Source organism: Panthera onca, chromosome A2 (assembly GCF_046562875.1).
Source record: "Panthera onca isolate mPanOnc1 chromosome A2, mPanOnc1 haplotype 2, whole genome shotgun sequence".
NCBI lineage: Eukaryota > Metazoa > Chordata > Mammalia > Carnivora > Felidae > Panthera > Panthera onca.
In genome coordinates, this window is record NC_138340.1 from 161565120 (window position 1) to 161626067 (window position 60948).

The 60948-nt window shown below is 49.9% G+C and overlaps 1 protein-coding gene, 1 long non-coding RNA gene and 1 pseudogene across 2 annotated transcripts; 1 reads left to right on the forward strand and 2 right to left on the reverse strand.

The window, feature by feature from the left end:
• Positions 1 to 19912: 19912 nt before the first annotated feature.
• On the reverse strand, positions 19913 to 21779 carry LOC132679665 (uncharacterized). The gene is made up of 2 exons (XR_009610267.3): positions 20906 to 21779; positions 19913 to 20135 (listed from the first exon to the last, which is right to left on the reverse strand). It is a non-coding gene; the product is annotated as an uncharacterized LOC132679665 (long non-coding RNA).
• An 8280-nt stretch (positions 21780 to 30059) lies between these two features.
• PDIA4 (protein disulfide isomerase family A member 4) lies at positions 30060 to 53782 on the reverse strand. Its single transcript, XM_078438157.2, has 10 exons — positions 53422 to 53782; positions 46364 to 46538; positions 44170 to 44375; positions 41300 to 41438; positions 38635 to 38840; positions 38346 to 38504; positions 36169 to 36320; positions 32734 to 32890; positions 32038 to 32271; positions 30060 to 31277 (listed from the first exon to the last, which is right to left on the reverse strand). The coding sequence occupies exons 1-10, from the start codon at positions 53507 to 53509 to the stop codon at positions 30862 to 30864; spliced, it is 1932 nt and encodes a 643-aa protein (XP_078294283.2). The 5' UTR covers positions 53510 to 53782; the 3' UTR covers positions 30060 to 30861.
• LOC132679667 (large ribosomal subunit protein eL42-like) lies at positions 44904 to 45844 on the forward strand (annotated as a pseudogene).
• Positions 53783 to 60948: the final 7166 nt, after the last annotated feature.

Here is a 60948-nt window from a genome sequence, read left to right on the forward strand (position 1 = left end):
CTGGTGTTATTTTGATAGGGATTGCATTGATTATGTAGATTGCTTTGGGTAGTATTGGCATTTTAACAATATTTGTTCTTCCTATCCATGAGCATGGAATGTTTTTCCATTTTCTGGTGCCTTGTCCAATTTCCTTCACAAGCTTTCTATAGTTTTCAGTGTATAGATTTTTCACCTCTTTGGTTAGGTTTATTCCTAGGTATTTAATGGCTTTTGGTGCAGTTATAAAGACCAATTCCTTGATTTCTCTTGCTGCTGCTTCATTATTGCTGTATAGAAATGCAACCGATTTCTGTACATTGAGTTTATATCCTGTGACTTTGCTGAATTCGTGTATCAGTTCTAGCAGTTTTTTGGTGGAGTCTTTTGGGTTTTCCACATAGTATCGTGTCATCTGCAAAAAGCAGAAGTTTGAGTTCCTCCTTGCCAATTTGGATGCCTTTTGTTTCTTTGTGTTGTCTGATTGCTGAGGCTAGGACTTCCAACACTATGTTGAATAACAGTGGCGAGAGTGGACATCCCTGTCGTGTTCCTGACTTTAGGAGGAAAGCTTTCAGTTTTTCCCCATTGAGGATGATATTAGCAGTGGGTCTTTCATATGTGGTCTTTATGATATTGAGGTATGATCCTTCTATCCTTACTTTCTTGAGGGTTTTCATCAAGAAAGGATGCTGTATTTTGTCAAATGTTTTTTCTGCATCTGTTGAGAGGATCATATGGGTCTTATCCTTTCTACTATTAATGTGATATATCATGTTGATTGATTTGCAGATATTGAACCAACCCTGCATCCCAGGTATAAATCCCACTTGAACATGGTGAATAATTCTTTCAGTGTATTGTTGGATCCGGTTGGCTAGTATCTTATTGAGAATTTTTGCATCCATGTTCATCAGGGAAATTGGTCTGTAGTTCTCCTTTTTAGTGGGATCTTTGTCTGGTTTTGGAATCAAGGTAATGCTAGGCTCATAGAATGAGTTTGAAAATTTTCCTTCCATTTCTATTTTTTGGAACAGCCTCAAGAGAATAGGTGTTAACTCTTCCTTAAATGTTTGGTAGAATTCCCCTGGAAAGCCATCAGGCCCTGGCCTCTTGTTTGTTGGGAGATTTTTGATTACTGGTTCAATTTCTTTACTGGGTATGGCTCTGTTCAAATTTTCTATTTCTTCCTATTTCAGTCTTGGTAGTTTATATGTTTCTAGGAATTTGCCCATTTATTCCAGATGGCCTCATTTGTTGGCATAGAATTGTTCCTAATATTCTCTTATTATTGTTCGCATTTCTGCAGTGTTGGTTGTGATCTCTCCTCTTTCACTCTTGATTTGATTTATTTGGGTCCTTTCCTTCTTCCTTCTGATCAATCTAGCTAGGGGGTTATCAATTTTGTTCATTCTTTCAAAGAACCAGCTCCTGGTTTCATTGATCTATCCTACTGGGTTTCTCTTTTTTATTTCAATATCATTGACTTCGGCTCTGATCTTTATTACTTCCCTTCTTCTGCTGGTTTTGGGCTGAACTGTACTTTGAATATTCTCACGAAGCAAGAGCTTGGCAAGCGGGTGTCGTTAGAGCAAGGAGACAGTTTCTGTGACCTGCAGTGATGAGGCTGTTGGTTGTGGAGAAGCCTTGTTTGTTTGTTTAATGCTGTCAGCTGTGACACGTGTGACAGCTAATCACCACATCACTCATCTGCCATGTAATTAGCATCTCCGTTAAAACATCAGCGCCCGCTAGCAAGTATCATTAAGTTTAAATTGGATCCCTGGGCAATGTTCTAATTACAATATTGGAATTTTTAGAATGAACTCATAGCAAGATTAATTTCCTACTGTAATTAGTGATTTTCTCCAATTGGACAGAAATATGCACCGTGCATTTTTTTACAGTGGATTTTTAAAAAATTTTTTAATGTTTATTTATTTTTGAGAGACAGATAGACAGACAGAGTGCAAGTACGGGAGGGGCAGAGAGGGAGACACAGAATCGGAAGCAGGCTCCAGGCTCTGAGGGGTCAGCACAGAACCGGATGTGGGGCTTGAACTCAAGAACTGTGAGATCATGACCTGAGCTGAAGTCGGATGGTTAACCGACTGAGCCACCCAGGCGCCCCTACAATGTATTTTTTGAAGTAAATGTTGATTTCATCCTTGTAACACTAAGGTGGGCTTATGTGTCTGATTCATTCAAGTAATTACATTTCACTTCTTATTAAAATACATTATGTATATAATATATATTATATATGTAACCTATACTATGTCCTATGTAAATATTATATGTTTATATATGTAGAAGTATGTTTGAATGTTTATATATGTATAGATAGATATACTATAGAGAATATGGAATGTAATAGTCTGTGTCACATCATATATATTCTATATTCTATTGTATGTTATATTGTATACAATCTATTGTTATATTCTATATTCTGTATTCTGTTGTTATTGTTGCTGTTTTTAGTGAGCTCTTTGCCCAACGTGGGGCTCAAGCTCGTGACCCCATGATCAAGAGTCACATGCTCTACTGACTGAGCCACCCAGGCACCCTCTATATTCTTATGAGAATATATATGCATGTTTATAAAATATCGTGGTTGAAAATGGGGAATGTGGTGAAAGTAGGGAATGGCAAGATACCATTTCAGAGCGAGGTTAATTACACCATGCAAAGTAACAAAGGCACATAGAGGACAAAAGCAGTTGGGATACAGGGACGTTGTGTTTTAATTAAATAGAAAATAGGGGCGCCTGGGTGGTTCAGTCAGTTAAGCGACCGACCCTTGACTTTGGCTCGGAGCACGATCTCACAGCTTGTAAGGTCGAGCCCCACATCCGGCTTCGCGCTGACAGCATGGAGCCTGCTTGGGATTCTCTGTCTCCCTCCCCCTCTCTCTTCCTCTCTCTCAAAAATAAATAAACAAACATTAAAAAGAAAAAGAAAGAAAATATCCTCCTCGGTATTGACCCTATGATTTTTCTGGCTCCTGCCGAGCAGCCACAGGACACACTAGCCCTGGCAAACAGGGACGGCCAAGTGACAATGTGAACTTTCAGCCCCTACCCCAAGGCACCTTGCCCACTGCCACTGTGTTTCCCCAGGCTGCACACTGCACAACTCCAGAGAGCACCATTCATTCAGGGTCTGTAGCATGGCCATCCTGAGAGGCTCCTGGAGTTCTACCACGTGACTCTGGGTCTCCCATAAATTATGTATGTGGCAGAGAGGTTTCCTGAACACTTGCCCCACTTTTCTCTTTCTTTTTTTAAAATCCATAGTGCTCCTCGGATGCTAGTCTTTAATGATTCACTCATCTTGTATCTAATCCATTTGGATCTACCATCAACACCTGGGAAGGGCAGTCTGGCCCTTTTTCATGTTTCGATTCTTTCGCACCATGTCTTTGTTTTCAGTCGCTCGACAGATAGGTATCAGTATTTCAGTCTGTGCCTCCCGGCGGGCTTTCCTTCTCTTATTTTGAAGAGCAGGCATGGAGAATCTTTTATTTCTTGCAATCCCACGCGCCCACAGTGGTAAAAAGCGTATCAAAACCGGCTGAAATAGAGAACCACTTAAACTCGTATTGGAAACTTGTATGTAGATATTCATGGCAGACTTAGTCGTAATATTCCAACTCACATGTCCATCAGCTGCTGGGTGCACAAACAAAATGGGGTATATCCATACAGCAAAACCTTATCCTGCCATAAAAAGAATGGATTACTGCTACACCATGGCAGAACCTTGAACACATCATGCTAAGTGTAAGAAGGCAGACACGAAAGGCCACATGTTGTATGATTCCATGCGTACAAATGTTCAGAACAGGCAAGTCTATAGGGACGGGAGGTCAGTGGTTGCCAGTGGTTGCCTCCTACCCCCAGGTAGGAGGTTGGGAGTGACTGCCAGTGGATATGGGGTTTCTTTTCGGGGTAAAGAAAATGTTCTAAAATTAGATAGGAGTGATGCTTGTGAGTATACTAAAAAACCACCGAAGTATACACTTTAAAAGGATGGGTTTTACGGTGTATATGTCAACAAAGCTATAAAATTTTTTTTAAATCGTATCAGAATCACAGAACTTTAGAGATGCATTTTAGCGGTCTTCAGACACATTCCTCCTTTTATAGGAGGAAAAGAAGGCTCAAAGCAGTTGCTTGCTTGTCCGCAGTCACAATAGTCTGTTAATGGCACCACTATGATTCAATTGTGAGGGGGAAGGTGTTTTTGTGGGGGTACACATCCCATGTATGGAGTTGTTGATGTACCCGGGGGATGGTTCTTATACCTGGCTCCTTTCTGATCTTCTCTCCAGTGAGGAGCCCATCTCCCTGGTTAGGGATGAATGTAATGCCTTCAGCTCACGCATTTTATAAAGAATAAACAATGGGGCGCCTGGGTGGCTCAGTCGGTTCAGCCTCCGACTTCGGCTCAGGTCATGATCAAGCGGTTCGTGAGTTCGAGCCCCGCGTCGGGCTCTGTGCTGACAGCTCAGAGCCTGCAGCCTGTTTCAGATTCTGTGTCTCCCTCTCTCTGACCCTCCCCTGCTCACGCTCTGACTCTCTCTGTCTTTCAATAATAAATAAACGTTAAAAAAATTATAAATAATCAGAAGCACAAAACTGCATTGAATTAATCAATACAATGAACATTATAAGGATACTTTCAGGGGCACCTGAGTGACTGGCTCAGTCAGTTAAGCGTCCAACTTCATCTCAGGTCGTGATCTCATGGTTCATGGATCTCAACGTCCAACTTCATCTCAGGTCATGATCTCATGGTTCATGAGTTCAAGCCCCATGGCTCAGAGCCTTCTTGGGACCCTTTCTCTCCCTCCCTCTGCCTCTCCCCTGCTCACTCTCTCTCTTTCTCTCAAAATAAATAAACGTTAAAAAAAAATTTTTTTTAATGAAGAATACTTTTAGCCCATTCCTAGGCCAGTGAGGACAAAATTACAGAAAAAGGAGAGACTGAAGAAGAGAAATGAGGACACAAGAAAGAATCCCAGAGACAAGGGCCGAGACCCGGGTCTCCTCCTCTCTACGCCACCCTCCCCTTCTGCTGGCACTGAAGGAACAACAGCTCAGAATCCCCTACGCAGACCCTCCAGTCTCCCCACCACCCCAGGAGGCCTGGCCCGAGACCACCTTGACCAAACGCCACTCCCAGGCCCCAGCGCCAGGACCTATACCTTTGGTGATATCTCTCCTGCTGCTGGGAACAGACACTGCTCAGCTGGAACACCAGGGAAGTCACCGGGCCATTAACACTGGAGAGTGAGATTTATTGAGGGGATTCTCTTCCAGACAAAATGGCACTGACTTTGTTAACCTTGGAGGAGACATTCCCCAAGGCCTCCCCAGTCCTAAAATTCCTTTCATCCAGGATCTTAAGACTAGGAAGAAGGAGTAGATCAACACCTCAGGGCAGAGCACTTGCTATGGGTCAGATAAAACTTGGAGGCTCCCTCAGGGCTGCTGGAGCCACGCGGGAAGACAGAACAGCCTCGTTCATGCGCCACCGTTGGTCCCGCTCAGGAATGCAAACCACTGTCTCCTCAGAATTGCAACTTATGGGCAATCGGATGGCTCATTGCTTAAGCTGTGACTCTCGGTCTCAGCTCCGGCCCTGATCTCATGGTTTGTGAGTTCGAGCCCCCTGTGGGGCTTTGCGCTGGCAGCATGGGGTCTACTTGGGATTCTCTCCCTCTCTCTCTCTCTCTCTCTGTCCCTCCCTACTTACTCTCTCTCTTCAAAAAATAAATAAACTTTAAAAATTAATAAAAAGGATTGCAATTTACTATGACAAAGTTATTAGGCAACCATTGTGGGGCCTTTCGAAGGAGTGGATTTTATTTTTTTTATTATTTTTTAATTTTTTTTAAAGTTTGTTTATTTTTGAGACAGAGAGAGACAGAGCATGAACGGGGAAGGGGCAGAGAGAGGGAGACACAGAATCGGAAGCAGGCTCCAGGCTCTGAGCCATCAGCCCAGAGCCCGACGCGGGGCTCGAACTCACGGACCACGAGATCGTGACCTGAGCTGAAGTCGGACGCTTAACCGACTGAGCCACCCAGGCGCCCCTCAAGTGAGTGGATTTTAATAAAACTCTGCTCTGCAGACCCTCCTGGGACCTGGGATCGCTTCCACCTGTCACCTGCAGCCACTATCCTGATTTGCCATTTGACGGACCTGGTCTCACAGAGAATGGGGCCGCAACCCTGTGGACTTGGGCTTGCACTTTGTCGGTGTTGACTGCGCTGATTTATGAAACAGAGTTTTTAAAAAGACTAAGACCTCATTTTTCTACAGTGGAGAGTTGGCAGTTCTCTATTGCAAACACATCAGTAACCAGACTGGATAAATTCTCCTAAATGTTATCCCCTCAAGGGCATGAAATTTGGGTCAAATAATCAAGGAGTCTGTATTGCGCACCTGTCGGGGGTCAAGTGTGGATTCGATTACTTATACTGGCTTCAAATACGCAATAAGCGAAAGGCTGGTGGAAGCCTGGGGGAGCCGAAGGGAGCACGTTGCCATCGGGATTTCAATGAGGTTAGAAGCAGCTGGTTCTCACCCCCCACCTGGGACAGGATCCCTCACCCTGCCTTAGGGATGGCCTTGTTGAGACCACCCCATTACGGAAATTCCAACTCCCTCTGCAGGAATCGGTTCAGGATCTCAGCCCATCGGTGCATGCATGGCCTTGACCTGGGTCTGGTATTGATTGTGAGCCGGGCACATGATCCCATCCCAGCGACAGAAAAGACATTTTTCCGTAGCAGATCTGGACCTGAGCCGAAGTCGGACGCTTGACAGACTGAGCCACCCAGGCGCCCCTTGTTGTATTTTTTGAAATCGTGTATAATATATATTACTTAAAATTGACCGTCTTAACCACTTTTAAGCGTACAGCTGGGTCGCCTCAAGTATTCTCATCCTGTCGTGCTAGCCACCTTTGGAACTCTTCATCTGGCGAAACTGCAGCTCTGCTCCCATTATACAGCGCCTTCCCGATTCCCTCCCTCAGCCCTTTGCAGTCAACATTCTACGGTCCCTCTGTCTGTCTGACCAGTCTAGGTGCCTCACATCAGTGGGATCATACAGTATTTGCCCTTTTGTGACTGGCTCACTTCACTCAGCATAATGTCCTCGGAGTTCAACCACGTTGTAACAGGCGTCAGAACGCCCTTCCTTCTTAAGGCTGAAGAAGATTCCATTGTATAGAGATGTGCCCCATTTTGTTGACCCGTGCATCTGCTGATGGGCACATGGGCGTTTCCACCCTGGCTGCTGGGATTAATATCTATGTTCAGAGCAGCGTTATTCACAACAGCCAAAAGTGGAAATCCCCGAGCGCCATCAACGGATGAATGGATAAACAAGATGTGGTCTCTGGGAACAACGGAGTAGTATTCAGCTTCAAAAAGAAGAGGCGCCTGGGTGGCTCAGTCGACTGGTTGAGCGACTCACTCTCGGTTTCAGCTCAGGTCATGATCTCGATCGTGAGTTCGAGCCCCGTGCTGACAGTGCAGAGCCTGCTTGGGATTCTCTCTCTCCCTCTCTCTCTGCCCCTCCCCTGCGTGCGTGCGCGCTCTCTCTCTCTCTCAAAGTAAATACATAAACTTAAAGAAAAATAAATATTAGGAAGAGAAGGGAAATTCTGACAAATGCAAGAACATGGATGGACCTGGAGGATGTTAAGTTAAGCCAGGCACAAAAAGGACAGAGAGCGAAGGATTCCACTTACGTGAGACCCTTACAAATAGTCAGATTCACAGAGACAGAGAGGAGAGAGTTGCTAGGGGCGGGTAAGTGGGGAGTTGTTCAACGGATACAGAGTTCCAGTTTTACCGGATGTTTTAAAAAAGTTCTGGAGATAAATGGTGGTGATGGTCACACAACACTGTGCATGTATTTAATGCTACTGAGCTGCGCAAAGACGGTTAAATGGTGAATGTTATGTCACGTATATTTTCCTGCAATAGAAAACAAGGTGAAGGTGGGGAGCAAATGGTGAGGTTGCGCGTGCCTGTGGGAACTGCCCCAAAAGACAAAGATCCACTCGTGCAACAGGTTACAATTGCTGGGCCCATGGGACCAGAAGCAATTAGAAAGACAAGGGACAGGGGCGCCTGGGTGGCTCAGTCGGTTGAGCGTCCGACTTTGGCCCAGGTTATGATCTCGCGGTCCTTGGGTTCGAGCCCCACATCGGGCTCTGTGCTAACAGCTCGGAGCCCGGAGCCTGTTTTGGATTCTGTGTCTCCCTCTCTCTCTGACCCTCCCCTGTTCATGCTCTGTCTCTCTCTGTCTCAAAAATAAATAAACATTAAAAAAAGAAAGAAAGAAAGAAAGAAAGAAAGAAAGACAAGGGACCTGGGTGGAGTAGACTATTCCTTGCAAGCCACACTATTCCTACCATAGGCTTGGCTTAGAGTCGTAACAGTGTGAGTTGTAAAACACCTGTGCCTATCAGAGAAAAGTTAAAACACTCCTTTGAAACAATATATTCATTTCAACACCCAGTGAGAAGGTTACCTGTTTTCTAAGGAGAATAAAATATCCCACATTAGAATACCAATGTAAGTACCACTGTGGAAGTGTCGGCTTAGCCCTGGTCTCCAGACACAGATTAGTTATTTATGCATATTTCCCTCGTCTCACTAGAGGGGCAGGCCCTGTTGGAATGTGTGTGCGCATGTACAGTTGTTCAGGGTGTACCCTGAGCAAGGGTACCACATATACATGGATACCACTCCCACTGCATATATCTTCACTGTTTTGCAATATATTAATTTTTTTTAAGAGAGAGAGTGATCAGGGAAGAGGGGCAGAGAGAGAGAGGGAGACAGAGAAAGAGAGAATCTCAAGCAGGCTCAGTGCTCAGCACAGAGCCCGATGCAGGGCTCTGAGATCATGACCCAAGTCAAAATCAAGTGTCAGATGCTTAACCGACCGAGCCACCCAGGCACCCCAAAATATTAAAATTTTTATTATAATTGCATTGACTCCAATGATGGAAAGATGGAAGGAGTCTTGTTCTAACAGGATTGATATCGATCATTCCACTTGGAATTCCACAGGAAAAAGCTTGACGAGAGAAAACTCTTGTTGATGTCTCCCTGAAGTAGTCTACGCTTCCAAAAAAGGAGCTCTTTTTCTGCCCTGATTGGCGATTGCTTTCAAATTAAACAAATCCTCTCTTGGCCCTAGCTAGTACGTGCCTGATTTGACACTTTGCATTGTGGTTCTTCTCTTCAGCTCTTTCTTGCCCATGTCAGACCTGTATTGCTGAATTCCCAAATGATACCTACGAGTGCTTCCATTGTGTGATAACATGTATATATTTACCTCCATTATCCAAAGTCAAATATCATCTAGGCAGAAATTAGAAATTACTTCGTACTGGTTTACTATTTTATATTATAAACATTGTTTATTTGTTGTTGAGGGATTTCATCAGTACAAAAACTCAGTGCTCAAACGTAACGCAAGTAGGCATAAAAACTGCCATTTCCTTTTTACAAAAGTAGGGCCTGTATATAAGACTCCTGTGTAGCAAATTATTGTATCCTGGTGATTTTCAGCTTTTATAGTGATTTCAAATTGATATTTCTATTAGTTTGTCTTTACTATTTTGACATTTTTTTAATGTTGATTTATTTTAGAGAGAGAGAGACAGAGCGTGAGTTGGGGAGGGGCATGGAGAGAGGGGGACACAGAATCCGAAGCAGGCTCCAGGCTCTGTCTGAGATGTCAGCACAGAGCCCGATGCAAGGCTCGAACTCACAAACTGTGAGATCATGACCTGAGCCGAAGTCGGACGTTTAACTGACTGTGCCACCCAGGTGCCCCAATATTTTGACATTTATACATGGTTTATACATTACATGGAATGATTTTTTAAATTAATTTCTTAATTTATTTATTTATTTTGAGAGAGAGAGAGAGAGAGAGTGCAAGTGGGGGAGGGGCAGAGAGCAAGGCTGAGAGAGAATCCCAAGCAGGCTCCGTGCCATCGGCACAGAGGCCAAGTTGGGGTTCAGTCCCAAGAACTCCGAGAACATGACCTGAGCTGAAATCAGGAGTCCAACATCCAATGGACCCAGCCACCCAGGTCCTCCCACATGGAATGATTTTATATTTTTGCTGGTGTTATTATTGGCATATACATGACATTGATTAAAATTCACCTTTTACCACTTATAACGCTAGCCTTGCTTATGGCAAATCCACCTTCACTCCTGGAAAGGGTGAGGAGGGCACATAAAACATAGGTTATTGACGATGAATGTGGAAAGAAATGGCCAACCTTCTCCCCCACCCCCCACACACGTAAACTCTGGCCGATTCAGGAGCCATCTCCATGCAGCCAGCCCAGAGGAGGGAAATAAGTCCCCCAACGTGAGGAACGAGGATGGGCGTCTCTCTGGGAGATTTGGAGGAAAGTCAGGGGAGCAGCAGCCTGGGAAGAGGTAGAGATGTGAAGAGCTTTGTGGCTTTAGGGAAATGCTGGGGCCTGACAGCAGAAAGGGAACAAGATAAAGTGTCCCACGAGCAGCCACCTACAGACGGGAGTCAGCCTGTCAGGGCCCGGGAGGCTGTGAACAGAATCCTTTAGACCCAATGCCCAGATTGAAAAGCAACAGAAGCAGCAGCTTGTCCTTGGGCCTGAGGATCTAAGGAGAGCACGCACCGGGAGGGGGATGCGCCGGGGTGGGGGGCACACTGCAGACAGGCACGGGCAGCCAGACACTGTCCAAGGGGACCGAGAAACTAGAAGGTGGCCTGCTTTTATTTATTTATTTATTTATTTATTTATTTATTTATTTAGAGAGGGGTGGGGAGAGACAGAGATAGAGGGAGAGAGAGAATCCCAAGCAGGCTCACAGCTGTCAGCACAGAGCCAGATGTGGGGCTCGATTCCATGAACCCCGAGATCCTGACCTGGGTGGAAATCAAGAGTTGGATGCTTAACCGACTGAGTCACCCAGGTGCCCCCGGCCTGCTTTTTATTATCACCACGTGCTGGTAATTTTAAACAATGCCAGAGACAAAGTGCTCCTTGCCCCAAATCTATTGCTAATCCAAGTTCTAAAACATTGCTGCAGTTACTTTTGAATTTAGTATCTATAAGATTGGAATTAGCACATGTTTAAATGTTTTTATTTATTTTTGAGAGAAAGAGAGAGACTGAGCACAAGCAGGGGAGGGGCAGAGAGAGAGGGGGAGGCAGAATTTGAAGCAGGCTCCAGACTCTGAGCTGTCAGTACAGAGCCCCACGCAGGGTTCGAACTCACAAACTGGGAGATCATGACCTCAGCTGAAATCAGAAGCTTAGTTGATTGAGCCACCCAGGCACCCGTGGAATGAGGACATTTTTAAATGTTTCCTTTAATACACATCATATTCCAGGGCACCTGGGTGGCTCATTCGGTTAAGCATCTGACTTCGGCTCAGGTCATGATCTCACAGTTTGTAAGTTCGAACCCCACTTTGGGTGAGCTTGAGCCCTCTTCGGGTGAGCAGGAGCCCTGCTTCGAGTAAAAACACAAACACAAGCCCTGCTTTGGGTGAGCCCCACTTCTCTTTCTCTCTCTGCCACTCGCTCACCTGTGCCCTGTCAATCTCTAAAAACAAAACAAAAACAAAAAACCACACTATGTTCTACATGGGAGTTAATTTGGAGACGTCTCAGGCATAGAGGCAACCAACACACGTGGACTCAGCTCAAGCATTTGTTTGAGGAAGGAGTTCCTCTGGTTCCCCACATTATTTAAGGTAAATCACTAGCTCACAGCTATGAACCACTTCATTCAACTGCAGGATTCACATTCTTCTCAAGCTCACATGGGACATTCACCAAGATAGACCACATTCTGGGTCATAAAATACACCCTAACAAATTTAAAAGACTAGAAATCATAAACTGTTTGCTCCAGACCACAATAGAATTAAACTACAAACCAGAAACAGAAAGATAGCTGGGAAATCCTAAAATGCTTAGTAATTAGCACACTTATAAGTAACCCATGAGTCAAAGAAGAAAGCTCAAGAAAATTTTTAAATATTTGAACTAAATGAGGATGAAAATACAATTTGTCAAAATTTTTGAGATGCAGTGAAAGTAGAGAGATATTTATAGCATTGAATGAATGTATATTGCAAAGAAGAAAGATATAAAATCAATTATCTAAGCTTCCACCTTAAGAAACTAAAAAAAAAAAAAAAAAGAGCAAATTAAATCCAAAGTCAGCAGAAGAAAAGAAATAATAAAAATTAAAGCAGGGGCGCCTGGGTGGCGCAGTCGGTTAAGCGTCCGACTTCAGCCAGGTCACGATCTCGCGGTCCGTGAGTTCGAGCCCCGCGTCAGGCTCTGGGCTGATGGCTCGGAGCCTGGAGCCTGTTTCCGATTCTGTGTCTCCCTCTCTCTCTGACCCTCCCCCGTTCATGCTCTGTCTCTCTCTGTCCCAAAAATAAATAAAAAACGTTGAAAAAAAAAAATTTAAAAAAAAAAAAAAATTAAAGCAGAAATCAATGAAATTGTACACAATAAATCAATAGAGAAAAAACAAAAACAAAAACAAAACCTGGTTCTTTGAGAAGATCATTAAAATCACTAAACTTTAGCCAGGCTAAGAAAAAAGAATATCTAAGTTACTAATATCAGAAATAAAATAGGGACATCACTACAGATCCTATAGACATTCAAAGGATGAGAAGCAAATATTGTGAACAACTCTATTCCCACAAATTTGATAACCTAGATGAAACAGACCAATTCCTTCAAAGCCACATACATCTGCTAAAACTCATACAAGAAGTGGACAGTCTGGGTAAGCCTATGAAAAGACATGGAGAAAACTTAAAGGCATATTACAAAGTGAAAAAAGTCGATCTGAAAAGCTACATATTATATGATTCCAACTGTATGACATTCTGGAAAGGGCAAAACTATGGAGACAGTAAAGGGATCAGTGGTTGCCAAGAGTTGGGGCAAGAGAAGGATGAGAAGGCAGAGCACAGAGGATTTTTGTAAACCTACTCTGTATGATACTGTGATGGTAGATACCCATGCACACTTAGTGCACAACACTAAGAGTGAATCCTATTGTAAACTGTACACTTTGGGTGATCAGGATATATCAGTTTGTCCATTGTAACAAACATACCAACCAGGCTGGTTCAGGATATAGATAATGTGGGAGGCAGTGGGTGTGTTGGGGCAGGGAGTACATGGGAAATCTCTGTATAGTCTACTGGATTTTGTCGTAATCCTAAAACTGCCCTAAAAATGAACCCTATTACCAACAACAACATCAAAAAAATTGTAGGACAACGATTGTTCGGACAAGAAACCGAACTTGAGTTACTTGATTTCTATCACTGTCTATCATCACTTGGGATTTTTATTTGTTAAAGTTTAATTTAAAATTAAATTAATTTAGAGGAATTTTAAAGTTTAATTTTAAAATACGTAGATTTAAGTTGGTTTTTAAATTAAAATTAAAATTTTTTTAATTTAAAACACTGTTTTCAACAAGGAAGCTCAGAGGGAATTGCAAGGTGTGATTTTTTTTTTTTTTTTTTTTTGGTAGTAAGAGCAAATTTTAATTCATACATGAAATAATTTACTGAATGTAAAGAAAATCTTTAAACTGTAAATTTCTTCCTTTTCAAATTGTTGGTGGCTTGTTTTAAAACGAAGGAAACCGAGATTACTCCTAATGATTGCAGGGAGTATGACTGAAAATAACTGGGGTACAGACGAAAGTTCCAAATGGCCCCCTCCGGGGTCAGGCAGTGGTCCCAGCGGCTCCACCTGAGGACGAAAACTGCCGCCGAGCAGCGCGGTGCCCGTGTCCGGCTGCGCGCCCGGGTTGGAAGGAAGGTGCTGCGTCCCCGCAGGACCCGGGACCGGGGGGCGCGCGCTTGGGCAGGACCGCGCAGCCGGGGCGGGGCAGGGCAGGACGCTGGGGCAGGTCCTCAGGGAAACCCGGGAAGGTGCCCCCTCCCCGACTTCGGCCTGCGGTTACCGTGAGCCTCGTTTCTGCATCGCAGCTTCCTAAAACTGACTTCTACTGACACATTGTCTCAGCCTCCTTGGGTGTCCCCTTCTGTTTCCACAGGGGACCCCCAGAGGGCTGACAGCACCCAGTTCTCCTAGAAACAAAACCTCTCGAGAGCACTGCCACGGAGACCGGCGGGTAGAGAGCAAGCGAGGCCCCCAGGACCAATCGTGGAGATCAGGTCCCGGCGGTTGGGCTCCTGGCTGGGGGCACACGGCCGCCGAGCATCCATACACCTGTGTCCGTCCTGGCAGCGGCCGTCCCCAAAGGTGGAAGCGACCCGCGCTCAGGTGCTGTCTCAACATGCGTCCTGCCTAGGAAGACGCCCTGATGAGACAGATTCGGATTTAAAGAAAATCGGGTGATTTCAGCGCACTGAACAGAACCGCCACACAGAAACCAGACGCACCTTTTGGATTCTGGTGGATGTGGCTGCCGCTCGTTTGCATGCACATCACCCACAATGCTCTGAGCAGCGTTGCCTGGAACTCCTTTAATTCCATCGAAAAGGGAAAGGCTTTTTTCATGACAAAGTTGCTAATGTTTTGTCTTTAAAATATATGGTTTATATTCGAGGTGCATAGTTATGCGTTTAAAAGCAAACCTTACTACAATCACCATAACTGTAGAGAAGATGGAACTCTGGAGACTTATATAAGGGGCAGTGCAATACCATGTCCTGGCTGGTCCGAGTGCAGTGGTGTTTACAATTAATTGATCACAGCCAGTTACAGATTTCTTTGTTCCTTCTCCACTCCCACTGCTTCACTTGACTAGCCTTTTGCTGCAGGGGCGGGGAGAAAAGGAAAGATAAAAATTTTTTCCCCTATAGGCCAGCCGGGTACTAGGTCCTGCTTGATGGTTTCTTAAACACACCAGAAAACGCATCGTGCATGCCAAGGACCTGCCAGCAGAGATGACTACTGGACAGCAGCATATTGAGTGATTATCGGTTTGCCTGGATCATGCTGAAAAGGAAGGTCCTCTTGTCTCCTGATTGTTTCTTGAGAACAGGGAGAACCAAAGGTTTAGGTGACCTGGGGAATAAGCCATGCCTCATGCACCTCCTTATCCCCAGTGTCAGGTGTGCAGGAGAGAGGGCAGGAAAGCAAGGGTGCCCTGGAAAGAATACAAGCAAGTTGCAAAGTAATGTGCATAGAATGCTTCTATGCCACTCTATAAAGCAAAACAATGAACATATCTGTGAGTGAGTTTGTCTGCGTTCACAGAAAACACGGAGAAAGAAGACAAAGGAAATCCCAAGGCTGTTATGCCATGGCAGAAATGAGGTTTTACTCTGTGCTGAGTCCTGGATAAACTATTTACGCACCGTTATGCATTCCTCAGTCTCTGTGGTTCACGGTATTAGCTCTAAGCGTTGGGTCCGCCAAGCTTTGCTTTTCTAGTAAAGCAGAGAGGTTTTGGTATTGAAAAAAAAATCCCCTTTCTCTTCTCAAATGCCAAGTTTTTGCAAATCAAGATGATTTTGGCTTCAAACTACAGTGTATGCAATAATAGCAGGATATACCTTGCAATATTTGGGATATACTTACACTAAAAAATGATTTGTTATCTAAGTATCTTGTATTTTATCTGACAACCCTATCTTAGTCACATGAGTCTTGGGAAAGAAGTAACCCCAAACTCTTTTCTTTCTAGGGTTATTATATTACTCTGGGCTGGCCCCATTGCTGTATTGGCCATTCATTATTGCTTTGCAGGTATTATTATCTGGTTAGGAACCCTCTAGAAATGAGATACATATATCATCAAGACTGATGGGGGGGTGCCTGGGTGACCCAGTCAGTTGAGACTCTGACTCCGGATCACGCTCATGATGTCACCGTCATGATCCTACAGTTCATGAGTTTGAGCCCCGCATGGGACTCTGAGATGGTCGTGAGGATTCTCTGTCTCCCTCTCTCTCTGCCCCTTCCCTGCTCACACTCTCTCTGTGTCTCAAAAATAAATAAACACCAAAGGGGAAAAAAAAAAAAAAAAAAAAAAACCTGACGGGATTGTGCAGTCCCCTAACCTGTGGAATGAGATTTTCCTAGGGTCAGAGAAATTGACTCTGTTCTCGAGTTTCTTAGTTTCCATGTTCACACTTATTCCACCACCAATTACTTACATCCCCTGAACTCGGTCTTATTTTATTATCTAACTATCTTTGAACTTTTTTTTTTTTTTTAACGTTTATTCATCTTTGAGAGAGGATGAGCTGGGAAGGGGCAGAGAGAGACACAGAATCTGAAGCACGCTCCAGGCTCTGAGCTGTCAGCACAGAGCCCGATGCGGGGCTCGAACCCACAAACCACAAGATCATGACCTGAGCCCCTGAGCTACCCAGGGGCACCTACCTATCTTTGTATTCTAATGCAATGTTTCCATTGATTGGGACACCACAGCAATTGGTTTCTTGGTTTTGTTGCCATTGTTTCTTTGTCAGTTTTTCATTGTGGGGTAGCAGAGGGATTTCTTGGAAAAGAAAGGTAATTCTGGCCCTGCAAGTGGTGAGCTCTGTGGTTGGCCTTGAGCTACTCGCATGTTCTCTCAGAACCTCAGTTGCTTCATTTGTGAAATGGTAATGCCTGCCATACTAACCTAACTGGGTTGTAAAGAATATTGTGAAATAACGATATGAAATAAACGATACGAAATATTTTGCACCTTATAAAATACAATGCAAACATAGGGGTTTTCTTTAGCAAATATAGACCATTGGCTGTGGCCAATAGACTGTTGTTCTCTTGCAATACCACTTATTATCATTATTCTTCAGATATGACAGTCCTGTGTTCATTGCTGGTGTATGATCAGAGCATCATCAATTGGCTTGAACGATCCACTGTAAGTAAGGTGGTTCTCCTAAGTGTATATCCATTCCCGAGGAAACAATGAGGTGTACAGGAAAGGGCGTGGGATCTAGATTGAGAACACCCACTGGGAGCCCTTAGTCTCTCTAAGCCCTAGGGTGCTGCTCTTAACCTGGCCTTACCTCCCAGTGGAGTCACCTTGAGACTACACAAGACCGTACTCACGGAAGCGCTAGGGAAATCCAATGTCCTCTCAAGGTACCTTGGATTGCCTCTACCTATGAGGACAAACCAAATCGTTTCCTTTATAGGATACACATTTGTGGCCGTCACACGGTACTATGCCTGGTTTCTGTTGCTGTTAGGAATTACACTACCATCCGGTAAAGGTGAAAGGCGGACCAGTGTTATGACTCCTACTGTCAGATGAGGGGGCAGCTCAATGGCTTTCTGAAGGTCACACAAGAACGCAGGGGCAGAACCACGATGAGAAAGTGGCTCTGAGGCCCCACCTGGATGTCCCACAGTATACTCTGCCCTTCTCCACCTTCTGTTTTCAGACTCTTGGGCTTGGTTTTCCTTCTTCCAAAATGTTTTCTCCTTGAAAATGTTCCCATCTCTGTCTTCAAAACTTTGCAGGATTGTCAACTCTGAAATGTCTCCAATTCTCCAATGTTGTCTATTAAGTGTTGTATCATCAAATATTAGTCTCACATTCTATTGATATTCAAAACATTTTATAATCCTTACATATCTTCAAAGATGTTTCCTTTGGGTTGGTTTTGTGGGGTTTTGTTTTTGTTTTTGTTTTTGTTTTTGTTTTTGCAAATGACATAAAGAATATAGAAATTAAATAAATAAAGGGCACCTGGGTGGCTCAGCTGGTTAAGTGTCTGCCTTTGACTCAGGTCATGGTTCATGAGTTCAAGCCCCACATCAGTCTTCTCAGCACAGAGGCCACTTCAGATCCTCCTTCCCTCTCTTTCTCCCCCTCCCCTGTTCTCTCTCTTTCAAAATCAATAATTAAACTTAAAAAAAAAAGAAATTATATAAATTAAACAAAACTCCATTCCATTAAAAGGTGGGGGAGGGTCGCCTGGGTGGCTCAGCGGGTCAAGCCTCAGACTCTTGATTTTGGCTCCCGTCATGATCTCAAGGTTCCTGGGATCGAGCCCCGTATTCCACTCTGCACTGACAGCACAGGGCCTGCTTGGGATTCTCTCTCTCCCACCCTCTCCCCCCACCTCTAAATAAATAAACATTTATTTTAAGTGGGAAAAATAAAAGCCTTATTCACCCCACCCCCATTTCCTTTCCTTGATCTCTTAGCATACATACTATATTTATCAGCTCTCTTTTATTTTGGGGGGTAGGCAGGTGGTCCGTGTTGGCTTCCCTAAGTTCATCATTAGCTCCTGAAGGTTGAGGTAATGGAGTATATTTTAAAACGCGTGTGTTGCTGTTGTTATTTGGTTGGTTTTTTCTTTTGTTTTGTTCTTTTTTTTTTTTTTTTTTTTTTTTTGTATTCCCAGCTCTTATCTCAATGATACAAACATGGTAAGACTACTTGGTAGTGTTGATTTGAAAATTTTTTAAGTAGAAACAGACACCTTTAAAAAAAAAAAAAAAAAAAAAAAAAAAAAGACTAGTCAAGTGCAGTAGTGAGAAGGGGGGAAAGAGTAGAACAAGGAGTTCGATCTGTAACTGACTGTGAACAATCAATTGAGATAACTCACTACCTTCGGACCAGCCAACAAACTAGGTTTCTGCTTCCAGTATTTAAAGCCCAAGTACTTATTCATTTTTAGCTTGTGGCGACACTTCAGTTACTGTTTATAAACAACTATATTCACAGGACACAACTGTACGCATTCTCTAAGAACTCCTCAGTGCATCCATTTACCAGGAGATACCGTAAATGTATTTAACAACCGGAATCAGAAGCACTGCTGAGCATCCTGGGAAAGAGAATGCAAAATTAGCATCTCGCCACTAGGGCGTCTCTTTTCAAGTCCTGTTTGTCTGGAGTGGATCCAGGCGCAGGGTCTGGGCGAGCTGCCCAATCAGCGCTGACCTCCTTTGTTTACCGCGTGTGACCAGGGGGACCTGTGAGGTCCGGCGGCGACTCCGAGGCGGAGCACACGAAGTCCTGTGCTTGCCTGCCTCTGTGACCCCAGCAGAGCTCCGCACCCTGGAAGAGGCCGCCCTTCCATCTTGGCAGAGTCTGCCCCCTTCCGAAGGGCAGAGATGCCTCCCCCGTCTGCCCAAGATCGCCGTCCTCCTCCTTAAACCCCGACTGATGGAAAACAGAAACCACTACAGGAACGGGAGGAGGAGGCATCTGAAACACCCCCAAACCTTGGATGCTGCTTAGGACTTCAGAATTCAAAAGGCAGAAGCCAAGATGACCAGGGGAAGCAAGCGGAACAGATTTTGGTAAAAGTGTCAGAGAGGCAAACCTCAGAAAGACCCAGAGTTCCCCCTCAGGGCAAAGAACAGCGAGAGGACAGTAGGGATGAACCTGGAGAGACAAGGATGGGAATATTCTGGAACAGGACGTAGAGGCCCCCAGAGCTCACAGCTCCGTTTTGCTCCCTAGGAAGGGCAGACCCAACTACTAGGGAGCAGACCGGAGGGGGTGGGGGGTGGGGGGAACAGGGCGGGCAGGAAGCTGCCCCTCCCCCCCTTGGCCAGAGAAGACGTGCCCCTGGGTACCCCAAGCTGATGTGAAAGGAGAATCGCCATCTGATTCCTTTTGGTGCCAAGCACAATGCCTGGCAGGTAGCAGGTGCTCAGTAAACGTGTTGAGTGAATACGTGAGATTAAGGAAAATGAACAACCTCGGAAAACTAGACATAGGGAAATGTCTCCCTTTTCGGGAGGAGAAAAGTGAGAGCAAGAGTTTCATAAATTACCTTCTCTAAATTGCTGTCGCTTTCTAGCAACATTCTGGTATGATTATGAAGGAGGTGGATATGACAGCGGGAGCCAGCTTGAAATTAACAAGGGAAAAAAACCAAACACCGAACAGAATAGTTACTTTCTGTTTTTTCAGTGTCGCTGGTGTCTGCCCCGGTTGATTACATCCCTTCTTCTGCCTGTGTGTGGGTTGGGTCCAGTGGGCTGGAAGCCATTCAACAACCTGGAGCAGGGGCTGCTGAGGGGGGTTGATGCCATCCTGGGAGAGGCGCGCTGGTGTTACTGCCATGGTGTTGTTCGTTGGCCAGACCCGGTCTGAGCTGAAGATGGCCCTAGATTGATGGCACAATAGGTGATATGTTGTGAGAATCCAGAAGGCACTAGAGATTTACAGCCTGGGCTCATCTCACCTCACCTCGGGTCCTAGATTTCACTATCCACTAGCTGTGCGTCTTTGGACAAGTTGTTTACCCAGCTTGAGCCTCAGTTTCTCACCTAAAGTGGGCATAATCAGAGTATCCATTTTTAGCAGGTTGGGGGGACTAAATGTGAGGCCATGTAGAGAGTTGTTCAGCCTGGCTCATTAAAGAGCCCTATAAGGAAGTTAGCTCTTGGGGCACCTGGGTGGCTCAGTCTATTAAGTGCCCGGCTCTTGACTTCAGCTCAGTTCATGTTCCCATCCCTCACTGGACTCCGTGCTGACAGTGCAGAGCCTGCTCGGGATTCTCCCTCTCCTCTTTCTCTGCCCTTGCCCCACTGGCTGCCCCAGGGGTGGCAGGCTGGGTCTAGAGCAGTAAGTGTAATACGATTCCAAGCCCAGCCTGGTCCCCAACACCCACCAACCTCCCTGCTCGCCCTCTCTCAAAATAAATAAATAAACTTAAAAAAAATATATTTTTTTTCTTTAAAGTTAGCCCTCAAGGTTCAGAAACATTTTCCCTGGCTCAACAGACACAGACTAACAAGAAACTGACAGATACAAACTAACAATATAATTGATACAGATCAACAGAGCTGAAGTTCCCCTTTTCAGTTAAGAATTTTTTTTTTAATCTGAGCAGATGCCACATAAGAGACTCTCACAGAGTAAAAATACAAATACCAGCTTAGTTACACAGAAGTTGGCTGCCGTCGTCCCTCTGAGATGCGCTCAGGTCAGGTGGCGCCCAGAGCCCAGGGGACAGTTTTTAAAAAGACAGTGGCAAACCAGAGTGTCCTCAGGGGAAGGTGACTGACGTAATGGTAATTTCCACTTCCTCCCACTCTGACTTCACAAAAATGCTTTCAACTTAACGGCTCAAAGAGCCCCACGTGAGTTACCCACACCACCCAGCAATTCCACGCTTAGGTAGGGACCCCAAAGACTTGCAAGCAGGCGCTCAAACAAATCCATGCACACGCGTGTTCACAGCAGCATTTCTCACCGTAGCCCAAACCCGGAAATGCTCTGGAGTGTCCCGCAAAGCGTGAACGGGTCACCCAAAGGTGCTCTGTGCCTACAATGGAAAATCATTTGGCCATGAGAAGGGATGAAATACTGCTACGTGCAGCCACATGGATGAACCTTGAACACGTCATTGCTACGTGGAAGGAGCCACACGCACAACAAGGTCACCCTAGTGGATGAGTCCAGCTGGGAGCTGTCCAGCATCAGTGACTCCACAGAGACAGAAGGCAGACCGGTGGTTGGTAGGGGTGATTGCCTAAAGGGCACCGGGTTCCCTTTGCAGGTGATTAACACCCGTTAGAACTAGATGGAGGTGGGCTGCACAGCGCTGTGATTGGACCAAATGCCACTGATATGTACAATTAAGACGGTGAATTTTATGTTCTGCGAATTCTTTTTAATATGATTTATTGTCCAATTGGCTTCCATGCAACCCCCAGTGCTCATCCCAACAAGTGCCCTCCTCAATGCCCATCACCCATTTTCCCTCTCCCCACCCCCTGAAGTCTTTTTTTGTTTGTTTTTTCTTTTCTTTTTTTTCAGTATATGAAATTTATTGTCAAATTGGTTTCCATGCAACACCCAGTGCTCATCCCAACAAGTGCCCTCCTCAATGCCCATCACCCATTTTCCCTCTCCCCACCCCCTGAAGTCTTTTTTTGTTTTTTCTTTTCTTTTCTTTTTTTTCAATATATGAAATTTATTGTCAAATTGGTTTCCATGCAACACCCAGTGCTCATCCCAACAAGTGCCCTCCTCAATGCCCATCACCCATTTTCCCTCTCCCCACCCCCTGAAGTCTTTTTTTGTTTGTTTGTTTTTTCTTATTTTTTCAATATATGAAATTTATTGTCGAATTGGTTTCCATACAACACCCAGTGCTCATCCCAAAAGGTGCCCTCCTCAATACCCATCACCCACCCTCCCCTCCCTCCCACCCCCCATCAACCCTCAGTTTGTTCTCAGTTGTTTGTTTGTTTTGAGCGTGAGCAAGAGGGGGAGGGGCAGAGAGAGAGGGAGAGAGACAGAATCCCCGAGCAGGCTCTGTGCTCACAGCGCAGAGCCTGACTCCGGGCTCGATCTCACCATGAGATCATGACCTGAGCCGAAACCAAGAGCTAGACGTTCCACCGGTGGAGCCACCCAGGAACGCTTGTCCTGTGAGTTCTACCTCAAGTTCTAAAAATATTTTCAACTAATCACACCCATTACATTTGGTCCTCATGACAATCCGTGAAGGCGTAGGATTGGTGATGTTTTTTCTAGTCGTATGGCTGAGACAAATGAGGCTGGGAGTAGTGTGGGGGTTCCCCATTAGTAACCAGCTGGGTGGTGGCAGGCTGGGTCTGGAGCAGTGAGTGTAATACGATTCCAGGCCCAGCCTGGTCCCCAGCACCCACCAACCTCCCCGCTTCTCTGTCGCAGGCGTGTGGAGATGTGCCTGCCTCCCGCCCTGCCTGCTGGCCCAGAGCCCTCCCCTGGAGGGCCACACATCCTGTGTCCAGACAGCCCCGCAGAAGGCCGAGGGGACTGTGGGGCCGTCCGTCAGGTCTGTCCTCCCTTGACCCTTCACCTTGTGGCCTGGTCAGCCCCACAGGGTGAGAAACACTGTGCGGTCAGGGCAGGCCCCTCCTTCCTTCGCAGGAGGCCCCATCCGTGGGCTGGACCAGGGAGGGCCCCCGCCCGCCTGTAGGGGCAGGTCCATGTGGGTGACACAGAGATGCATCTCAATGTTATCTTACTTTTTTAGATGGCCAGCTGCCCTTGGCCTCCTCCTATGTTACTTCCCTGGACTGCAAGGGAGTGAGGGAACAACAACAAAACTGGAAGGAATGACAGTTAAAATACTATATGAGAAACTGGTGTAGACAGAAGTCTTTTTCTTATGACCCACCGGCATCCACCGGGAGAGCTGGCTGGAAATCAAACGTCTCTCCTCTTAAGCCCTGTCCTGCCTTTGAATCGTGAAGATAAAGCCAACAGCAACAACAAAATGAGATAAAGAGACACCCCCCGCGGGGCTTCCCTGGCCCCATGGGGGTCCGTCTGACTTTGGCACCCAGTTGACAGACCCTTTCGGGCCCAGTGGAGTGGCCCCCTGGGACAGGGCCCTGCTTAGTCACACCAGGGATACTGGCTGTTTCCCTGGCTTGGGGGTTATAACAAAGCACCATAGGCTGGGCGAGGCTTAGACAACAAGGCACATACTTCTCACCGTTCTGGAAGTCAGAAGTCCAAGATCAAGGTGCCCATGGGTTCTGTTCTCCGAGAGGACTCTCTTCCTGGCTTGTCAACGGACCACCTTCCCCCTGGGTCCCCACACGAGGGAGACAGAAGGCTGTCTTTTCCTCTCCTTGTGAGGACACCGATCCCATCATGGGGGCCCCCCACCCTCGTGACCTCATCTCAACCTATGTGCCTCCCAGAGTCCCAACTGCCCAAATGCCATCCCACTGGGGACTAGGGCTTCAACGTACAGATGTCAGGGGGACGCAAATGTTGGGTCCACGGCCCCGGTTCCTGCTGGGCTTTGCTTTTTCTCAACGCATCACTGCATGGGCTGCAGTGGTCCCAGTAGTGAGGATGGACCCAACTGGCCGCTCCCCACCGAGGCTTCCAGGGTGCAGTTCACAGTAGGTCCTGGAGCCCCATGTCCCTGCAGTCGTGGCGTCATGGACGCAAACCTGGGGGCCCCTGTTCCCCAAGAATCTGTGTCCATGGCTTAGCAGGTTTCCTCTTAATCCTTCAAAGATAAAGGGCCTGCCTCCACCCCTCTCCCCACAGTCCCACACAGGTGCTGCCGCCTGCCAGTGCGGGGACACCGGTGGGCGTGGGGACAGGAACCTTCAGTAGCTCTGGGGGGCTTTCTGGTGTCCCCCAGGCCCCCATACACCCATTCCATCCGAGGCATCATTTCCTAACTCACAGGGGAGTTAAAAGCCTAAAAAAAAAAATCCCTCCTGACTCCTCTGGAATTTCAATGGACCGCCTCCTCCCTACGGCCCCCACTCCAGAATTTTCTCCTCGGGTTTCATCCTTCTTTCCATAAGGAGGCCCTCTCCTTGGTCCCCACATCCGTCTTCCTTAGAAACAGAGCCTCAAAGGGCCGGAGAGAAGGGCCCCCTGGCAGGTGCCAGTCTACATGACTGGATCCCCCCTCCTCCCCAGAGAGGCTCAGGGGACGCTGCCCTCACCCCAGCCCAGCCCAGCCTGTGCCACGTTGCCCTTCCTCGGGAACATTTTCTCAAAGCGCTTCTAGGGGCGCCTTGGTGGCTCAGTCGGTTATGATCTCACAGTTGATGAGTTCGAGCCACACACTGGGCCCTGTACTGACAGCTCAGAGAGCCTGGAGGCTACTTTGGATTCCGTCTCCCTCTCTGCCCCTCCCCGCATCAAAAATAAATAAAACAAAAAATTCTAGGCGCTTCTGAAGAGCCAGGTCACCTCCCTCCGCCCCCCTCGGTGACCACTGTGTATTGTAAACAGACCCCTTCTAAAAACAACATGGCTCCCTCTCCACTCCTTTGGTTTTGAAACCCAGAAGAGGGGAGCTGGGAAGAAAGGGCCAAGGGACACTTCAGTCTGTGACCTGAGTGACAAGGGCAGGGCCGCGTGAAGAGGCTGGGCATCTGGCCGCCACAAGGTCATCGCCTCAGGAGCCTGGGCTGGTGGCAGCACAGGGGACAACAGAGTCCGTGCCCTGTGCCAATTCAGCAATGAGGGAAGAGTCTTGGAACCCCAGGACGTTGAAACAGAAAATACGGACGGTAGCTTCGTAGTTTGTAGTCTGGAGTATTTGGAAGGGCCCTGGGCCACCTCTGTGACTCGAGCAAGCCTATTTTTTCTCCAGGCCTCAGTTTCCCAAACAGGAGGGAGTTAGAAGCATCAAGGCTTCAGCAGGAACAGCAGATGCTGGTGGGCTTGGAGCCTGGCTGGCTCAGCCCCCAGGGAACTGCTGCTGCTTCCGAGGCCCAAACTAGCTTTGGGGTGAGCAAAGGGCAGTGGTAAGAAACGTGGCTTAGCAGGTGTCCCTGTCGGGGGTGCTCCCATGGGGTCAGAGAAATAACGGGAAGAGGCTGACCACGCGCTGCACCCAGGTGACCCTGGAAATGGGGCGCGTCTGCCTGGCCGGGCGGCCGTCCCGTGTTCCAGTGTGGTTCAAGCACAGGCCACGGCCGGTGCCATGTAGCCAGCAATCCAGCAGAACAACCCAAACCCAGCCCAAATTCCAGCACCAGACTGCAATCTCCAGCTTTTCCGAAGGAAACCAATTCTTAAGCCTTTTTGCACTCCATGCATCCTCTGTGATTATAAAAGTCAGGAAGAACAAAGAGGGGTTTTGGTGAGGTCTGCGGTTTCTAACAGAATCCAGCTCTCGGGAGCCTTTTCTTTGGCCCACATAGTACCGTTACGACAGTGAATTAGATGCAACATTTTATTTATTTTTTTTTTTAATTTTTTTTTTCAACGTTTTTTATTTATTTTTGGGACAGAGAGAGACAGAGCATGAACGGGGGAGGGTCAGAGAGAGAGGGAGACACAGAATCGGAAGCAGGCTCCAGGCTCCGAGCCGTCAGCCCAGAGCCCGACGCGGGGCTCGAACTCACGGACCGCGAGATCGTGACCTGAGCCGAAGTCGGACGCTTAACCGACTGCGCCACCCAGGCGCCCCAAGATGCAACATTTTAAAACTGGGCGATTTCACGTTAAAATCCTGGCTTTTCTTTTTAAAGCACCTGAACAGCCACAGCAGGCCCGGATTCCCCCAGGCCACGAGTACCCCCTCCAAGTGGGACACAATCTCAACTGTGCCCTGGTCCCCACCACTCCCTAGTGTCCACCCACCCCTTTGTGCAGTTAACCTGCCTGTCCAGCCCCTTGAACACTGGTTTTCGACCTCTGACCTTGAAGGTCCCTCAAGTCTCCAGCCAACGTGTTACCTGTGATTTCCAGGTAGGATACTCTCGTAGCAGGCAGGGAGAGGGAGAATTCAGGATTCCTACATACTCGTGACTGAGGCTTCAGTTTTTAATCCAACCTGAGCTGAGCTCACAGAAGAAAAGCCAGAAAAGAATACAGAGCGTTCCCTTCCCACAAGATTCCTTCTGCAGGCAACAGCCATCACTTTCGAAAAGGCCCCCGTCTCCATTTTTACTGACAAGTGGTCCTTTGTCCTCCTCTCTGCCACAGGATCCCCATAATCTAAGGTGTGTTGGAACACACTGAACTGGAGAACTCTGGGGCTGGGCCAAGTGCACAGGGAGCCGTGGTAGCCAAGGGGGAGGAGGGGACAGTGGGGCCCTGCCCGGCCCTCGAGCCTGGTCAACCCAGGGATCTGGTTCTCCAGTAATTCATTCCAACAGCGTTCGTTACCGTGTGCTTGGCCCTGGGCGCCCCCCCAACCCCCCGCAGCTCGTGTGCTTGGCCCTGGGGGGGGGGCCCACTCCCCCCCCCCCCCCCAGCTCACGTTAGCTTTCCCAAGCCCCGTGCTACTCCCAGCGAGCCACCCGCCACGTGGGAACTGGATGGCTTTAAAGGAAAGCCACCTTTCCTTTCTGAGGTGCCAGAGGATGCACTTTAAATACTGGGATTCGGGGCGCCTGGGTGAGTGTCTGACTTCGGCTCAGGTCACCATCTCACGGTTTGTGAGTTCGAGCCCCACGTCGGGCTCTGTGCTGACGGCTTGGAGCCTGGAGCCTGCTTCGGATTCTGTCTCCCTCTCTCTCTGCCCCTCCTCCCAGCTCACGTTCTGTCTCTCTCTCGCTCTCTCAAAAATAAACATTAGAAAAGCAATAATAAGTAAATACCTGAGATTCACGGTCCTAGGAATCAAGGAACTACAGTAATGTGCCCTCTCGGGTGAATCTCCCTTGGCCTCGGCCGATAGGTCTTGGGAACACCTGAGTGAGAACACCTGTATGTAACTAGCTGTTGTGTGCGCTGTGATGGGCTCAGGGGTGGGCTTGTCCCAGCCCACACCCTTCACCCCAGGGCCCGTCCACGGTGACACAGGAGGAGGGGAGGGAGGGAGAGACATCGGTGCTTCCTCAGGGCCGGGGACACTGGCACGGGGGGGGGGGGGGGGGAGTCACCGCGCAGCTCTGGGGACCTGTGTGGTTTGTGCTATAGAAGCCAGGTGAAGCCCATTCTTCTCTCGGAGTCCCTGGAACGCTCAGGCCTTACAGGCTCTGTGAGCTTCTTCAACAAGATCCCCATTTAAGCTTTTTATTTTTTTGTAAGTTCTGATATTGTCAAATTACTAACAGAATTCAACTTTGTTAATTTTTTTTTTTTAACATTTATTTTTGAGAGACAGAGCGTGAGCGGGGGAGGGACAGCGACAGAGGGAGACACAGAATCCAAAGCAGGTTCCGGACTCAGAGCTGTCGGCACAGAGCCCAAGGCGGGGCTCGAAGTCGCGGACCGCGAGATCATGACCTGAGCTGAAGTCGGACGCTCAACCGACTGAGCCACCCAGGCGCCCCTAACAGAATTCAACTTTAATGGAGCATTTATTAATCTTCTTTAGAAATGTTCTTTCAACACATCTGGGGAAATGCTGGGGCCTTAACTAGTTCTGAGTTCTAGTTCCAACTGGCCAATTTACTGGCCCTATGGCTTTGGGCAAATTACATTGTTTTTAAGTGTTTATTTTTGAGATAGAGCACGCATACACACACGCACAAGCAGGGGGAGAGGCAGAGAGAGGGAGACAAGAGAATCAGAAGCAGGCTCCGGGCTGTCAGCATAGAGCCTGACATGGGCCCGACTCTGGGCTCAATCCCACGAAGCAGATCACGACCTGAGCCAAAATCAAGAGTTGGATGTTTAACTGACTTGAGCCACCCCAGCGCCCCTGGGCAAATTATTTAATCTCTCTGACCTCCACTCCCTTCATTATGTGATGGAGGTCACAACACCTGTCCTGTCTTCATTTCAGGGGTGAAATGCGATTGTATTTCGGAACTTCTGAAAACTGATACTAGGCCCCAATCCTGCTGGATCTGATTCAGTAGGCCAGCACTGGGGTCCACAAAGAATCTGCATTTTATACATACAAACAGACCCAAACCCTCCATTTGTGGTCTATCTTATCCGCACAACGCACGGTCAGGGGCCCCATCCTGGCCCATCACAATGGGCTGGAGAGACAAAAAGACAAGCACTTCCCACACAGATGGGAAAGGCCTCAGATTTAGCATTTCAGAGCTCTGCAGAGCTTTGCTCCGGTGTCTGATGTTCTGTTCACCAACTTCCTCTTTTATGCACCAGCAATCCCATCCTTCGGTTGGCACACGCTGGGTTAGAGACAATCACTGACAAGAGGGGTGTGCCTTTGTCAACGAGAACTCCAAGCCTGGGACTCAGCGATGGACCTACCCGCGACGAACCCCTGCCAGGGACGAGCTGAGCCAGCACACGTCCTGCACGGGGTCCCTACAGGCACGCTGCAGAGGCTGGGGCTTCATGTTACGCAAGGAGTTAGGTAACTTGCCCACAGTCACACGGCAAAGGAGCAGTCAGCCTGGATTAAGGCTTTGGGAACAGCGCATGCCGGACCCCGGATCCTAGCAGGCACACGGTCAACGGCTCGAATCTTCAGCCTTCCGGATTTGGTGCTGTTTTCTACACTCAGCTCCCTCCAGGTGTCTACGTACCTCCTGGAGAGGCCGAGACCGCGAACATCGAACATTCCTCAAACTTGTACACGCGACACAAACAACAGATTCAACTGATCCCTTGTCACTGCTTCCGCCGAGTGGAGGCTGCAGGGAAAAGCCAGCGGGTGACGGGCACAAGAGACAAGCCCAGAGCAGGCACTGTGCAGAGTCAAACAGACCAAACGTCACGAGCCATTTTTGAGACACGCGGGCACACGTGACCGTGCACTGGGTACGGGATGAAATCATTCACTTTGGTGGCTGTGCTGAGGTGCGAAGAGCATCCTCAAGTCCGCAGCGGCGACAGAGAAAAGAAGGGGGACGGACAGATGAAGATGCGGCAAAATCCTGGTGACCTGTTTCACATGGGTGATAAGCAAATACACACGGCCTCGTGTGTACCGACCACACCGAAGCCCCAGGAAAAGAACCACTCGGTTTTCCCGGCAGTGCCGGAGGGGTTTGCCTCTTCAAGAACCATACCCACCTCCACTCCGGAATCTTCTGGCATCCAGCCCAAGGGGAGGCCCGCTCCTTCTCCCAGTGGGAGAGGACACACAGGTGGACCTAGACCTACTGCACTGGCCACTCGGAGAACTTACCAGAGCAGCACCACCCTCCCGTGCTTGGGCCACTTGGCTGGAAAGAGGTCCTCTGGAAAGGCCCACCCAGGCGGCCCCGCCCCAAGACCTGCGACCTGCTTCCTGGCCCCCAGCCGGCCCCCGCCACAATCACACGTCACTGCTGAAAGCTGCCGCTGGCTCCAGAACTGTCGTCCTCCTCACTTCTGTGTTAGTCACGTCGGGAGCAGGGGAGTGTCAGGGGAGGGGAGGTGGAGGCGAATGGAACCACTGGAACGAGGCTCCCGTCACGCACGAATCCCCCAGACCCCCATGTCGGGGCCGCACCATGCCCTCCTCCCGGGCTCCTGGAGTGCTGGGGACAGTCTCCTCAGCCTCCACCCCTGCCGTCCACACAACCGGGAGCTAGATCGCCGATGCCCCCCCCCCACCTCCGCCAGGACGCCCCACTCCCCGAATGCTCGGGGCGTCTGTGGCAACAGGCACCTGCAGGACGGCCAGCCCTCCTCATCTTCAGCTCAACCCAGGCTCCAGGACGGAGCGGACATTCTCTGACACGGTGACGGGTAATTTCCAGTAATTGCTTTATTCCATCATGAGAGCCTAATCTATCTTTTCCATCACCCGTGCCCTAGGTCACCTCTCCTCCGGCAGTACTGACGCCAAGAGGTGGGGCCGGCCTAACCAGGTGGGCAGGCGGCCTCCGTCCCCCCGACCCCGAGGCGGAGCCCTGGAAGCTGACTCCCAGGGTCTAGGGGACCCGGAGACCTCCTTGCCCCACAGTCCTGGGTGTGAAAGCAGAAGGCACGATGACGCCCAGTTCCGCAGAGACGGGGGTGGCTGACATCTCGGCACGGGGCTTGGTGACAGTTCTTGGTGCCGTACGGGAAGAAATGAAAACGAAAGCACAGGGACCGTCAGATCTTCAACTAGTAATTCCTCAGACAACGGTAAAATAAAAGGCAAAAAAACCAAAAAACAAAACAAAAAAAAATTGTGATTTGGCAAACTGTTTTCTTAAATTTTAAATTAAAAGAAAAAAACATTCACACAGAAGAGATTCAACTTATCTGCTTTGAAGAAATATATTAAAGAAAATGGAAGGTTAAAAAAAAATCAAACCCCAAATAATGGTAAAAATAGACGTATCCTCTGTAAAAATCTGGGCTAATCTACTGAGTCATTCATATCTATTCAGTATTCAGAGCATGAGGTGAAACACCAGAGTATAAAAAAATTAAAAACCAAAAAGAGATACTGCCCTTGCGCTAACCCGCCAGCCTCACGGCTCGCTGGGCCTCTGGTCACCGGCCGCTGGTGGCTACAGTGTCTGGTCCCTCCCGCCCGCGACAGACCTCACTCGAGGCCTTCAAAGCTCCTCCCTGGTCCTGCTCAGTTTTGTGGCATGTTCTTCTACAAACTTGCTCAAATGTTCCAGATCTCGGGTTCCATCCTCAAACTTTATCGGGTTCTTTTTGTCCCCGCTGGGGGCAAAGTAGATGGTCGGGAACCCCTCGACTTTGTAGCGGTTGTTGGGGATGTCGTTGGCGGTGGCGTCCATCTTGGCGATGACCAGATTCTTGTGGCCCTTGTACTTCTTGCCGAGGGCGGTATACTCGGGCTCCAGCTGCTTGCAGTGCCCGCACCAGGGCGCGTAGAATTCGATGAGGACGTCCTTCTTGGGGTCCATCACGATGGAGTCAAACGTCTTCCCCACCACGACCTTGACAGGTCCCTTGTTGTTCTTGGGCACCGGCTGGGACTTGACAACCGGCTTTAGTTTTCCTGCCCGGGAAAGCAAGCAGGGGAGCATGTGAGTGCTGCAAAGGCCCTGGGCTCTGGCGGCCCTCACAGGACCAAGTGGCGAGGCCAGCCCGAGTGCAGGACAGGCGAATCCAATGTGCCAGGCCAGGTGGAGCCCACCTCTACTAGCGGGCCCCTTAGCTCTCTAGCCTCCTCACCCCTTCTACTCTCCCAGTTCCTGTAAAGGCCAGAGAGCCTGTTGATGGTCACACCCCAGGCCCGATGGGACGCTGGGCCCCGTCCGGCAAGGAGGTCACAGGAGGGGGGCCACCTGGTACGAAGGGGCTCTGGGAAGAGCCGGCAGCCGGGGCGGGGAAGGCCTGCAGGTACCAGCACAGGGAACGTTGGCAGACGGCGGAACGAGGTCCGCAGAGGACTCCGCCCCACGCCAGAAAACTGGGCCGAGGTGCTCACCCAGATCAACAGAGATACCCTGATGCCTCAGAGCAAGTTTTCCACGTGTACAAAACTTACTTCTAGGTCCAAAAGCCTGCTTTACACATTAAACATTTTAAAAATAGGGCTTCTCGAAATTTCCGAGATACCAGCCTTTTGTTACAAAAAAGAAAAGCAAGCGAGCATGGGGCCTGTCTGTGTCCGTTCTCCCACCCCCCAGGTACAGGAGAATACACGCAGGGCCAGGCTCACCAGAAGGGAGTCGGGGGATGCAGTGTTGGAGCACCAGGTAACCACCCCTCCCGCGCCCAGGCTCCATGTGGGGAAGCTCGAGGCCAAGGCTCACCTTTTTTGAAAGCTCTGACGAACTCACGGAGGGTGTCAGAGTCAAACTCGTCGGGCTCCATGGCGAACTTCCGCCCGCCCTCGTCCAGGATGGCTGCGTTGACGTCCTCGCCGCTCTCGCTGAGCCCCAGGTCCTTCACCTCCGTGGCAAAGTCATCCTCATCAGCCACGGCGAAGGTGTACTCGGGGAAGTCCTTGGCCACCTCCAGGACCTTGTTCCGCCAAAACTGAGTGGCTGAAATGGGACGGAGCACTGTGAGCTGAGCCGTAGAGATCAAGTTTAAGATTCTGTGGCTCAGACTCTCTGACCAGGCTCAAGCCTCACTTGGAGAGATTAGCATTTCTGAAAAGCGTCCTCCCTGAGCAGGTGGACCTTGCTCAAAAGCCCAATGAGCCCAAGTGGCCTGTGTCCAGTGACATAAACCCCTGCCTGCCTGAGGATCAGGGGCTGGTCTAGTCCCAGCTCTGCCGCCCCATCTCTAAGAGATCTCTGGACTCCACACTAAGCTCCCCTCGTGCTAAAAAAGGAAGGAAGAAGGGCAGCTCTATGTAGCAAGGAAGGAAAATTGCCTTGGAACCACAAATACAAAATACACCCTTGCGAACCCGCAAGGTCTTAGGTGCAGGATTCCTAAGTGCGAGAGCCAAGAGCCCCCACCAAGAGCCCCCCTCCGCTGGACAGGCCCTGGGGTCTCACCAGCTCTGTAATCAAAGCTGAAGTCCACGCTGTAGTAGACGACCACCAGGGGGCGCCGCGTGTACCGCTTGGCGTCATTGGAGGTCTTGCGATGGCCCACCAGGGGCAAGGTGTGCTTCAACACGTGGTCCCTGATGGCTGACCCCTCGGTGGTGCTCTGCAAAAAAAAAAAAAGGGGGGGGGGGCAGGTGAGGAGCAGTTTCACGGAGGCGGGGCTCATCTCACCCCACCTTCCGCTGCCACTGTTAAGGAATAACAGCTCCGAAGGGACGGGCATGGGAGAGGAGCCGTCTGGAGGGGAGCTGCTGGGGGAGCACACCCAGTAAGACCCTGGTGTCTTTCAGGGCCCCTTGCCTCCACTGACCCCTAAGTGAGCTTCTCAGGCTACGGCAGACAGCATGTGACCTTTCCTCTGGGTCTGGGCTCGCCATCGGTGTCAATTAGAAACAGCTGCAGGGGGCACCTGGGTGGCTCAGCCGGTGAAGCATCTGACTGCGGCTCAGGTCATGATCTCAGGGTTCGTGGGTTTGAGCCCTGCGTCAGGCTCAATGCTGATCGTGTGTCTGCTAGGAATTCTCTCCCTCTCTCTGCCCCTCCCCAACTCACGTTTTCTCCCTCTCTCCCTCTCTCTCTCTCTCTGTGTGTCTCTCAAAATAAAAAAAAAATTTTTTTTAAAGAAAGGAAAAGAAACCGCTGCGGGAAGGCGGGCTTCCAGACAACGGCTGTTCCCACGGCTGAACAGAGTGGAACGATCTATCTTCCCCTCATGTGACCTTCACTACAGCCCCACCGGGGGCATTTTACAGAGGTGAAGGGAGGGAGGCCCAGGGGCACACACCTGCTGAGCAGCTATGCTGGGCTTCGAATCCTACCTTGAGAAACAACACCCATGACTACCGGTTACACCAGAGCCCGGCCAAGCTCTCAGGGAAACGCGGAGCCAGACAGAGCTGCGTGGCTGGAGGCTGCTGCACCTGAGGCCGCCCCTCCTGAGACAGGGCCAGGAGGCGGGGCGTGCGGGGCTCAGCTGTCTGGTACCAGGCACCCGTCCTTGGACAGGCTCAACAACAGTGGCTCTTAAAGCTGGTTCACGAGGCTTCCCAAGTGTTTTCCAGATGAGATGGACCCGACTGACAATTTATGCAGCACCTGTGACCAGCTGGGCACAGCGGCAGTGGCTTGGGGACACGGAACTCAGGCGACCGCCCCAAGGGACACGCAGGGCCCCCTGACTCATGGTAAGACAGTCTCTGAATCAGAACCTCCAGACACCAGCCTCACAAACACATTACAGAGGAAGAAACTGAGGCACGGCCAGGCTGAGTTGCTCACCCAGGTCACACAGCTGCAAGTGGTTGGGCAACACCACACTCTTGGCTCTGGGCCCCAGTCCTGTCAGGATGGGACAGTCAGGGAGGTGGCCCTGTGTAGCACTAAAGGATGGCAGGAATTGCCAGGTGGGAGGGGGAAGGCGCTCCAGGGGAGGAAACGGCAGGAACCCAGCAGGGTACAAAGTCCCAGGGGAGGGGAGGGAGCAGGGGGAAAGTGCTGGAAAAGCGCGCAAAGAGGACGGCAGGTCAGGACAGCCGCTGGACTGAACATCACCTGGAAGGTGACCTCAAGAGTAAAGCAGAGTGGCCCCAGGGCACACGTGCTCTACAGCTGGGCACGTGCCACCCACAGGCCTGCGCCGAACTCAAGGGCAGAGCCGGCATCACATCCTGCAAGCAAACTTTGCACCTGGCTTCACCGTGCCTGTCCTGCCTCGGTCTCTCCTTCGCCCAGATTTCCAAATCCACCTTTTACAAAATCGCATTTCACTGTGTTGTGTAAATTTTTACAAAGCAGTCTTAAATAATTCCGGCAACAAAGGTGGCATGTAAGCAATGCCAATCTATTTATTTGTTTTAAAGTTTATTCATTTGTTTTGAGAGCCAGAGAGCAAGCAAGCAGGGGAGGAGCTAAAAGAGAAGGAGAGAGAGAATCCCAAGCAGGCTCCGCACTGTCAGCACGGAGCCCGATGCGGGGCTCGAACTCACGAACCGCGAGATCATGACCTGAGCCGAAATCAAGAATCGGGACACTTAACCGACTGAGCCACCTAGGTGCCCCATCACCGATCCATTTAAGGTAAAGAGTAAAAGGCAGCGATGTGTATAACAAACTAGACCAAGTGGCCCTTAACCTTTTGGGGGTTAAGGACCCCTTGAAGCTCTCTATGGAAAGCTGCAGACCCCTTTCCCGGGAACATGCACACCACCTGGAAGGGTGCCTGGTTCCTGGGGTCGCCTGAAGAGGAGGTGGAAGGGACAGGAGAGGGAGCAGCCCCCGTATGTCCAGGGGAAGAGAGGGGCCCTGAGCCTGAGCAGATGAGCAGATGTGGCCATGAGTGAGACTCCAAGGAGGAGCCATGGTGTTCACGACCCAGGGAATCAGAAAGATTCAAGGTGGCCTCTCCAAGGCCCCACATGCCCCCTGTTCACAAAAATGGATCAGAAGGTACGAGGCTGCTCCCTACGGTGCTCACCCTGCCTGGGCTGCCACACCCTCCAGGTCCCAGGAGAGCCCTGGCAGGGGAATGGGGGCACTTGCAGCTTTCCCTCAGCCTGCCCCTAACCGGTGGTGGCAGTCTGGGCCATAGCTCACTGCTCTGCAGCCCCGTCTATCCAAGGAGAGCTCTGGGACCCTTGGCGTCGACGGGTCTTCCAAATCTGAAGATCCGCTCACAGAAGTGCCGGGCACCCGTGAAGCACTCCGGACACGGAGCTGGATCCAGGCTCACCCCGGGCCAGGAACCCCTCACGCCCTTCTCAAGGGAGTGTGTCGCACGGTTTTGGAAGAGGGGGGCTGGGTAGGCCAGCGGAAAGAAAAGCAAGGCCAACCCCATGTGCCGCACTCCGCGGCTCCATCCGGTGGAGAGAGGCCTGCATCACTCTGTACCCTCAGGGCCTCGCCTGCCCTTCGGCTAAGGGGGCCCAGGTCAGAGACAGGAGCACGTCCTGGCCCAGAGCAACGCTGGACGTGCAGGCCAGGCCCGCAGTGGCCGGGCACCCAGGGAAGCTGGCGCTGGGCTGCAGGAGCATGAAGAGAGGGAGCAATGCTGGCAGGGGTGTGAGGCCCCCAGACCCCCCAATAAACCACCGACCACCCTGCTGCCTGCGCTCACGTCTTCAGCCTCCCAGGAACCTGCACCTTTACCATGGGGTCGGGAAACGGGGGCCTGGAAAGGCTCCAGGCTCAGAACCCCAGCGTTGGCTCAACCAGCAGCCTGAGGCCGATCAGAAGCCTCGGTGTACAACACAGTGATCAGTTCCACACGCCTGAAACTAATATTATGTTGTAGGCTAACTGGAATTTAAATAAATATTTAAAAAAAAAAAAAAAAAAAAAAAAAAGGCAGCCTGGGGCTGCGGTGGCCGCTGAGCCCTCACGCACCTGGATCTCCATCACGTAGCTCCTGGGCTCGAATTTGGACTGGAATTTCTCAGGCTGCATTACAACCAACTTCCCAGAGGAGACTTTCAAGAACTTTGCTATTTCAGTGCTGAAAGTGTGGTGGAATTTGTAATCTTCTCTTAGGTTGTTGGCTGAGGAAGTAACAGAATGGTAAGTACACAGTTTATTAAACGGCCTGACAGATCTAGGCTTAACTCATGACTCTTAAAGCTGTTGCCCTGCAAAGACCATGATTCCCACTGTGAATTCTGTGTGGACGATACCTAGAGTATGAACACTTGAGGTTTGGATTTTAAAACTTGGTACAGGTGTATTGCCTTAGAACCTCTATATCAGAATTGGCTTAAAAAAAAAAAAAGATAACCGTTCACGAAACAGCTCAGAGTTAACTGGTCAAGAGCTACTGTCTCCAATGCTGAGAAACACATTAAACCCCCAGACAGTTCGTGTGAACAGGGGAGCGTCACACTCTGTTATACCCACAAGGCGGCTTTTCACACGCAGCCCCTGCGAGTGGGCTGGCCTCTCCCCCTCGGACTGGTGGCTGGCCCGTTTGCAGGCTGCAGGCTTTTTGCTATACACACTTTCACTTAGATCTTGTCAGACTCTCAAGATGAAACCCCCCAGCCTGAGAATACTCTAGAACGGGGGTTGGCAAACCTTCCGGAAAGGACCAGACAAGATCTTTGGCTCTGTAGGCCATACTCTCCTAAGCACTCAACTTTGTATTGCAGTGTCAGAGCAGTTAGACAGCATGTAATAAAGCGTGGCTGCGGCCCTAAAAGACTAAGGAGACCAGGCAGGGGCTGGATCTGGCCCGCAGGCCAGTTTCTCCATCCATGCCCTGAATCCCCCGGAAGGGGGGAACGCACGTCAGTTCTCCACGCTGTCCTCACTGAGGCATCCAGACCCATCCTGAGCGGAGTCTGTGGTCCAAGCACTGGGTAAGACCTCCAATGGGTCCCCCCATCCTGCAGGGCGACTGGTTATAGGAAACATACGTTCTGGGGGAGGTGGGAGACGGCTTTCAAAATCAGCCAGACTTAGATTCAAATTCTAATTCTGAGACCTGCTCATTATGTGACTTTAGGCCTCCCCGGGCCTCAGCCCCTCCTCGACAGAAACATGGAAGTCTACCCTGTAACCCCTGGGTAGGCTGGGGCTTCCCTCGGCGTGTTTCTTCCTGGCTAGTTCCCAGCAGGTGACACGGTTACTTCATCAGTTAAGACTGATGAAGCACCTTGGCTCCCGCGTTGGACACGGAAATGGGATTTCCCTCTACTGTCGGTTTTACCACGTTCATCTGCACTTGATGGACACACGATCGTTCTCGTGCAGCACAGAAATTAGCACTAAGTGGCAACCGGTGCATTGAAAAGTTGCAGCCGCTACTCTAAAGCAGAAAACCAAGCCGTGTTTGGAGTGGGGTGTAGGGCATCGGAAAGGACGCAACAAGGCCGGAGGGCATCCTCAGGGCTGCTGAAAGAACACATCTTCCACTCCTGACCCAGAGTCATCCAGCAGGGCAAGTACGCCTGCCACCAGGCAGGAACCTGACAGTGGGTCTCAGGATGGGGCGAGTGCGACGTGCCCCACAGAACGCCACCTCTGACCGCTGTTCACCTCTCAACGCTAACACTGGACCTTAGCATTACCAGGCACATTTGCTAGGTGCTTTGTCCACATCAGCTCAATTAACGTAACAACCTCTGATGTAGAAAACACCAAGTCGCCACCTGTGGTCCTTATGCTAATAATGGCAGAGCCAGGATTCGAACCCAGGCCACAGTCAGAAACCCTCACTTTCTGGTCAAGACCCTGCCCTTGCAGAGGGACTGGGAAGGGGTGCCTGGAGAGACAGGGAGACAACGAACGTGGATGAACGTGACCGTGGCCCTGCTCCTCCTCAGAGCCCAGGGAGACGGCACACTCAGTATACGATCCTATCACCCGTGTGTATTCAAGGCAACAGGGACTGACCTCTAACCCCAACCCTAGAAAGGCAAGTCTGTTCCCACAGATGCTATTGCAATCCTTCATCAAGCTGTCCCCTCGAGTGACGCCCCAGGAGCTTCACACAGGAGCAGCAGACTCCCCGACAACCTCAGACGGCCTGGGCACGTTCGCTTCATCCAGCCCAGAGTGCCACTACTTACCGGCTTCCTGGTACTGCTGGTAGGCCGGGTCACTCTCCGCCGTAAAGACCCCGATGATGATGACATCGTCCCCGTCCTTCAGGAACTCCTGGACCTGCTTCAGAGCCACGATCGCCTTGGAGGGCGGCCCCGACTGCTCGATCATGTAGTCCACGATCCCTGGGAGCCGAGCACACGCCTGAGGAGGGGCGAGGGGCTCCGAGGCGCTCCACCCACCGCTCTCCCCGGCCCCCTACGTCCCCCAGGACACCCCCCTCCCCGCTGAGGGAACACCAGGAGGCAAGCCTACCGTATTTTTCCCGTGGGCCGTTGTAATCAAAGGGTTTTCCCTTGCGGAAGATTTTCAGGGTGGGATAGCTAGAGACGTCGAACCTCTTGGCCAGGTCTGTTTCGGCAGTGGCGTCGACCTTGGCCAGGGGGATCGGGGGGGAACGCTGGCTCAGCTCCTTGGCCGCCTTCTCGTACTCGGGGGCCAGTTTCTTGCAGTGTCCACACCTGTAAGCGACCGTTGTCAGGAGCCTGTTCCAGCACGAACACAGTCTCCCATCCGAGCGAGACACAGAGGCCCGGCCCTCGAGCAGCTCCGTTAGACCCTGCAAACCTCTGAACGTCTCCTCGGGGAGGGGGTGGAGCCGGGCCACTCCGGAGGCCAGCGTGACATCACAGGTGCCCACTCACACAAGGTGCACACAACACACACACACAAACAGGAGGGAGTTGGGGGGGAGGGCGGGTAAGACATGGGAAAGGCGAAGAAAAACAACGATTTTTCTCCATTGCAGTCGGGACAGGGAAGGACACAGGTCAGGGATGGCTTCATACAGGAGGTGACAGTTGATCTGGGACGAGAGAGACAGGTAGGAAGCGGACGGGAGTTGGTCAAAGGTGGGTGAGGGGAGGAAAGACCGAAATAACCACATAACAAAAGCACAAGGACGAACAGTAACCAACCCTCGCGGACGCCGCCGCCCAGCAGGGCAGCAGAGGGTGGGCCTGAGGACTCCGTACCAAGAACCGACGGCTCACACGGGGGCAAGGACCTCGCAAGTCACGGGCTCCGCGTAGTGAGCTGAACAAAGCACTGCCTTGTCAGGGTCCCCGGGACGCCTCGGGGCTGCACCCTACAGCAAGTGAACTGTCTGCAGCTACAAGAACTGTTCTCCGCGGGGTCAGAAACCAGGTGAACCCGCTCTCTGAGCATTTACTGAGCCTGTGACGTCAACGGGCAGCTGAGCCCAGCCCCCGGCAACTAGAACTTAGGATCCGTAACCCGTCGTGAGACGTAACCTCACAGCCGTCTCTCCTCCAGCACCGGCACCACCTCCCGGGTCCCCTTTGTGCCGGAAACCTCACAAGAGGGGCCATGGCGGCCCTGCTCTCCACGTGCCCCAGGCCTTCCTTCCTCCTCCCACCACCCCGTCTTCTCTCCGCACGTGCACACCCCGTGAGACCAAGAGGAGTGGCTTCTGCTGCAGAATCCAGAGCCTGGGGTCACTGTCGTCTGCCCCGCGGTCACATTCCTGACTCTGGTCTACACCACACACCCTGACGAAAAGCAAGCCTGCTCCAGAGTCAGAACCGCTAGCTGCCCCGTGATGAATGCGCCAAGGTGAACTGCGAAGGCTGACCATCCTCCTGGACCCCTGGCCTCGACCCTCACACCTCCCTTGAAGACAGTCCACTTTGCTTTGCTCTGTCTTCTCCGGCTGCCCACACCTCCGTGCTCTCCTCAGGAAGCACAAGAACCACATACAGCACCTCCACCAGCCACTCTCCGACTGCCTTTCTTTCCGGCATCTTCTTTCCCACGTCCGGGTCCCCTCCCCTGAATGATCCCTGCCCCCGCATTCTGATCCTTTCTGCTCTCCTCTTGAGTTCTGTCATCGCCTACAATCTGGGGGCCAGAACTGGCCACGTCACCTGCGTATGCTGGGGTCACGCAGGCCACACCCCTCCTCAACTCTAAGGGACTGGCCCACTTCCTCCGCAGAGCTGGGGATTCCAGTTCTCGGACAGGGAGCGGGCTTCGATCCCAACCCACGTGCTAGGGCCACAGCCCCCAGACAGGAGCTCTTCAGGCGCCCCCGGCCAGGTTCTGCGGTTTCTCTCCTACAAAAGCTGAAGCCCTGAGGCCGGGGGGTTGGGCAGGGGGCCCAGTGGCATCGAGAGGCCAGGGTTGTGATGGACAAGAGGAAAGGAGGCAGGGCGAGTGGAGAAGGCAGAAGGCAGGAGGGCCGCGGGACCCTGGAGGCTCCGACTGGAGAAGGGGACACATCTGGAGCATGAAGCGAGGCTGAGGGTCATCTTCGAAGATCTGTTCCAGAACAAACAGCCACGAGTGGAGACGAAGACAGATAAAACCATGGTTCGAACCCCTCAGGAGGCAGCAAGGCGGGAAGAGGCGGCCCGAGGCCACCAGCTGCCACCACCCTACCCACCGCGGTGGCAGCTCTGCAAGGTCCTCCTCATCACAGCTGGACGAACTTCCGTGAACAGCATTTCCGCACCTGCTACGACCGTGTCCCCTCACACTGCCCCCCAGAGCCACGGCCGTCCCAGCGCCTTCCTGTGTGTTTCCTCAGGGACACGCCCTCGGCACATCGCTGGGCAGGGCAGGCGCGTGATGACAGATGGACCCAGCAGGCACAGGCCTGGCGCATGAGGGAACATGGACCGCCTTGTGGCCCCACACACGGGCTCCACTCTCCTCTGTGCTACAGGCCTGTGTCTACCCCGTCCTGTCATCTGGGAAAAGACCACCGCTCTCTGGAGGACTCAGCAGTCGGTTCGGCCTTCACGCATGGCCGGGCGGAGGGGGGAGGGCCGTGGCAGGACCCCGTTCTGCTTCACACGCAGGCGTCTGTCTCCGACGCCCTCTACCCAGGGGCTACGGGGGAACCGAACGCGGGACAGGGCTCATCGTACCCGAGTACATGGGACAGATGGCATCTTACCAGGGGGCATAGAACTCCACCAGAATGATGTCTGCATCGTTCACCACTTCATCGAAGTTATCCTTGGTCAGCACAAGCGTGACTTCTGGTGGGGGCGTCCAGCTGGGCTGGGAGATCTCTTTGACCTTGGCCACAATTTCTAAAAGAAACCACACAAGACTGAGCACGGGCAGACCTCACCGCAGAGGCAGGCGGGGAGGCGCCGACAGACAAGTGGCAGGGCCTCGAGGAGAACGGGAAACGTCTGATTTCCCCAAATCCACCGGCAGCTCTCGCCAGCGCCGCTCTGCAGTTTGAGGCCACAGTTCAGGGTCGAAGGTCCACGGTTTCCACCAAACCCCCTCCTGCCCTTTTTCCATCCCCTGGTGACTTCTCCGACCGCCCGACGCCAGCTGGCGAGTGAGACCCTGTTCTTGCCCCCGCTGCGGTGCTCACCGCAGGCCAACAGAGGGGGTCTCCCAACGTCTGACCACACGTGCCTCGGAGTAGCCTCGAGGGCATCCCCTTCTCAGGTACAGAGCCACTCGCGTTTCGTCATGTTACATCCGGCACGCGTCCCGACACGTCCGCAAAAATCAAGGAAAACAAGGAGGAGCAGCCCCTCCCCCTGCTGCCCGGGGCCGCGTCGGCGTCACCTCGGAAGGCATTACAGACGGGCCCGGTCGTGGCCCCGCTCCCCAGAGATGGAGTCAGCGACGCGAGTGGGACACGGAACAGACTCTCACGAGGCACCTTCCAAGTGGCTCTTAGGAGCAGTGCGGGCACACTTTACATTCTTCTTTTGTTCTTTTGCTCTGCACTCACCAAGGAGCCGGATCTGAGAGCCACTCCCGCAAAGCAGGAGCCTTCAGACGGAAGTAAGCACAGCAGCAGACGCACGGCATGTCCACGGCGTGAACCCCCGCGCCACCATCGTCAGGGAGGCCCATGTACTAAAACGCACTTGGAGGCCACACTGCTCTCAAGATTCCAAACTGGCCACACCGCTAGGGGTCAAATGTTGGGACCAGATGTCCACGTATATAAGCCTTTAAGGTTTTACTTTATTTATCTATTTTGAGAGAGTAAACGTGTGGGCGTGCGCATGGGGCGGGGCGGACAGCAGAGGGAGGGAGAGAAAATCCCAAGCAGGCCCCACGCTGTCAGCAGAGCCCAACTCGGGGCTCAAACTCACGAACCAGGAGATCATGACCTGAGCTGAAACCAAGAGTCAGACGCTTAACCAACTGAGCCACCCAGGCGCCCCAAGCCTGTTTACTTTTAAACGAGAAGTACACGGCTTTCAGCCTGTCCTTCCATGAAGTTCCTCTATGTGCTGACATGGGTAAGACATTATTTGTTAGGTAAAACACGAATGTGCACATGATATGCTGACAACTGTGTGAAAATCACACACACACACACACACACACACACACACACACACACACACGCTGCCACCTTCCTGGAAGGGAGCCAGATAGCCAGGCTCAGGGTGGAAAGGCTATCCCTTATCTACCTCCTTGAATTCTGAACCACACAAACATATTTCTGGTAAGTTCTCAGACAGATACAATGTGAAAGTAAGTACTGATGGATGTGAGGTCTTCTTCGTGCACCTACAATGGGCTCCAGTGCTTAGAAGATCATAGGACTGACCCTCACACCAGCTCAAAGAGAATTCAGATCAGACCCAAGTGACCTCCTGTTCCTCGGACGAGGAACTTGAGGCCTGGCAAGGAGAAGACACTTGTCCGGGACCAGTGCTATGTCACGACTGTAAGACCCAAACCTTAGTCAGTGCCATACCACACCAGGAAAGGAAAACGTAACATAATTTTCTTTCTCCTAGTGATTAAGAGATATGGTGAAGAGGGGCACCTGGGTGGCTCAGTTGGTTAGTTCTCCAACTTCCGCTCAGGTCATGATCTTACAGTTTGTGAGTTCGAGCCCTGCATCAGGTTCTGTGCTGATAGCTTCGAGTCTGGAGCCTGGAGCCTGATTTGGATTCTGTGTCTCCCCCTCTATCTGCCCCTCCCCCCTGCTCACGCTCTGACTCTCTCCCTCAGAAATAAATGACCATTAAAAAAAAAAAAAAAAAGATATGGTGAAGATACCACAACTTGATTTGTTCATTCGTTAAAAAAAGAATTTAGCGGGGCGCCTGGGTGGCTCAGGCAGTTGGGCGTCCGACTTCGGCTCAGGTCATGATCTCGCGGTCCGTGAGTTCGAGCCCCGCGTCGGGCTCTGTGCTGACAGCTCAGAGCCTGGAGCCTGTTTCAGATTCTGTGTCTCCCTCTCTCTCCGACCCTCCCCCATTCATGCTCTGTCTCTCTCTGTCTCAAAAATAAATAAACGTTAAAAAAATTAAAAAAAAAAAAAGAATTTAGCTTGTGCCTAATGTCAGTCAGGCAGGGATCCCTCGGGCTTGGTTTTGGAAGAACCACCTAGCTCCCAGAGCCTGTAGTTCCTAATATGGGGTTCTGGACCCACAGCCTCAGTAAGCCCGGGGAGCCTATAAGGAATGCACATCATCGCGCCTGACCTGAAGCGTAGTGAACTGGAAGGCTGGGATGGGGCTCAGCACGGGCTGCGGGAGCCCACCAGCTGAGTCTGACGGAAGCTCTACAGCGCCGCCGAGAACCTGGCCTCGGGCAGCATGTGACACACGGCCTCCAGATCTGGAGTTTCATGGTCTGAAACGGGAAGAGACCCCTGCCACCCTAGGACAAGTTTATTTTGATCTCAGTTACCTGGAACATTCCAGCAGGGACCACTCCCAGCCCACACAACTGGTCTTCCTCTCTATTACCCAAACTCCCCCTCTCTCAGCTTTCCTGTGGGAAGACAGTCCCGGCCTCACCTCCCCCTGCAGCTCAGGCTCCACGCACCTTCCTGGGTCCGGGAGCCCTCGTAGTCCACAGCCTGCCCCTTCTTAAGGACCTTGATGGTGGGGTAGCCGCTCACGCCAAACCTGCTGGCCAGCGCCGACTCCGAGGTCGCGTCAATCTTGGCCACAGGAATGGGAGGGTCATTCTCCTTCAAGGCACTGGCGATTTTTTCATATTCTGGAGCAAACTGCTTGCAATGTCCACACCTGAGAAAGAGATTTAGGGAAGGAGAAGCAGGTTAGCTGTACCCACGGAGACTTATACCCAGCAATGCACACAAACGCCGGGGCACCGGGACCAGAATGATCGCAGTCAAGAGAGACAGACACAAGGTAACACGAGGAAGCCACGGTGGCTGGAGTCAGACAGACATAGGCCAGAGTTCCCGCTCCGGGCTGGACACACACTCCCAACACCTCCAAACCCCAGTGCTTTCACCTGTAAGCTTCTCAAAGTCCATCAAGGGACCCCTTGTGAGGGGTCTATGAGGTTAAAAACTCTTTACCAGGGGCGCCTGGGTGGCTCAGTCGGTTAAGCGTCCGACTTCAGCTCAGGTCATGATCTCACGGTCCGTGAGTTTGAGCCCCACATCAGGCTCTGTGCTGACAGCTCGGAGCCTGGAGCCTGCTTCGGATTCTGTGTCTCCCTCTCTCTCTGCCCCTCCCCCACTCATGCTCTGTCTCGGTCTCAAAAATACATAAAAACATTAAAAAAAAAAACAAAAAACCTCTTTACCAAAGACCCTTCTGGTTGTCTTCGTGCATTCCCTCAGAGCACACGATGGAGTTTTCCAGAGGCTACATCACAGATCACAACATTCACAAAGTGATGATAACACGTAAGGGTTATCATTAAAGATGAATTAGTATTGAAATTTCTCTGTTTTAATGTTCAGTATGGTACATACTGATTGCCATAATCCACATAGAAAGCTATCTGGAGGGCACCTGGCTGGCTCAGTCAGTGGAGCGTGTGACTCTTGATCTTGAGGTTAGGAGTTCAAGCCCCATGTTGGACACAGGGCCTTTAAAAAAATAAATTAGCTTTCTGTGCCGTTAGCATTCTTGCAGCCATGGTGAACGTTCCTAAAACCCGCCGGACTTTCCGCAAGATGTGTGGCAAGCGCCAACCCCACAAAGTGACACGGTACAAGAAGGCAAAGATTCTCCTTACACCCAGGGAAAGCGACATTATGACAGGAAGCAGAGTGGCTATGGTGGGCACACACAGCTGATTTTCCAGAAAAAAGGCTAAAACTACAAAGAGGATTGTGCTGAGGCCTGAATGTGTTCAGCCCAACTGCAGATCTAAGAGAATGCCAGCTATTAAGAGACGCAAGCATTTTGAACTGGGAGGAGATAAGAAGAGAAAGGGCCAAGTGACCCAGTTCTAAGCTTCTTCTTTTGTTACGTTATGAAGACAACACAGTCCTGAGGTTACGTTCACTTCAAAAAAATAATAACAATTCATTAACTCCTTAAAAAGCTATTTGGAGTCACAAGAGCAAAAAGCGAGAAGTGGTGATCTATTATTACTGTTAGTTAATAATATGACCTCACGAACCTGTTGTAAGGACTACTTAGTTACCTTGTACGGAACACCTCTCACTTGAACATCAAACGCGGGACCAACCACGTGAGTATATCTTAACTATCTTGTCTCAAAAGTGAACCAAGGAGGGCAGAGGAAAGAGGACGACAAGAAGGAACAGAGGCCAGCAGGAGAGGGGAGGAGGAAGGGACACAGAGCTGTAACACTGCACACAGTGGTGGGGGGGAGGATAGAACGAGCGGGGCCCGGGGACTGTGTGCCCTTCCACACCGGAAACCACCGTGGGCCAGGCTTGCACTCGGGCAGCATGTGGTGGGAGCAGGGAGGTGGGGTGGCCTTGACACAGGTCAGGGTAGAATCTCTAACAAGGGACGTGTCTGTCGCCAACGCGGGTCTCCGCGGCGGCACAGCTTGTTAAACGTGCCCACGCCCCGGCCGTGGCTATCAGAGGTCACGTTCACATTCTGAACTGCTAAGGACCGCGTTCCACGAGGGCCGGCTCCCTGGACGCGGGGTCCCTGGCGTTCCTGCACCCGGACACTCCCACCCCGCCGGGGTCTGGATGCCCGCGAGGCACCAAGCGTGACAGCCCAGAGGAACCCCTCGTCCAGGCTGGCGGAGCGAGGAGGATGAGGGTCCTTACCATGGAGCATAAAACTCCAGCAGCACCGTGTCTTTGTCTGCCACAAAGTTATCAAAGTTTGCGTCGTTCAGGATCAGGACCCCATTTTCTTCTTTCACTTCCAAGTCGTCTTCCTCGTCGTCCTCCTCCTCCTCCTCCTCTTCATCCTCAATGGCATCTTCCTTATTAGAAGAATCTGAGCAGAAAATACCCACAATGTTGGGAACCTGGGGACTCTCCTCCTTAAAAACTTTCCTAGGACCCCAAGCCCTCAAAGTGTGGCAGGAGTCCTGAGTGGCCCCTGAGGACCACCACGAGCCGGGGTGGTGACATCAGGCCTCCCCCACCCCAGAAATTCAGGGTAGAACCTGTACAAGGGACGTGTCTGTCACCAACGCGGGTCTCCGCGGCGGCACAGCCTGTTACACGTGCCCACGCCCCGGCCGTGGCTATCAGAGGACACGTTCACATTCTGAACTGCTAAGGACCGCGTTCCACGGAATTCCGCTCCCAGGCTGTACACTGGGGAGCCACTTAGGATTTCACTTCAAGGGAGGTCCCGGTTAAAGGGTTTGAAAACCACAGGTCTAGAATTTGAAGTCTCAACGCCCCAGCGGGGCTTGAGGGCAGGACGAGGCGCCTGTGCAGACGCAGCCCCGCAGCCTAGCTCCACGTGCCCCCTGCCCAGCCTGGGGGAACCCTCACCGTCGGCGCCTCCCCCTGCACTGGGATCTGATCCGCTCCTCAGCACCACCCCTCTGCGGGCTTTCCAGGCCTCGCCCCTGTAGCAAAGCTCCTTTATCCACATCCCACGCTTTACTTTTTAGGGCACCTCATTCTCTGGTTACCTCATGTTTGTGCTCCAGGGCAAGGCCAACTTTCAACGACATCTTCTTCCTCACTGACTACGCTTCCCACAAGTAGGGCCTCACTCAATCTCCCGTAACAAACACGTGCCGGGCCCCCCAGACAGCACCACGCTTTTCGTTCTGGAGGATGGACTACTGACCAATTCCAGTTCTCTGACTAACCCCAGCGATCTCCAGGGTGGGAGCTCTCCCACGAAGAACTGTGAAGATTTACAGGGTCAACACGCATCAAAAATACACAAACCACACCTTCATGGGATGCCTTGCCCGGAAGCAAAGCTCTCTTCCCAGAACACGAGAATCTGGGAGTTTAGCTCACTACCCAGGGATACAGGAATCTTCCACCAAACTACACGTACGGGGCACCATGAACTGTTGTTAACCAGGATCCCCGGCTGCTGTCGCATCGGCAGACAGAGGTGCAGGAAGTACCAGAATGGCAGCAACCCCAGAGCCAGGTCATGGCCAGGGTCCCGTTCTTCCTTCCGGAGGGGCTCCCTGGGAGACAGAGCAGCCCCGGTGGTTCTGTGTTTGGGGCTGAGGGTGAAGTCAGCCTCGGGATTCTGGAACCTCCGGGACTCGCCCTGGCTCAGCCCTGCCCCTGACTAGTCCAGGGCTGGCTCCGCGGCTGCCGGGACGAGCCAGGGAATGGGTCCGGGTGGCCTGGCAGCTTTGCCCGTTTCCATGAAAATCTACCAATCAACAAACTAATTATAAAAAACCCTCAACCCTCAACCGCGTCCCTTCACGCATCCTGCTGCTTTTTCTTGGCTTCCACGTCTCTCTCCAGCTTACGGTGTAAGATTTCCTCCTTTGTGGGGGGAGGAAGAATGGCCTCTAAAATCCCAAAAGAAAAGCCACCGATTTGACAAGTATGAACCGAGCAGACTCTCCTTTCCTGGGACTGGTGCCCCCCAACCCTGCCCCCAGGGCCATCGCCCTCTGACGTGTGCTCTTTCCCTGGCCTCCCTCCTGCAGAGGCCCCGGGCCCCCAGCAACGTCACCAGGCTTCCTGGATGTGGAGGAAGGCAGGTCCTGGAGGAAGACAAAGCGGGCTCGGGCTCCGTCTCCACCTCTTAGGCTGGCGGCCTAAACCGAATCCCCTCCCCTGGTCACTGGCAGGCAACACCATACACTCAGGTCTTCTGTCAATCTGAGAACCTAAGGCTATTGGGAACCTGAGTTTAAAACTGGCTGGCGAGGGCTCCCCCAGGTTCTTCTGGAAATACCGCCCACCCCAAGCCCGCAAGGCAAGAACTCAGTACTGAGCTTTCCTGTTACGGCCCGTGGGACAGCAGCTCCGTTGGCTCTCCAGAAGGCCAATCTGCCCACCCTTCGCTTTAAAGTCCTACCCACGATGACCTGTGTAACGGCTGCGCACTTGAGGGCTTGACGCGGGAATGTTCTGCAGGTTCTCTGCTCCAAGTCGGGGCTACGAGGCACCCCATGCCCTGCCTCCAGAGGCTCGCACGGGCCGGACAGCCTGCTGACAGCAGTGAGGCAGGGCCAGTGGGCCATGCGGGCCCACGCTCACTGCCTGACTGCCCTGCCCATTCGAGAATCAGATTAACTTGCAAGCAAACGGAAAGACTGGAGGCCGGCTGGAAAGAAAGCACCGGGAAACTTAATCTGCGCTTTAAGCTAGGAAATACAGCGGGGGAGGAGGAAGCACTTGGCGATCTGCTCAGAGCATGGGGATAAGGTGAATTTTACAAAAAGAAAAAACAAAGATGCCTTCTCACCTACGCTCAGCCTGATCGGGTCTGTGAGCACAACTAGTGAGTGCTCTTAAGTGGGTGTCCCTGAGCTACCACGGGACAGAGTTCCTTAAGAGTGAACTCATTTCGGGGTGCCTGGTAGCTCAATTAAGCATCTGACTTTTGGTTTCGGCTCAGGTCACGATCTCACTGTTCATGAGTTCGAACCCCGAACTGGAATCCTTGCGGAATCCACGCTGACAGTGTGTAGCCTGCTTGGGATTCTCTCTCTCTCTCTGCCCCTCCCCTGCTCATGCTCATTCACATGCTCTCTCTCAAAATAAATAAACTTAAAAAAAAAAATCTTAAAAAAAAGTGAACTCATTTCTTGATACTTGAAAAAAAAAGTTTTTTTTGGTTTAAATGACAACAAACAAAACGACAGGGCATTCCCTACATAATTAAAGACTCTCAAATGCATTAAGTCATGCCTCTACCTTTCCATCCCTTCCCAGCTTGCAGATAACCCCAGGACTGGACCCACTACAATCTGAGTAGGCAATGTCTCTATATTCCTACGTACTAGGAACCCACCCACTCCTGCAAGGAAAACACCCCACATTAAAAAAAAATTTTTTTTAATATTTATATTTGAGAGAGAGAGAGAGGGAGACACATACACACACACAGAGCGTGAGGAGGGGAGGGGTAGAGAGAGAGGGAGACACCAAATCCGAAGCAGGCTCCAGGCTCTGAGCTGTCAGCACAGAGCACTATGTGGGGCTCAAACCCACGAACCGTGAGATCGTGACCTGAGCTGAAGTTGGATGCTTAACTGACTGAGCCACCCAGGCGCCCCAAAAATATCCCATATTTTAATGGGCAGGCCGTTTTTTCACTGGGCTTCACTTTGAAGATTGGGACATTCTAGGATAGAAAATACATCCACCTCTTTGTGTAAGTGGCCTGAGATGATCTCTGAAATGGTTCACTACTCACTTGACCCGGAAAACCCGACAAAGTCATGCAAATCAAGAGGTTCAAATCTTCGTGTTCACTTTAAGAATACACGGGAAACTGCCCAGGCCATCAAGGGCATGCATATCCGAAAAGCCACCAAGCATCTGAAACATGTCACTTTGCAGAAGCAATGTGTGCCATTCCCACACTACAATGGTGGGGTTGGTAGGTGTGCCCAGGCCAAACAGTGGGGCTGGACACAGGGTCGGTGGCCCAAGAAGAGTGCTGAATTTCTACTGCACGTGTTTAAAAAGGCAGAGACTAATGCTGAACTTAAGGGTTTAGATGTAAATTCTCTGGTCATTGAGCACATCCAGGTGAACAGAGCCCCCAAGATGTGGCATAGAACTTACAGGGCTCATGGTCAGACTGACCCATACCTGAGCTCTCCCTGCCACATTGAGATGAGCCCCACGGAAAAAGAGCAGACTGTTCCTACACCAGGAGAGGAAGTTGCACAGAAGAAAAAGATATCCCAGAAGAAACTGAAGAAACAAAAACTTATGGCCAGGGAGTAAATTCTGCACAAAGCACAGGGAAATAAAAGTAAAATCAGAAAAAAAAAAAAAAAAATCCAAAGCCTTCCAGCATCTTCTGGATGGATGCCATTCTCTTTAGCATGAGGCCAATGAAGCCCCTCACACCACCTCCACAATGCTCAGCCTACATGGTAAGACCACTCCAGAAGTGGGGGCCCCTCCTCCAGCCAGGCCTCTGCCATCCCTGTCCACTCTCCACTGTTTATCTGACGACAACACCGGAGCCTTGCCCAGCCTGGACACAGGCAACTCTTTCAAGATGTCCTCATTCTACCTCCTCAGCTGCTCACTCTTCAATCCCCACCAGAGAAGTGCCTAGAACAGGTGGATAAACCACCATCAGGTAAAAACCATGAAGCTTGCATTAAACAAGGAAAAAAAGAAATTTGTTATCAAACAGATCATTAGAGGTGATATTTATTAGGTGCCAAGCACTGTGCTGAGCTTTTTATTTATTTTTTTTATTTTTTAAATTTTTTTTCAACATTTTTTATTTATTTTTGGGACAGAGAGACACAGAGCATGAACGGGGGAGGGGCAGAGAGAGAGGGAGACACAGAATCGGAAACAGGCTCCAGGCTCCGAGCCATCAGCCCAGAGCCTGACGCGGGGCTCGAACTCACGGACCGCGAGATCGTGACCTGGCTGAAGTCGGACGCTTAACCGACTGCGCCACCCAGGCGCCCCTGTGCTGAGCTTTTTAAACACACTCTCTCACCCCTGGAGGGAAACATTACATGCACTTTACAAATACAGAAACGAAGGCACACAGGGTATTAGTCACGTGCCCAAGGATCACAAAACTACTGAGTGGATGGAGAATCCTGACCACTCAACTGCTCTGGTATACTGTCACAGCAGATTTTCTTTGCAATATGCCGAAAGTTTTAGGCGGAATCAGGTGGTAATTACTTCTCAGGAATGAAGAGAGAGGGGCTGAGCAGTTCTTTAGCACTGCACCCAAGTGACTTTCCACTTCACTTTTAAATCTAAACCAATCCCAGATAAAAAACAGACAACCACCTGCATCAAAGTATTTTCCTTCACTATTTTTAGCTGGATGTAAAGATGTGAAAATTACCATTGATTTCTAATCTGAGACACAGAAAGTCCCACAACCTAAGGCTTATACCACCGGAGCTTAAGTTCTATTTGGCAGCCATATTCTCGGGATGGGGGAGGGGGAAGAGTGTCTTTTGGATCCCAGATACCACTGTGCTGTCTGAATCTAACATGTAAGAGGCAAAACAAAATCAAAACCTAAAGACTGGGAACATCTAGGGTGGAGGGAAATGTGGCGCCAAAATCAATCCGCAGGACAAGTTACCTATGAAAGTGAAGGGGCAGGGAACCCCTCCCTCAGGGATGGGAAAGGGTCAAGGTAGGGACTAGAAGCCCCTCCCCAACATGCCCCCACCTCAAAAGCACATGCCCTGCAAGACCCACCATGACCATGACAACTCCAGAGATTCCTGGGATCACCCCAGGGGCAACTGCTTCCCAGGGCCTTCATGGGATTAGTGACCTGTCACCCAAATGATACACTTGCTGGTCCTAATAACCCTTGGGGTCCACCCAAGTCTGCCACTCTCTCAGGCCCCTTGAGAACTGTCCCCAAAAGAGTCACTGGATCAAAATCAAGACAAAATTATTTTGCTTTTTAGCTGCGTTCCAAAAACTACTCTCCAGCCTCACTAGTCCTGAAACTTTGAGGTGCCTCCCAAAGTTTAATGTGCATATGAAATCAATGAAGAAGTTTAAAATACAGATTCCAGGGCACACCCCTGCAATCTGCTTTGGTATATTTTGGGCCTCTGTATTTAAATAAGCATCAGATGATTTGGATAAAGGTCCCAAGACACACCGTTATCTGGTTCCTTTCGGCAGGTGCTTTTTCCACCACGTGCCGAATTTTACTTCCTTTTCTGTTTTGGCGAAGGCTTGAATCAGTGACCCACACAGAAGTTACTCAATCTGTCTGAAAGGGTATAAAGTTCACACACTTCCCCCTACGCACTACTATTAGAAAAGGGGGGTTATTTATACTGGAACAAACTGGCTAGGGGAAAAAAAAAAAAAAAAAGAGGTCATCAGGAGAGAAAGGCCAGAGAGGAAGAAAGTTAAGACCAGGAATGGGATGCCTGTTCTCTAGGAACAGTATTCTTTTCGTGACTACTACTGCTTTCTAATTATGGACGTTTTCTCATACCATTTGTTTGCAGCGAGCTGGTTTCAAAGAAAAATGTGGCAACGATGGCTAGTAGCTGTCTAATGTTCGTACTAGAGCGGGAGCTCTACGGGCCATGGCCACGCTCATCCTATACTCCCAGAAGCCTGTTTGGTGACTGGCACATAGTAGGTGTTGAATAAACAGGCGCAGAGGAAATGGAACCTCTGGTTTCTAACAAATGCAAACCAAGCCGTCCCTTTCTCCCTCAAACCAAAACACAGGTGCTATTTCTTACCAAATCTACAAACCGCATTTTTAAAAAGTAAGATGCCTGCTGCCCGCCGCTGCCCGGGAGAGCTCCCACTCTCGCCCCTTCACCAAGACCTGTTTTGCAAACAGTGGCCCCCTCTGCCTTCCCGCTCCCTGGGCGTGCTCGCCTGGAAATTTTAACCAGCACCCTTGCCAAGAGCGAGCAGTCAATCTGAACACGAGTAAAAACTGATTAGAATCTGGGTGAAGGAGCCAGTTGCAGAAAAGGCACCTGACACCCTCTCCGCGTCCCAAACCTGGTAGGCAAGGGCTTGCTAAGAGGCCTCCGCCGCCGTCCTCTCCCGGGATCTCCTAAGCGATCCCGCCCACCGCTACTGCCCTCAAACTCCAGCAAGTTGCCGCCAGTAGCGGAGGGGCTCCGCACGGAACCCACCGGTCCAGGGTCGCACCCACCCCGGATCTCACCCGTGGGCCCCTGCGGCCCATCAGGCGCGGCCCACCGCTGGCCGCTCACCTTCGTCCGGCCCCCCGGCGCTCGCCACCGCCAGCAGCTGCGCCAGCGCCAGGAGCAGCACCAGCAGGCAGGCTTTCCGGGGCCTCATCGTGGCAATGCGCAGCGCGGCCTCCCCACGCCTTCGGCCCCTGGGCACTCCCGGACCTCGGGCCCTCGCCTCGCGAGCGAAACCGGAGGGAAAGCGAGAAACCCCCCCAGGAAGTCCTCGCCGGCGCTCGGCTGGGGGCGGGGAACCCACCGCCCGGCCAATCCCAAGCGGACTGGAGGCACGGGCCGCGTGCGCCTCGCTGCGCGTCGGTGCTCCGCGGCGCCGCCCTCCTCTCCGGCCCTCCTCCCCGTCCTCCTCCGCGCGCCCCGCGGCTCGCGCGTTTAAAGCTCCGAGCCCTAACGTGAGGTGCCCCCTTCTGATTGGCTGCGCTGCAGCCACCAATCAGCGGCTGCCACTCGGTTTGCCGGGAGCGCACAGGCTGAGAGAGGGAGTGAGGGAGAACAAAGGCGGCGGGCCAGGGCCAGAGGGGCGGGGCCGGGCTGCGCATTGGGGCGCGATTGGCCGTCGGCGCGCTGGGCGGGGTGGAACCTGGGAATGTGGGGCGGGGCGGGGCTCCGGGTCCCTCAGCGGAGCTTGGCAGGAAGAACACGTGTCCTTAGAGGAGCTCCAGGGAGAAGGGCAGTTCGTAAAACCAGCCCGATAAGAGGAGGGTTGAGGTCGAAGCAGCAGAGGGGACTGAGCCAGTTCTGTTAATGGGAAAAGAAGGGAAAGTGGCTCTTGAGTCTGCTGTTTGTTCGTGGGCTTCTCAGTTTTTTTGTGTGTGTATGAGCAAATAAAAGTTTGCATTTTTCCCCCCTGGGTTAAAACATATATTGAGCTGGGGAGCGGGGATGAATATGCAGTAAAGGTAATCCAGACCTAAGAGTTCTGGAAGCTGCTCTCCATGGTTTCATCTGCGAACAGACCATCAGTTGCTTGTCCAAATTTTGTCTCATGTTGTTTATTGCTCTTGTGATTTTCAGCAAAGGTGCAATACCAGGTAGGCAGTCTAGTGGCTTACATATATCTAAATATGGTCCAAGTTTTCCCTCTTGACAACTGAAAAGAAAATTAGGTTAAAATAATTTTTGTAAAAAAAAATAATAATTTTTGTATGCCAAACCTGTGGTTTGAGATTTCTTCCACATGTGAGGATTAGTATGCCCAAAGAATTAAAGAAGACAAATTGGGGAGGGGAGGGGACTGTGGTCCAGGAGAATTTTTCTGTGTATACAGATTATGTTAGGAAGAAAGAAAGCTGGCTACTTACAGGCTTTATCATTTAGACCATTTTAATTTAAAAATTTTTATTGAATTCCTATCAATCTGATGGTTCTCTCAATTTTGTAGGGCAGAAAGACATTCTGCAACTAAGTATACACTGAGTGACTTATTAGAATGCTATTAGTGTAGAATATCGAATAATTCAATATCATTTTATTTTTATGTATTTTTTAATTCCAGTATATTTAACAGTGTTGTATTAGGTGTATAATATAGTAAATCAACAATTCTATACACTACATGATTCTCATCAACTAGAGCCCACCCAGAATTTTTGTCTTTCATGGCAATTTTCTACAGATCTATATTTTATTTTTTTTTTTTTTAATTTTTTTAATGTCTATTTATTATTGAGAGACAGAGACACAGAGCGTGAGCTGGGGAGGGGTAGAGAGAGAGGGAGACACAGAATCCGAAGCAGGATCCAGGCTCTGAGCTCTCAGCACAGAGCCCGATGCGGGGCTCGAACTCATGAACCGTGAGATCATGACCTGAGCTGAAGTGGGATGCTTAACTGACTGAGCCACCCAGGTGCCCCTACAGATCTATATTTTAAAGAAGTTTTTTCAATGTTTATTTTGAGAGAAAGAGAGAGAGAGACAGAACATGAGTGGGGGGGGGGAGAGAGAGAGAGAGAGAGAGAGAGAGAGAGAGAGAGAGAGAGAGATGGAGACACAGAATCCAAAGCAGGCTCCAGGCTCTGAGCTGTCAGCACAGAGCCCAGTGCAGGGCTCGAACTCACAAACTGCAAGATCATGACCTGAGCTGAAGTCCGATGCTCAACCAACTGAGCTACCCAGGCACCCCTCTATAGATCCATATTAAACTGAGAGGAAAGAGAGCCCCATGTGCCTGGATGTGGGACAAACACAACCAATTTCACTAAGAATCTCTATTGACACAAGGTATGAAAGGAAACGTTTCAAAATGCAGTATGAATGTGTGTGCGTGTGTGTGTGTTTGTGTAGTCAGTATCGCATTACTTGTGAAACTAAACACATTCCTTTTTTAAATGTTTACTTATTTTTGAGACAGAGAGAGACAGAGCACGAGTGGAGGAGAAGAAGAGAGAGAGAGAGGGAGGGAGACACAGAATCTGAACCAGGCCAGACTCTGAGCAGGCCAGACTCTGAGCTGTCAGCACAGAACGAGATGCAGGGCTCAAACTCACAGAGATATCATGACCTGAGCCAAAGTCCAATGCTTAACTGACTGAGACACACAAGGGCCCCTAAATACATTCTGTTTTAAAGCATTTGTAGTATAGGGGTGCCTGGGTGGCTCAGTGGGTTAAGCTTCCATGTCTTAATCTCAGTGTTGGGAGTTCAAGCCCCACACTGGGGAATTCATTTCCACAAATACCTGCTTATTCAGCCAGATATCGTAACCAGAGATACACCTGTGTGTAATTTCCTATCCTACATTTTAAACTTAATATTACATTATAATCATTTTCCCCATACTGTTATCTTGTCTTCCTAGAGAACTGTGCTTTCTCTTGAAGGGTCTGCCTTTAACTAAGATTAGAGATGGAGAAGAGGTCCTGGGCCCACACTCAGGACGCTGTTAGTTGCCTGAGAATACCCACCATACTCCTTCAATTCATTCTGTGCATTGTTAGGACACTGTACTTAGATTCTATCATTACATTTTAGGGTATAACAATATTTCAGCAGCTGCAGAAGAGACTGCTTTTGATATGTTTCAAAATAGGGAAACATTCACACATACAGGTGTGGCCAACCATTGAAAGTAAGGCCAAGTTGACATTTTCTGGCAGGAGGTTGTCTGTGACAAGACATTCTTTCCAAGTTTACAGAAAGAGGTAACTGGCACAGTTATTTCTTGATTAAGCCAATGGTCTTGGCCACTATTTCCCATTGTTCTAAGGTGAAGAAATTCTTAAGATGGTTTAAGAGTCAAACTAAGATTATTCCCTTAGTATTTAAATTTTGCTGTCACCAAATGCTAGAAGGTTCCAGGCATTTGGTAGCTGTTACTAAAAAGACATTACTGGTATTTGTGGAAATTAAACAGTAAGAGTTAGGGGCGCCTGGGTGGCTCAGTCAGCTGGGCGTCTGACTTTGTCTCAGGTCATGATCTTGCAGTCAGTCTGTGAGTTCAAGCCCTGTGTCGGGCTCTGTGCTGACAGCTTGGAGCCTGGAACCTGCTTCGGATTCTGTCTCCATCTCTCTCTGCCCCTCCCCCACTCTCACTGTGTGTCTCTTTCTCTCAAAAATAAAATAAAAACATAATAAACAAATAAACAAACAGGAAGAGTTAAATTAAAGACATAATAAGTTTATATTACAGACAAAAACTACTGTATTTGTTGTGCAAGGGTAGGAGTAGAGGCTCTGGAGTTATATTACATGGTCTTGAGGTTAGACCCAACCACTTTATTCACTCATTCAATATTTATTAAGTACCTACTATGTGCCAAGTAGTTATCAGTGTGCAATCTTCCATGTGCTTTGTAATATTTTATGCTATTTTAAAGTACATTTTATTTTTTTATTTTTTTTAATGCTTATTTATTTTTGTGAGAGAGAGACAGAGCATGAGTAGGGGAGGGGCAGAGAGAGGAGACACAGAATCTGAAGCAGGCTCCAGGCTCCGAGCTGTCAGAACAGAGCCTGATGCCGGGCTCAAACCCACTAACCGTGAGATCATAACCTGAGCTGAAGTTGGACGCTTAACTGACTGAGCCTCTCAGGTGCCCCCAAAGTACATTTTACAAATTTCAAATTCCTACTGTCCATTGCAAATATGTGGGAGTACAATTGATTTTTTGTATTGACCTTGAATAATGCAGCCTTACTAAACTCACAATAGTTTTGGTAGCTTTGTTGTAGATTCCATTGGATTTTCTACATAAATCATATCCTCTGCAAATAAAGACAGTTTACTTCTTTTTCATTATAGATGCCTCTCATTTCTTTGCCTTTCCTTATTCCACTGGCCAGAACCTCCAGTACAATGTTGGAAAGAAGTAGTAAGAGTGAATATCCTTGTCTTGTTCCCTATTTTAGGGAAATAATTCAGCGTTTCCCATTATATAGGATGTTAGCTATAGATTTTTAGTAGATGCCCTTTATCAGGTTGAGTAAGTTCCCTTCTGATTCCTAGTTTTCTGGAAGTTTTTTGTTTTTTAATTAGGAATGGTTTTTCTTCTTTAGTCTTTTCATGTAGATTATTATATTGATTTTCTTTTTTTATGTTTATTTTTGAGAGAGAGAGAGAGAAAGTGCAAGTGGGGAGGGGCAGAGAGAGGGGGACGCAGAGGATCCAAAATGGGCTCTGCACTGACAGCAGAGAGCCCGATGCTGGGCTCGAATTCATGAACCACAAGATCATGACCTGAGCCGAAGTCTGATGCTTAACCAACTGAGCCACCCGGGTGCCCCAATATAGTGATGGATTTTCAAAAATTAAGCCAATCTTGCATTCCTGAGACAAACTGCACTTGGTCATGATGTATTATTATTTTTACATATTGTTGGATTTCATTTACTAAAATTTTATTGAATTTATACATCTATGTAAAAGGGATATTTTTGATGTCACATAATGTTGGCCTCATAGAATGAATTGGGAAGTGTTTGCTCTCAGTTTTTTGGAAGAGTTTTGATATATTTTTCTTTCTTAAATGTTTGATAAAATTCTCTAGTGAAGTTTTCTTTGTGGGAAAGATTGTAAGCATAAATTCAATTCCTTAATAGACATAGGGCTATTCAGGTTTTCTATTTCTTCTTGGGTGAGCTTTGAGAGTTAATGGGAATTTCCCCATTTCACATAAGTTATCAAATTTATTGGCATAAAGTACATAATATTCTTTTCTTATATATTAAGTAACTATAGAATCTGTAGTGAGGTCATCTCTCAGTGCTATGTTGATAATTTTTGTCTTCTCTCTTTTTATTAGTCTGGCTAGAGATTTATAAATTTTATTGGGCTTCTCAAAGAATCAGTTTTTGGTTGCATCGATTTTTCTTTTCTGTTCCACTGATTTCAGCTCTAATATTTATTTCTTTTCTTCAGCTTACTTCAGGTTTCATTTACCTTTTTTTTTTTTTCCCCTCCAGTTTCTTAAGGTGGAAGCTAAGGTCATGGCTTGGTGGCCTTTCTTCTTTTCTAATATAGGCATTTTGTGCTACAAACTTCCCTCTGATTATAGCTTTAGACCATGAATCAGGCAGGTGGTGATGGTGGATATAGGAGAGTCTACACAAGGAATTAGAACACAAAGGATGGGAAACATAACACAACTTGGATGCATAGTGAGAGGCATTCCATGTAAGGGGAGCCCATGCAAAGAACTGGAACATGGGGAATTTGGAGAAAGCAGGTTATTTAGTATAGCTGAGATATAGCGACAGGAGATACAGCAAGGGATGAAGCTGAAGAAGACAGAGCCAGATAATAAAAGGCTTTGGGGGCACCTGGGTGGCTCAGTCAGTTAGGCACCTGACTGGTTTTGGCTCAGGTCACGATCTCACAGTTTCGTGGGTTAGAGCCCCATGTCTGGCTCTGCACTGACAGTGCAGAGCCTGCTTGGGATTCTGTGTCTCTCATTCTCTCTCTGCCCTTCCCTATTCGTGCTGTCTCTGATTCTCTCAAAATAAATAAAGAAACTGTAAAAAAAAAAAAAAAAAAAAGGCCCTGGCCTGATGGCAATGAAGAGTGAGTGAAGAATTTTAAGCAGGGGAGTAGCATGATAATGTTTGCATTTTATAAAGATACTCCGGTGATCATGTGGAAGTAGAGAAGCACCCAGAGTCAGAAACACCAGATAGAAGGTGGTCTTGGGGCGCCTGGGTGGCTCAGTCGGTTAAGCATCCGACTCTTGTATCAGCTTCGTTGATGATCTCACAGTTCATGATTTCAAGCCCCATGTCAGGCTCTGAGGTGCCAGTGCTGAGCCTGCTTGGGATTCTCTCTCCCTCTCTCTCTGCCCTTCACGCATGCGTTCTCTCTCTCTCTCTCCTCTCTCAAAATAAATAAACTTCCTTTGGGAATGAGATTAGTGTCCTTATAAAAGAGATCCCAGACCCTAACCTCGAGGCCCCAGTGACAGACTGACATCTAGGGATCAGGAAGCGGTCCTCACCAGATGTGGAATCTGCTGATGCCTTGGTCTGGGACTTGTAGCCTCTGAACTGTGAGAAATAAGCTTCTGTTTTTCATAATCCACCCAGTCTGTGGAATCCTGTGATGGTAGCCCGAATGGACCAAGACAGGACACGATTCACATTGTATTCCCTGTCGGTTGTGGTCCAGCATTTACATTCACTTCGATTCCAATGTTAACAGTACTTCCTCAGTTGTGTGCAGAGTGGCCCTGAGGTTTCTTTATGATGTCTTTACAAATGTTCAAGAAGAGTAGATGATAAGCCATGACCTAATCACCTCTCAAAGGCTCCGCTTCCTAATACCATCACATTGGGCATTAGGATTTAACATATGAAATGGTGGGAGAGGGTGGATGGGGACACAGACATTCAGTCAATAACATACTCCCTTGAGTTGGGCAGTCCATGGCCCTGTCTTTGCTGAAGCACAGTAGAAAAAGCAAAGCTCCCTGTGAAAGGAACTGATTTTGCAGTCTTGCCATCTAGTGCTCAAACCTAATACACACTCTGTAGATGGTATTTTGACATAATCTCTAAGGAATTCTGTTGAAAAAAATAAGTCTATGGCAGTAGACTTGATACATTAAATCGACCCACTCAGGGACTTTGTCCTTCACCTTGTTCTCACTGCTCTGGTGAGACGTCCAGTTGAGCTAACAAGCTACTGATAGGCAATAAAGAAAAGCCACTGTGGGGGGCGGGGGGGTGCCCAGCTTTGGCTCAGGTCATGATCTCACGGTCTGTGGGTTCCAGCCGCACATCGGGCTCTGTGCTGATGGCTCAGAGCCTGAAGCCTGCTTCAGATTCTGTGTCTCCCTCTCTCTCTCTCTCTGCCCCTCCCCTATTTACACTCTGTCCCTCTTTCTCTCTCTCTCTCAAAAATAAATAAACATTTAAAGCATTAAAAAAAAAAAAAGAAAAGAAAACCCATTGGAACATACAGTCATTTCCAATGAGGGAAGTCTTTGGCCACTGGTGAATGAGAAAGTTAATTTCACAAGTCTTATGTTCACTGATATTTTAATATGGAATGATTTACTGTGGCTTTTTTTTTTAAAAAACCACAGAAGCTTGTACATCTGA

What these genes read in the sequence shown, in the direction of transcription:
- PDIA4 (XM_078438157.2), bottom strand. Translation starts at nt 53,509, where the DNA reads ATGAGGCCCCGGAAAGCCTGCCTGCTGGTGCTGCTCCTGGCGCTGGCG. An exon ending in GCTACGTGATGGAGATCCAG is followed by an intron (nt 32,891 to 36,168) that starts GTGCGTGAGGGC and finishes TTTTTTTTGCAG; the next exon opens with AGCACCACCGAGGGGTCAGC. An exon ending in CGTCAGAGCTTTCAAAAAAG is followed by an intron (nt 31,278 to 32,037) that starts GTGAGCCTTGGC and finishes TTTCCCGGGCAG; the next exon opens with GAAAACTAAAGCCGGTTGTC.